The sequence below is a fragment of the Salvelinus namaycush genome, chromosome 14 (genome assembly GCF_016432855.1).
Source record: "Salvelinus namaycush isolate Seneca chromosome 14, SaNama_1.0, whole genome shotgun sequence".
In the NCBI taxonomy this organism is placed as follows: Eukaryota; Metazoa; Chordata; class Actinopteri; order Salmoniformes; family Salmonidae; genus Salvelinus; species Salvelinus namaycush.
Window position 1 is genome coordinate 33,934,608 of NC_052320.1, and position 58,444 is coordinate 33,993,051.

Genomic DNA, 58,444 nt, shown 5'->3' on the forward strand with positions numbered 1-58,444 from the left:
GCCGTGAATTGCAGGACAACAAAATGGGAGCGTCAGAATGGAATCATTCACATTTAAGAAAAAGTAGGCAGATTGAAAACCAACAAGCACCGGGACAGTTTGGGGGTAAACTAATTCATACCTTATTTTAAGACAAGAATATACAGCACTACTTGCAAGAAGTGTGGAAGAATTGCACTTACCGGTAATTGTAAGTGCAACTGAAAGCACATCAGTATGAACGTGTAAGTACACCTATTAATTACATTACTTTTGTGTCAAGTTTGCTGGATGTCCTTTGGGTGGTGGACCATTCTTGATATACAGAGGAAACTGTTGCGCATGAAACGCTGGCACCTACTACCATACCCCGTTCAAAGGCACTTACATCTTTTGTCCTGCCCATTCATCCTCTGAATGGCACAGAAACACATCTCAATTGCCTCAAGGCTTAAAAAAGTATTTCTTTAACCTGTCTCCTCCCCTTCATCTACACTGATTGAAGTGGATTTAACAATTGACATCAATAAGGTATCATAGCTTCACCAGGTCAGTCTGTCATGGAAAGAGCAGGTGTTGTTAATGTTTTGTACACGCAGTGTATAATCTCTGAAGAATTTTTTTTAAACGCAGATTTGTGGATGTAGATCATGTTCATTGTTTCACTAAAATTGTTTACCAACATACTAGATAGGTTTGGGGACATAAAAAAATAAAATCACCATATCAGTTTTGATATCACCCATGCGCCAATGTGGCTTAAAAGTCAAAGTAAAATAAAAGTAGACAAATAAAAATTCATGTAAACGCTGTACAACTTTCAGAATTCCCCAAAATATATGATGTGTCTGTTCTAGCTTTGACGTTCCGTTTCCAATCTATATCAGAAGAGATACTTTCGACATGTGTCAGATCCACACCTGCACTCCACCCGAATCCGCTTTTTGGGAGAGCTCGGGAGTCCCGCTAAACTGAAATTTGAGTCCATCCTTGTGCTCTCTGCATCAACTGGATCAACTGCAACGACAATGTCAAGAGCCAAATTCAGCCAAGATAGCCAACACAACTGAGAAACGTGTTATGGTTATCTCACCTGCACCACATAATTGTCAAACTGTTTAACAAGCCAAATATGAAAAGCAGTATTGCCCAAGCATCAAACACTAAAAAGCAAAACAAAGTTTAATGTTGGAATTTCCAGTGCTCACTGATTCCATTGCATTATACAATTTCAAGGTGTGTTACTACAAAGACAAGAGGGTTTACCCAATTGCACTTGCCTACCTAGCCCTGAAAGGACTGAGTAGGTAATTTGACACATTTGGTGTCCACTGCCCACACCCACCTATGTAGTTAGTCAATGTAGCTAGTAAGTTAACGGCAATGTCTGCTAGCAGCAATGGGTGATGCCAAAATGACGGAGCCCATTAATTTTCAATGGAAGGAAAATGACACGCCTAAATGAGCCAGGTGAAATGTGCAAAGCAAAGAAAGCGATGCACATTTTTTGAGGAAAGCTGGACTCCAGCGATATTGAGGCAAGATTGACAATTGAAGCTCACAATAGCTTCCTGCCGGTGCTGTATCGGAGGTTGATAAAGTCATTACCTATCACGCTGTGGGCCTGCTGCTCGAAAGAAACACCCACATGGTGATCAACTGTTGAAAATCAAGTGACTTTCAGCTGATATCAACTGTTAGTCACTATTAGTAACAGCAGCTGTATTATCTACCTTTAAAGGGATACTGCAGGATTCTGTTTTTTCCACTTACCCAGTCAAATGAACTCGTGGATACCATTTATACGTCTTTGAGTGTAGTATGAAGAAAGTTAGAGCTGGTTTCTTGAGCCAATGCAAACAAGCGTTAGCGCAATGACTTCAAAGTACACAGGTACGGTAGCATACGCTAGCAGAGACAAAAAATACGGTATCCAGGAGTTCATCCGACTCTGGGTAAGAAGAAAAACAGCTTAATTGCCAATATCTCTCAGTATCCCTTTAAAGTTTAAAATGTCACGTTGGGGTCATATTAGGCAGTGGAACATCACACTTACTTTGCATCTTGTAGTCAAAAGTGAGCTCTTCTCCTGCCCTGATGGAGCGTGTTGAAAATAATGCTATCCTCGGGAGCCTCTCATCCAGGTTGTCTATAAACACATTGTATACTTGCAGGTTGGGGTTGCACTGCAAAACAGAGACAAGACAACTTAAAAAGGTTTAAAAAAATTTAAAGGTCCAATGTAGCAGGGTTTTTTAAAATCTCAAAATCAAATATTTTCTGGGTAACAATTAAGTATCTCACTGTGATTGTTTTCAATAAAAAAAAGGTAAAAAATAAACCTAAATAGTTTCTTAACAAAGGGCAATTTCTCAAGCAATAATTTAGCTAAGAATGTCTGGGAGTGGTCTGAATTGGGAGGGGAAAACTGAAAATTTGCCGTTATTGGCAGAGGTTTAGAACGCTTTCTTATTGGTTTATTAATTAACCTTTTCTCAATAGGGGGCGCCATTTCGACTTTGTAAAAAAACGTTCCCAAATTAAACTGCCTCGTACTCAATTCTTGCTCGTACAATATGCATATTATTATTACTATTGGATAGAAAACACTCTCTAGTTTCTAAAACCGTTTGAATTATATCTGTGAGTAAAACAGAACTCATTCTGCAGCAAACTTCCTGTCAGGAACTGAGAAATCTGAAATCGGGCACTCTGTTCCAGGGTCAGTTTATTAATTTGCATGTAATCTATGGGTCGACATGCACTGCATACGCCTTCCCCTAGATGTCAGTAAGCAGTGAGAATTGGAATGGGGTGTCTAGGTAGATCTGAGGCCGTACAAAAGCTCTTGGAACCGGGTGTGCAGTCTTTTCAACGTTCGTCATGACGCAAGACAGACCTCAGGATTGCATTCTGAAAAGCTCTCGTTATAGGCGTTAGATATATCCGGCTCTGATTTTATTCGATATAGGTGTTAAAAACATCATAATGTAGTTATTTTAAACCGAGTTATATCAGTTTATATCAGTATATTGCGATTTTCGGTATTTTATTTGTGCTGCGTTATGGTGAGTTGGACACGTCTTCGCCACATGGCTAATGTTTGCTGCTAATTCCAAAGTTGAAGATGACAATCTACAACCGAGCAACGATTATTCTGGACAAAGGACAACTTGCACAAGATTCTGATGAAAGCTCATCAAATAGTAAGAACTATTTATGATGTTAATTCGTTGTTCTGTTGAAAAATGTTAAACTATTATTCCGCCATTAATTTCGGTGCGGTCTCGCTTTAACGCACGCTGTATGTCGTAGTAACGTTAATTTTAAAAATCTAACACAGCGGTTGCATTAAGAACTAATGTATCTTTCATTTGCTGTCCAACCTGTATTTTTTAGTCAAGTTTATGATTAGATTAGGTGCCTCTCCCAAGATTTCTCCTGACATTTTGTTTGCATTTTGGCTACTATTCATATTGTATAACCACGATTTGTGCCGCTAAATATGCACATTTTCGAACAAACCATATATGTATTGTGTAATTTGATGTTATAGGACTGTCATCTGAAGAAGTTTGAGAAGGTTAGTGAATAATTTTATATCTTTTGCTGGTTTATTCGTTATCGCTACTGTTGGCTTGAATCAATGCTGTTGTGTAGTTGGCTATTGTAGTAAGCTAATATAATGCTATATTGTGTTTTCGCTGTAAAACACTTAAAAAATCTGAAATATTGGCTGGATTCACAAGATCTTTGTCTTTCATTTGCTGTATACTGTGTATTTTTCATAAATGTTTTATGAAGAGTATTTAGGTAATTCACGTTGCTCTCTGTAGTTATTCTAGTTGCTTTGGTGAGAGTTGTGATGGTGGCTGCAATGTAAAACTATGATTTATACCTGAAATATGCACATTTTTCGAACAAAACATATGCTATACAATAAATATGTTATCAGACTGTCATCTGATGAAGTTGTTTCTTGGTTAGTGACTATTTATATCTTTATTTGGTCGAATTTGTGATAGCTACCTATGCAGTAAAAAAATGGTGGGGAAAAATCGTGGTTAGCTAATAGCTAATAGAAATACATATTGTGTCTTCCCTGTAAAACATTTTAAAAATCAGAAATGATGGCTGGATTCACAAGATGTGTATCTTTCATCTGGTGTCTTGGACTTGTGATTTCATGATATTTAGATGCTAGTATTTACTTGTGGCGCTATGCTAGGCTATGCTAGTCAGCTTTTTTACTGATGAGGGTGCTCCCGGATCCGGGATGAGTACCAAGTAAAAGTTAAACTAATTTACCACACGGTGTTGTCACCATGGAAGGCCAAAACTCTATCCCACCAACAAAGTCAGAAATGTCTGGTGTTTTTTTTCTTTTCCAAACAGCTTTTACACTAAAAGGGCATTAACCTCTCTTGGGTACGTGAGACGTTAGCGTCCCACCTCTTCAACAGCCATTGAAACTACTGGGCGCCAAATTCAAATACAGAAATACTCATAAAAATTCAGAAAACAAAACATATTTTACATAGGTTTAAAGATTAACTTCTTGTGAATCCAACCACGGTGTAAGATTTAAAAAATTCTTTACAACGAAAGCATACCATACGATTATTTGAGAACATAGCCCAGCAGACAAATCATTACAAACAGTAACCAGCCAAGTAGAAGAGTTACACAAGTCAGAAAGAGATAAAATAATCCCTTACCTTTGATGATCTTCATATGGTTGCACTCAGCAGACATTCATTTACTCAATAAATGTTCCTTTTGTTCGATAAAGTCTCTTTATATCCAAAAACCTCTGTTTTGTTCACACGTTTTCTTCAGTAATCCACAGGCTCAAAGTTTCCAAAACTGTTCAAATAATGTCTGTGAGTATAACATAACTGAATTGGCAGGCGAAAACCTGAGGAAAATCCATCCAGGAAGTGCTATTATTTTGAAATGGGTGTTTTTCCATTGAAAGCCTATCCACCATATAAATGGTTATGACCAAGATTGCGTTCCCTATGGCTTCCACTAGCTGTGAACAGTCTTTAGACATTGTTTCAGGTCTTTATTCTGAAAAATTAGGGAGAATGAGCAGTTTCAATGAGAGGCCAGTGGAAAGTCCCCAACCTGTTTGGTGCGCAATCCCGAGAGAGCGCCTTTCATTGTTTTTCTTTTATATTGACGACGCTATTGTCCAGTTGAAATATTATTGATTATTTAAGCTATAAACAACCTGAGGATTGATTATAAACATCATTTGACATGTTTCTACGAACTTCACGGATACTATTTGGAATTTGTCTGCCTCTTGTGACCGCATTTGAGCCATTGGATTACTGAACAAAACGCACCAACAAAAATTGAGGTTTTTGGATATAAAGAGGGACTTAATCGAACAAAACAAACATTTATTGTGTAACTGGGAGTCTTGTGAATGCAAACATACGAAGATCATCAAAGGTAAGTGATTAACTTTATTGCTATTTCTGACTTTCGTGACTAATCTACTTGGCTGCTAACTGTTTGTAATGTTTTGTGTGCTGAGCGCTGTCCTCAGATAATCGCATGGTTTGCTATCGCCGTAAAGCCTTTTTGAAATCTGACAAGGCGGCTGGATTAACAACAAGTTAAGCTTTATTTTGATGTATTGCACTTGTGATTTCATGAAGGTTAAATATTTATAGTAATTTAATTTTGGCGCTCTGCAATTTCACCGGAAGTTGTCGAGGTGATCCATAAGAAGTTGTTTAAGGTCAAAGCATATCTACAGCAATCAATGCTATATTTCAGAATAGTCAAACGCTTATAATACATTCCACAAAAACACAATTATATTATGATTTTCATTGAGAGAAAAAAAATGTTTGTTCACTATAAATCTTATTCAGTTGGAAAAATTTGGTGCACTTCTTGTTCCGTATGCGAAAGCATATTACAGTGCAATACTAGAACACGTCCATGGGAACTCAAGTGGCATTTTGAACGGCTTCTATTCTGATGTGTCTACGATACGTCTGCTTTCACTTGCGCATAGAATACCAAAATATACTACTACCGAAAGGTACGACATTGTGCTTTGGCTATTCGGCAGGTATGTTTTTTGAAAGGTTAACTCGTATGATAATGTGCCACTCACACTGTGGTTGACAAAGTGGGAGATGTTGCCATGGTTAGCAGCATCCACCGTATAAACGTCCTCCACGTAGTCCAGGTCAAACAGGTAGGTGGCGCCTTGCCGGTCGTACAGGTGTCCTCTCTTCTCCGCCTCATCCGATGTGATGATCTGACGGAGGCAGACGAACACACCACTTTAGCAACTGCTCACAAACACCCTGAATGGAAAGTTAAAGTAAGCTTCTGTTAAAAAAGCAGACTCAGACATTTGTCTAATGTCCTTTGTCAATTACTCTAATCCAGGCATCTGAGACTATGGGCCACCCTTCAGAGAACATCAAGACAACGCCCCCCCCATTGCAACTATTTATTTTTCAGTTGTAAATAGTTGTAATGAATCTGTTAGAGAACCACTATTTTTGGCCACTCCATCCAATCCAATATTTATAATAGCTAGCAATCTGATTTATTTTACAAGGCATGTCATTGCCCCTTTAAGACATCTGTTGCGCAGTTGCACCTAAAGCATGCTCCAAACTTATTTTTATGGCGCCACAAGTGTAATTTTAGAAGTTGAGAAATAAACATTGTAGCACTGGAAATCAATTATTATTTTTAAATGTAGCCATCAAAACTTATTTTAAATGACAAATGTAAAAAATAACCTTATAAACCCTTAAAAATATATGAAATGCTGGTGCTTCCCTAGGGAGGCACGCCTCACACTTTAATCCAATTTTAACATTCGCTTCGTGACAGAATAGCTAATTCCGGTAAATGCAGCGGACATGATCGGCCAATACTTTCCCCCCAAATATTGGCCAATACTTTATACTACTTACCTCTCCAACGTACTCCATGACAAAGGTGTTCTTTTTGATGTGCTGTAGTGCACGCACACCCCAGCCTCGGCCATTCCCAGTCTTGAAGATGCACAGGTCGAACTGAATGCCCTTCTGGACCAAGCGGTTGGAGCAGTCAGGCCCGCAGCTGCAGCGGGAGTTACACTCATAGATGGGCTCCCCGGCCCGCACTCGCACCTGGCCCTTGTCAGTGTAGGCCAGGCGGTGGAGGGAGGCCCCGGGGCAGCAGCCGCCGATCGGATCACTAAAGCAGTCCTTACACTCACAGCCCACAGCCATCTCGTTGAGCACGATGCCCTCGCCCACCTTATAGTTAGTGATGTAGGTGAAGTCCCTGGGCGGGCCGTCCAGGTCCACCTCGTTCAGGACAAAGATGCGGCCCGGGTGGTTACGAGTCTTGTTCAGGTCGGCTTCCCAGCACTGGAGCCTCTTGCGGAGCTTGGCTTTCTGCACCAGGGTCCAGGCCACGTCCTTGTCCAGCCGCTTGGGGCAGGTGGTCCGTCTCTTCTGCCGCCTCAGCTCATGCTCCATGTCCTCGTGGAACTGCGTCATTAGCTTCCTGCACTTGAGGTTTTTGCGGGGCTCCCAGGTGTTGCTCGACTCGGGGTAGCCCTTCCATTTAACCAGGTAGAACTCCTGCTCCTGATTCACAAAAGGAGACATGACTTGGGTTGCATATTATGGCACAAAATATTAAACATTTTATACATTATGCACGCATATAGTCCATTCGAAAAGTATTCAGACCCCTTGACTTCTTCCACATTGTTATGTTATAGCCTTATTATAAAATGGATGAAATTGGTATTTTTCCTCAATCTAAACACAAGATCTCATAATGACAACGCAAAACCAGATTTTTAGAATTGTTTGCAAATTCATAAAATAAAAAAACAGAAAGCACATTTACATAAGTATTCAGACCCTTTACTCAGTACTTTGTTGGAACACCTTTGGCAGCGATTACAGCCTCGAGTCTTCTTGGGTATGACGCTACAAGCCTGGCACACCTGTATTTGGGGAGTTTCTCCCATTCTTCTCTGCAGATCCTCTCAAGCTTTGTCAGGTTTGATGGGGAGTGCTGCTGCAGAGCTAAAAACTCAGCAAAAAAAGAAACGTCCTCTCACTGTCAACTGTGTTTATTGTGAGCAAACTTAACATGTGTAAAGTCAGCCCCCACCCTCCGATCCAACAGTTTCCAGACGTGCTCAATGGGATTGAAATCCGTGCACTTCGCTGGCCATGGCAGAACACTGACATTCCTGTCTTGCAGGAAATCACGCACAGAACGAGCAGTATGGCTGGTGGCATTGTCATGCTGGAGGGTCACGTCAGGATGAGCCTGCAGGAAGGGTACCACATGAGGGAGGATGTCTTCCCTGTAACGCACAGCGTTGAGATTGCCTGCAATGACAACAAGCTCAGTCCGATGATGCTGTGACACACCGCCCCAGACCATGACGGACCCTCCACCTCCAAATCGATCATGCTCCAGAGTACAGACCTTGGTGTAACGCTCAGTCCTTTGACAATAAACGCAAATCCGACCATCACCCCCCGGTGAAACAAAACCGCGACTCGTCAGTGAAGAGCACTTTTTGCCAGACCTGTCTGGTCCAGCGACGGTGGGTTTGTGCCCATAGGAGATGTTGTTGCCGGTGATGTCTGGTGAGGACCTGCCTTACAACAGGCATACAAGCCCTCAGTCCAGCCTCTCTCAGCCTATTGCGGACAGTCTGAGCACTGATGCAGGGATTGTGCATTCCTGGTGTAACTCGGGTAGTTGTTGCCATCCTGTACCTGTCCTGCAGGTGTGATGTTCCGATCCTGTGCAGGTGTCGTTACACGTGGTCTGCCACTGCGAGGACGATCAGCTGTCCGTTCCCGTCTCCCTGTAGCGCTGTCTTAGGCGTCTCACAGTACGGACATTGCAATTTATTGCCCTGGCCGCATCTGCAGTCCTAATGCATCCTTGCAGCATGTCTAAGGCACGTTCACACAGATGAGCAGGGACCCTGGGCATCTTTCTTTTGGTGTTTTTCAGTCAGTAGAAAGGCCTCTTTAGTGTCCTAAGTTTTCATAACTGTGACCTTAATTGCCTACCGTCTGTAAGCTGTTAGTGTCTTAACGACTATTCCACAGGTGCAAGTTCATTAATTGTTTATGGCTCATTGAACAAGCATGGCAAACAGTTTTTAAACCCTTTACAATGAAGATCTGTGAAGTTATTTGGATTTTTACGAATTATCTTTGAGACAGGGTCCTGAAAACGGGGCGTTTCTTTTTTTGCCGAGTTTATTTTCAGGGGTTTGATCAGGTTCAAGTCTGGGCACTGGGTACTTTGCTCCGTTCCTCTTTCCCTCGATCCTGATTAGTCTCCTAATCCCTGCTGCTGAAAAACATTCCCACGGGATGATGCTGCCACCAATATGCTTCACCGCAGGGATGGTGCCAGGTTTCCTCCAGACATGACGCTTGGCATTCTGGCCAAAGAGTTCAATCTTGGTTTCATCAGACCAGAAAATCTTATCCCTCGTGGTCAGAGTCCTTTAGGTGCCTTTTGGCAAACTCCAAGCAGGCTGTCATATGCCTTTTACTGATGAGTGGCTTCCGTCTGGCCACTCTACCATAAAGGCCTGATTGGTGGAGTGCTGCAGAGCTGGTTGTCCTTCTCGAAGGCTCTCCCATCTCAACAGATGAACTCTAGAGCTCTGTTAGAGTGACCATTTGGTTCTTGGTTACCTCCCTGACCAAGGTCACTTTCCCCCGATTTCCCTGAGCTGGCCGCCCAGCCAAAATGAGCAGAGTCTTCGTGGTTCCAAACTTCTTCCATTTAAGAATGATGAGGCCACTGTGTTCTTAGGGACCTTCAATGCTGCAGAAATGTTTTGGTACCCTTCCCCAGATCTGTGCTGCTCTACAGACAATTCCTTCAACCTCATGGCTTGGTTTTTGCTCTGACATGCACTGTCAACTGTGAGACCTTAAATAGAAAGTTGTGAGCCTTTCCAAACCATGTCCAATTAATTGAATTTACCACAGGTGGACTCCCAATCAAGTTGTAGAAACATCTCAAGGATGATCAATGGAAATAGAAAGCACCTGAGCTTACCCAATTTCGAGTCTCATAGCAAAGGGTCTGAATACTTACGTAAATAAAGTATTTTGTTTATAATACATTTGCAAAAAAATTATAGAAACGTGTTTTCTCTGTCATTATGGGGTATTGTGTGTAGATTGACTTAAAAAAAAAAAAATCCATTTTAGAATAAGGCTGTGACCTAATAAAAAAAGTAAAGGGCAGGGAGGCAAACTGGTGAGGGCCCAAAAAAGTGACACTTTTTTTGCACTGAAACATGCAAAACATGACAGCTTTGCACACTCTTGGCATTCTCTCAACCAGCTTCTTGAGGTAGTCACCTGAAATGCATTTAAATTAACAGGTGTTCCTTGTTAAAAGTTAATTTGTGGAATTTCTTTGCTTCTGAATGCGTTTCAGCCAATCAGTTGTGTTGTGACAAGGTAGGGGTGGTATACAGAAGATAGCCCTATTTGGTAAAAGATCAAGTCCATATTATAAAAAGAACAGCTCAAAAAAGCAATGAGAAATGACAGACCATTACTTGAAGACATGAAGGTCAAGTCAATCAGGAAAATTTCAAGAACTTTGAAAGTTTCGTCAAGTGCAGTCGCAAAAACCATCAAGTGCTGTGATGAAACTGGCTCTCATGAGGACCGCCACAGGAAAGGAAGACCCAGAGTTACCTCTGCTGCAGAGGATAAGTTCACTATACTTAACTGCACCTCGGATTGCAGCCCAAATAAATGCTTCAGAGTTCAAGAAACAGACACATCTCAACATCAAACTGTTCAGAGAAGACTGCATGAATCAGGCCTTAATGGTTGAATTGCTGCAAAGAAACCACTACTAAAGGACACCAATAAGAAGACTTGCTTGGGCCAAGAAATACGAGCAATGGATATTAGACCGGTGGAAATCTGTTTTTTGGTCTGATGAGTCCAAATGTTCGATTTTTGGTTCCAACCTCTGTCTTTGTGAGATGCAGAGTAGGTACACGGATGATCTCTGCATGTGTGGTTCCCACCGTGAAGCATAGAGGAGGTGTGATGGTGTGGGGGTGCTTGGCTGGTGACACGGTCAGTGATTTATTTAGAATTCAAGGCACCCTTAAACAGAATGATTCTGCAGCAATACGCCATCCCATCTGGTTTGCACTTAGTGGGACTATCATTTGTTTTTTAACAGGACAACGACCCAACACACCTCCAGGCTGTGTAAGGGCTATTTGACCAAGAAGAAGAGTGATGGAGTGCTGCATCAGAACACCCGACCTCAACCAATTGAGATGGTTTGGGATGAGTTGGACCGCAAAGTGAAGGAAAAGCAGCCAACAAGTGCTCAGCACATGTGGGAACTCCTTCAAGACTGTTGGAAAAGCATTCCATGTAAAGGTGGTTGAGAGAATGCCAAGAGTGTGCAAAGCGGTCATCAAGGCAAAGGGTGGCTACTTTGAAGAATATAAAATATATTTTGATTTGCGTAACACTTTTTGGTTACTACATGATTCCATATGTGTTACTTAATAGTTTTGATGTCCACTATTATTCTACAATGCAGAAAATAGTAAAAATAAAGAAAACCCTTTAATGACTATGTCTGTCCACATTTTTGACTGGTACTGTATATACGTTCATATTTTATAAAAGAGCAGACCCGAGCAGCAAATTGGAGATTCAAGTCGCTGTTCGCTAGAAGAGTCTGATGTTTCAGCGTATGTAAAAGATGCCTATTGTATTTCTTTACAGCGCACACATCATTTCAGATTTTCAAAATTGATAAAATCTTAAATCTAGTGCAAAGGCATTTTAGAAGCATTGCCTCTATAGCTAATACCAGACACTCACTCATTCTTTATCGCACAGTCTTCTAAACTCCCGACTCCATTTAATGCCAAGATGTTTATATTTATTTTTGATTATGCTTTTGTAATGCTTTTTGTGACGTGGATCATAATTACAGTTAGCCTATCAGGTCCTCATAACGTTACGTGGAAAATACAATTAACGGGACACAGAATTAAATGTAAATTACACTCGCACAAATGCGACCAGTTATTTTTCGTATTTACATATAATTTCTTTCACTAGCAAATGCGAGTGAACTGCTGGCACTTTAGAGCCCACTGAATGTCCATCTTATGTTCGCTAACGTTAGCTTTAAACAATCAGTGTTTACCTTTCCACAACACATGGTGTCGAAAAGGGATTTGGCCATGTGTTAACGTACAGCTGACAGTCGGCAAACTCAGCATCACAACAAACAGGAGGAGGGGCAGACACGGGGCAGCTACTTCGAATAATGATGTATTCATCTCCATGTCTGTTGACACAAACTCCGTATATGTCTGTGTGTCGCAGCTCGAGAATCGGGATGTTAGATTTACTCAGTGGATTTATTTTTTATGAAAATGTAAAGAAATAAAAATCAGGCCCTATTCATTTCTGCGCACTTTTAACTCAGATCTTGTTACCTGCATACATGGACTATTTTCATAGTTGGTACGCAAAATGTCTTGGCAGGTCTGAAAGTGCTTTTTGCATATACAGTTCCAAGTTTCTAACAGTTGGTTAGCCCAAGATGTACTGTTATGGAGTGTAGGCTAACCGACTCCTTTAATGCCCAAGGACCTTTATATGTTATGTTCAAAGGTAAACTGGGTCTGGCAGCCAAAACAGCTAAGTACTCCATCTAAATGTGAATCTATTCTCAATTGCGATACTGTTCTAGAACCATAAAGCCCTCTAATTTTATGACACATCAAAATAGTTTATAAAATATATACGTATTGTACACTGTTTTAACACAGTTGCAGCCAACAGGACATCACTTTTCTGGCATCCTTCTTCCATTACACCCAGGTGTTCAGAGACCCTAGATAGCTAATTAGAACAGGTGGACGCCTGTTGGAAATATCACCGTGTGGTGGACCATGTTAAAAGGTGAATAGTAATTAGCAGACAGAGCGTCGGGACAGCACGGGACAGCATCTGGGAATATCCCCCGGACTGCAGATATGTTAATAGACGGTATATGTTTAGTATTAGGCTACCGTCTATGAAAGGGCTAACAGTTGGACACAAACACAGATTAGGGCTGGAAATTGCCATGGAACTCTCAATACAATATTATCACGATACTTAGGTGCCGATACGATATGTATTGCAATTCGATATTGTTATTTTATTGCGATACAATGTTCCAAACATATTACTCACCATATGTCTGCTGCAGAAAGACAAGATAGAGACATGATAAAACGAGTTTGGATCAGTCATGGCAATAAGTGTTGAAAACAAACTGGCTCCCTATTTAAAAGATAGATTGAGAACAAGGAAAAATACTAGCGTTTTGGTGCAGGTACAGCCAACTAGCACAGAAATAATATTGCAATGTTGTCAAAATGATATATCATCAAAAATAATATCCTGATTTGTAACTATTGATTTCCCCCCCATCACTAATAGAGATCCTAATAAATTACATCATTATATGGTCACATGCCTGTAGCTGTAAATTCTGACTGATGATCTGTTTCCATGGACTGCTTTATGGACTGTGGCTTTAAGAAACCAAAAGTAAAAATTAATCACTAACTGAAGGTTGCAATTCTTGAGATAACTCCAGGACTTGCCTCAGCCTTCATAGTCCCTTAGAGAATGAATTCACTCACCTTAGACTTCTTGTAGTCACAGAGGTACTCAACCTCATAGTCGTCGATGTTATGCTTGTTCACCCGTAGCTGTTTACAATGGAGCCTTTCCTGGCGGCAGACAGCCTGCAGATCGTCCAAAGACAGCTTGCAGGATACGCTACAACCTGCAATTGTAGCCACCATGTTTAGCTAGCTAAGTTACAAATAAACGAGAAAAAAAGATATTCAGCTTGAGTATTCTTATTTGTAATTGCAGACACTGCCAGACAGTTCTACAAAAAAGACAGTTTGAAGACAGGTAGAAACTGCTCATCCAATAGAAATCCCTGATATCGCATGTAGGCGATGTCATGGCGAAGTTAGCTAGTTAAACTCATGCGCAGAAACACCTCACCGAGTCTAACGGTTGTTTCGTGCCGAACTGCGCACGCCGTCAAATCAAAGGCACGCCTTCGATGTAGTCGTATTTGACGAAAATGAAAGCGTGTCACGAGATTGGATTAATAAAATGTTCAACTACTTAAGACATTCATTCGAATCTAGGTTGTGTCTTTAGATTGAGACAATAAACTACTAAGGAAGAATTATTTACTTCTCAAACCCCAGCCTGGTCTACTTTGTCTGTTTAGCTAGCGTTCCTGGAAGTCTCGCGATGTTACGCCTCTGGTTTCAGAAACTGTGGTTCTACAGAGTAAGGTCTCTGTTTTGGCGCGCTAAATGCTGTTTTCAAGTAAGTAGGGCTGTCAGAAAAACACGCGAATTTTCATAAAATTTACGCGTCCTAATGACACGCAGCTTGCTAACTAGCTAGTTCTTGGGCTACTTTAGTTAGCTATTAGTTACTCCATATCCGCATGCATTCGTTTTAAAAGTTAACGGTATCAACTTCAAGCTGTTAGTATTAAAAAAAGACCACACAATCCACATGCGCAGATAAAATTGCCTACTCAACATCGTTCTTGCTTTAACCTGGCTAGGTATTCTACGACAAGCGTGTGATAAAGGTCGCGGAATTAAGTGTAAGATTTTAATTTCAAACAGCAACAACATGCAAGAAACACAACACATATATACGTATTAACTTCCCACTCTCCTTACCTTCCAACTCTTCCGCCATGTTTACTGCACCGCCAAAATGGAACAATCCTTCGATTGGGGGAAAAGACTTTCGAGGAAGCAGCTGTTCTATGCTGTTGATTGGATGCAGCATATTTTAGCGGTATTTCTATTGGAGCAGAAAAAGCTCTGTGACTCCTAAACTTTGCAAATATGTAATCATTTTGCAAGATCAGCAAGGTATGGAAAAATAATACTCATATTCTCACTAATGTTCAGCGAATATTGGTGTAAAAAATAAAACATATCCTTATTTATTAATTCAATCATTTGAAATGTGTAACACTAGAGGGTGCAGTAGACACACCATTTCAAAATTGGCTCTACTACATACATGGGAGTTAAAAATGAAATCAAATTTTATTGGTCATGTACACATGGTTAGCAGATGTAATTGCGAGTGTAGCGAAATGCTTGTGCTTCTAGTTCCGACAGTGCAGCAATATATAACAAGTAATCTAACAATTCCACAACAATTATCTAATATACACAAATCTAAGTAAAGGAATGGAATAGGAATATATAAATATGGATGAGCAATGACCGAGCGGCTTAGGCATGATGCAATAGAAGGAATAAAATATACATATGAGATGAGTAATGCAATATATGTAAACATTATTAAAGTGACTAGTGATCCATTTATTAAAGTGGCCAATGATTTCAAGTCTGTATGTAGGCAGCAGCCTCTCTGTTAATGATGGCTGTTTAACAGGCAGTGGCTCAGGTGGTTGTTGTCCTTGAAGATCTTTTTGGCCTTCCTGTGACATCGGGTGCTGTAGGTGTTCTGGAGGGCAGGTAGTTTTCCCCCGGTGATGCGTTGTGCAGACCGCACAACCCTTTGGAGAGCCCTGCGGTTGTGGGCAGTTCAGTTACCGTACCAGGCGGTGATACAGCCCGACAGGATGCTCTCAATTGTGCATCTGTAGAAGTCTGTGAGGGTTTTAGGTGACAAGCCAAATTTCTTCAGCCTCCTGAGGTTGAAGAGGCGCTGTTGTACCTTCTTCACCTCACTTTCTGTGTGGGTGGACCATTTCAGTTTGTAGCCAGAGCAGTGCTTGATTTAGGATGAAAGTAGTGCAGGAGCTGTCTTTTTCCAAGTCTGTCTGTCTAGACTATGTTCACCGAAATTCGCAAATTACATTATGCTATAGAGACCTCTGATTATTCAATGTTAAGGGTTCATACACATTTTATGACTTTTAACCAAATGTTCATGACTATTATAGCCTACATGAAAAAGTAAGCATCATTGAAGGCTACTGGGTCTGATCCCATGTAGGCCTACCATCTCCTGCTGTTGTGCCCTTGATCAAAGCAAGGCACTTAACCCCCCCCAAAGTAGAACTGCACTGTTAGTCACATGTTGTCAACCCTCCATCTGGATAGCTCCTGGGTGTGCAGGCTTGGCTTTTGATCCAGCCCTGAAACACCCAAGTTCGCTTATCAAGGTCCTGTTGAGCAGATTATGTTTAGGCTACAATGTCGTTAGAGCAGGGCTTGAACAAAAGCCTGCACACCCAGTAGCTATCCTGGAGGATGGTTGCCACCCTTGACATAAAATATTGCATTACAATAAAAAAATGTGGCTATCTTTATAAAATGATTCACACATTTATATATAAGGCAAAACATATGTTTCAGGGGAGATCTATGCACAGCACGTTATTTGTCAATTATGATATTTGTAGAATATTTTTAACGTTGTCGCAATTATGACTATTGTTTAGAGGGGAATCACAGCTTTCCAATGGTGCAGATTTATTTAGGTCAGTGGAAAGGCGAAAACTACTTTAATGATTAGTTAGCTATAGTTAACTGCTACAAGTTATGTTTTGAATTGGCTATCTAGATACTGTCATTATTTTATACCTGCAGCTGAAATGTTGAACTCTCCTCTCAGGCAACAGCCCACTTGCACTGGCACACACAGATACGCACTGAAGAGTCATTCCGATAATGGTTGATATGTAGATTTTTAAGTGATTGATAATATTTAAGTGTGTCTAAATGAATTAAATTAACAAAAGTATGACACTAATTTCCATTACTTTTTATAATCTTACAAGCCCTAATTTGAAAACCTGGAACAGCACATCATGCCCATTCAGGTTGGCGCCTTTTCAATCTGCACAATCTCGAACAGCCTACTGTCATGCACAGATTCACAGCCTAGCAGCAAACTTGAACAAAGCCGAATCAGAAAATGAATGCCCACTCTCCAAAGCGCCCCAGAGTGGAGGTGTCATAATACCCATAAAAAAATGTAATCCCTTATGGGAACAACAAATGGTGGAAAAATGATTGGAACCATTTCCCTGTTTGACCGCTAGGTTATCATAGCTGCGAGAACTAAACTCAGCAAAAAAAGAAACGTCCTCGCTGTCAACTGCGTTCATTTTCAGCAAACGTGTAAATATTTGTATGAACATAACAAGATTCAACAACTGAGACATAAACTGAACAAGTTCCACAGACGTGTGACTAACATAAATGGAATAATGTGTCCCTGAACAAAGGGGGGGTCAAAATCAAAAGTAACAGTAAGTATCTGGTGTGGCCACCAGCTGCATTAGGTACTGCAGTGTATCTCCTCATGGACTGCACCAGATTTGCCAGTTCTTGCTGTGAGATGTTACCCCACTTCCACCAAGGCACCTGCAAGTTCCCAGACATTTCTGGGGGGAATGGCCCTAGCCCTCACCCTCCGATCCAACAGGTCCCAGACGTGCTCAATGGGATTGAGATCCGGGCTCTTCGCTGGCCATGGCAGAACACTGACATTCCTGTCTTGCAGGAAATCACGCACAGAACGAGCAGTACGGCTGGTGGCATTGTCATGCTGGAGGGTCACATCAGGATGAGCCTGCATGAAGGGTACCACATGAGGGAGGAGGATGTCTTTCCTGTAACGCACAGCGTTGAGATTGCCTGCAATGACGACAAGCTCAGTCCGACGATGCTGTGACACACCACCCCAGACCATGACGGACCCTCCACCTCGATCCCGCTCCAGAGTACAGGCCTCGGTGTAACGCTCATTCCTTCGACGATAAACGCAAATCCGACTATCACCCCTGGTGAGACAAAACCGCGACTTGTCAGCGAAGAGCAATTTTTGCCAGTCCTGTCTGGTCCAGCGATGGTGGGTTTGTGCCCATAGGCGTTGTTGTTGCCGGGGATGTCTGGTGAGGACCTGCCTTACAACAGGCCTACAAGCCCTCAGTCCAGCTTTTCTCAGCCTATTGCGGACAGTCTGAGTACTGATGGAGGGATTGTGCGTTCCTGGTGTAACTCGGGCAGTTGTTGTTGCCATCCTGTACCTGTCCCACAGGTGTGATGTTCAGATGTACCGATCCTGTGCAGGTGTTGTTACATGTGGTCTGCCACTGCGAGGACGATCAGCTGTCCGTCCTGTCTCCCTGTAGCGCTGTCTTAGGCATCTCACAGTACGGACATTGCAATTTATTGCCCTGGCCACATCTGCAGTCCTCATTCCTCCTTGCAGAATGCCTAAGGCACATTCACGCAGATGAGCATGGACCCTGGGCATCTTTCTTTTGGTGTTTTCCAGAGTCAGTAGAAAGGCCTCTTTAGTGTCCTAAGTTTTCATAATTGTGACCTTAATTGCCTACTGTCTTGTAAACTGTTAGTGTCTTAACAACTGTTCCACAGATGCATGTTCATTAATTGTTTATGGTTCATTGAACAAGCATGGGAAACAGTGTTTAAACCCTTTAAAAATCAAGATCTGTGAAGTTATTTGTATTTTTACAAATTATCTTTGAAAGACAGGGTCCTGAAAAAGGGACGTTTCTTTTTTGCTGAGTTTAGTTTGGTGAATAGGGGTTCTGCAAATGTTATCATAGTGGGGGGGGGCACCCTCAGCACCCCTACTTCCCGTGGATATGGGTATTATGACTCATACTGTGGTACACTATTGCTATTCAATGCAGATCCGGTATGCAATTCCCAAAAATTTGAAGTGCCGGTACAAGTCAAGCACTGAGCCAGAGTTAACTACTTAAAATATTTTTTTGTTGTAGTTTACAATATGAGACCTATCTTTGGTATCAATGCACTTCAGAGGGAAGGCTAGGCCAGAGGCGTATTGTGTGTGTGGTTTGAGAAGCTCATGGAGCAAATACCATCTACTCCAAGGAACAGATTCTATTAGTGTTTACTTTGTATTCAATATTACATGAAATGTACCCATTAAGGTAATCAAATTCATTTCAAACTCCAAAGGTTTGTTGTAAGTTTTGAGAGAAGGCATGAGAGACTGATGAATACCTCTGAAAGTATTGTGCAATAGGCTTTAAAAAAAATGTATTGGCTTTTTGAGATAACATTGCAAAACAAAATGTACTGAGCATGCTCGATATAAAATGTAGGCAAGCATTATGGGTAGAAAAAAAATATCCTACCACACCATTAGCTACCATCTTCATTCAGCTGAGGAATGAATAAATGCATGATCTCAGTCAATATACATAAAAATAAAAACTGGGCAAGGTACTCAAGCAGTGTGGTGTCTCTCTTCCATTTCCTGGAGGGGACCCATGTTGCTCTCCCGTTAGGAGATTCCAGGACAGTCCATTCCATATTGTCATACAACAGTAACATTCCTAGACTCCGCAAAGTTGATGTCAGCAGTAACAGTCAGCTTGGACAGCTCCAAAGTGGCACTTTCATCAGTTACCTTCTCTAGCATCATCTTTTGACGTCTGAGTTGAAGAGGGAAAGGGAAGCGATCCAGGGAGGCGTGTTCGATCTTACAGAGGCTGTCCTCACTGCTGTCACTGTTATAGTCGGGATTGGAGACACCAGCGCCACACCAGCCAGGCCAGGGGTTCTCCCTGAGTGGCACCACGTCCTCAGTCTGAACTGCCTTCTCCAGTATGCCTCTGTGGGGCCTCTCCTCCAACCCAAAGGCCTCCTCCGGACTGGGCTCCACCTTACGGAACGTGTGGCGGGCAAAGAGGCATATGCAGAACATCTCCACAATCACAGAGTAGTGGTAAATTACTGAGAGAGGAAGAGAATAAAAAAGATGAGGTTACCACCAATACATGTCACATTGATAATTTCCTAATATGCATTTCTCTCCACTGTTACAATATTGACATGGAGATGATATTGGGAGGGAGATGTATGGGGGATAAATTCCATCATGGTGCACTTACACTGGGAACGCATGAGAACAGAGAAGGGAGGGGAGCAGGGCACCACCTCCAGGGCCCCCATGGTCTCCAGGATTCCATTCTGAAGGCCACACAGCACCAACACTACAATGATACAGACAAACTTGGCCCTCAGCCCATAGCCAGGCAGAGCCTTTTTGGTGGCCTTGTAAAACAGCAAGTGGCCATAGAAAGACAGGAAGGTAGACACGCTTATGATGGCATTCACGTACACATTGGGATTGACAGAATCCACCTGTGAAAAATGACAAGGGTATGGTTTAACAAATAGCAGCATCTACTTGTATAATTAACTCATTGACTTATTAACCACGGACTCACCTGGTTAAATTAAGGACGAACAGAGAATGGTTATAATGCAAATATGTCTTGCAGTATATGCTTGCCACTCACATGTCCATAGTCATACTGCTCATCTGTCCAGAGGACCAGAGTGACAAAGAACAGGATGGTTCTGACCACTGACAGTTGAAGCACAGCAGCCATCATCCATCCCAGGCTGGTCCTATGGAGGGGTAGTGGGGTGGGGCGATTACGGCGATATATTGTGTATTTATCATTAATACGATACAGCCGATAATGGCAACTATATTGTGCATTTACCAATATTGCGATATGGGGCAGCTACAGCAATATATTGTGTATATCATTATCACGGTACGGCAATATCTTATGAATCTAACATTATCGCGATATAGATGTGCACACTGGGGAGGAGGACATCCATTGGTAAAGTACCTGTTGATCGCTATCATAGGGAGGCAACAGCAGCAGCAACATGGGAATGGATCTGGAGACACCTGCTCTCCAGCTAAGATCTCCAGCATGCGGGCCTTTCCCCCAAAGAAGTCTGTGATGAGCCCCATAAACTTTAGCAGAGTGATTGAGTGGTACCTTGAGAGAGAGAAACAGACAGACGAAGAGCTAGTTTGTTTTACTGGAGGTTTTAGCACAGAATGACGTGAATAATGTTTCCGTCAACTTTAAGTTTGTACGCAAACATAGTGATGGTGAAAAATTGGTTGTACTCGATACTTACAGAGAAGCTATGAAATTACAAAGTGAGGAGGAGCGAGGAACATACAGCGCAATGATGGAGGTTAAGCCAAAGACCTGACCGAAAGAGAATGAGTGAAGTTGGACAAAATTTACAAATACTTATCCGATTTTAAAAAACATGTGTGGCAAAAAGGAGGTGTCCCTTTACCGGGTACATGCCCAGTATCCACAGGTAGAGGCACCGGCGTCTGGAGGAGGGCACATGACGCAGGAAGAAGCCCACCTCTTCTAGGAACAGGGCCAGAATGATCACAGCAAAACCGGCAGGAATGATAAACAACCAGAGCTCATCCTTAACCACTGAGGACAAACACACAATACATGGACTAGTGGTGGGACAGATCATATACAACACAGACTAGGAGGGCTGGTGTAGCAGAGGATGACTAAGTTATTACTCAGAATCTAAGACGGCAAACACTAATATTGCACATAGACAAAGCATTAAAAAAAGCATTGCGCAGTTTTGGGCATTTTTTCACTTTCTGGTGCCTTCAAGCACAGACCTATCACACTAAGGTGTCAGATCCAATGAACAAAAATAAATAAAGTAATCTCTTGCCAGTCAATAACATAACCCATATAGTTTTTGTGAATGCATAAATGCTGGTCTTACCACTGAACAACTCCCATGACAGTGGGATCTCTGCTCCTAACCAGCTGCAATTGTCTCCTCTCATCTTCTCAGGGAGTACAGTTCCTACTACCAACAAACATCACACACGCCAGACTTATGAATAGAACAGAATCCAGAGTAGGCTTTCTATAAAACCAGATATCCGTCACATTTTAGGAGGGACAATTAAATTTGAACAAACTGACCTCCTATAGAAAGACTGATTGTTTTTCTGTTCTCCGAAGACGGACACTTGGTGAGTGTCTTGTCAGTTCCGTGTTGAGGTGGCATCATTGTCTGAACGATTCCTTTCCGATAGCAGTGAGTAATGATTGGCTAAACACAGGAAACCGACAGGTAGGGAGCCAAGTCCACTCTGGAATGTGTCAACTTCTGTTGTTTCTGAACTGACCATGAGGGGGACCAAACAAGCTACGTGGTGAAAATATTGTCTGAGACAAGAAATTATAGTAAATAGTCTTTGTGCGTGACACTTAATTGTTATAAGCATAGTACTCTTTTAAATACTTAAGATTAAAGCTGCAATATGTAATATTTTGGGCAACCCGACCAAATTCACAGAAATGTGAGTTATAGATCTGTCCTTCTCATTGAAAGAAAGTCTAAGAAGCTGTAGAACTGTTTTATTTCTATGCTTCTGTCTTTCGTTTTTGCATCTTTTACTTTCAGTTTTGTACACAAGCATCAAACAGCTGAAAACTAAAAAAAATTGGTTATGGAAGATATTTCACAGCGGTTTAGATGGTACAATGATTATCTACGCTATATGTGCTTGTTTTGTCACAACCTGAAATTAGGTGAACTAATCAAATTTTGGCAGAGCCATTTCTGCAGTGCAGCTTCATCTTCTCGATATACTAACCATAATATTCATGTGGAGTTTTAAATTATTCAATTTGCAGCAAAAGACTGTCCAATACTATGCAATCTGCCTGAGCCTTGATGAATAAATGCTGCAACTAGGAGGTGTGTTTCACCACCCATCATCAAATAAATCCTTCATTTATTCAAAAAATTGCCTTTAGTAGAAAAACAGATACAGTAGAAAAAAGTACCTCCATTGAGAACATAATGTATTATATAAACATCACTGGCCAAATATACTGTATAATGAAAAAATATATATTTCATTGTGCTACTGATATACACAGACACATATATATTCCTATAACATTGTGTGTGATCAAACTACAAAGCCCTGAAAGAACAGTAGCCTTTACAGAAACCACTGATGAATCTTCAGCCTACCGCTGGTTCTCAATCTCAACAGTGTGATACATCATAACATTGAACTAGTGATTGACTGGTTCTTTAGTGTTTACCAAACAAACGAATACAGCAAGACCCCGGTAAACAAAGCAGCATTCTTCCAATCATGATGGAGTGGGACAATCATCCTGGCCCCACACTAAGCTACTCCGTGTCCATTAAGTCTTCACCCACACCAGCCCATACCAGGTAAGATGGCCCACCCGTGAGCTAAGGGTTCTTTTTGAACCAGTCTTCTGTACAGTCCAGGCCTTCTGTCAAATGAGATCACTGAATGAGGCGGTAGAATAACCAGCAGGCGAAGACCAGCCAGTGGCTGGCCCAGCTCAACTCTGACCACTTCTGAATGGTGTGGTTGGCCACATAACCCTGAGGAGGAAGAGGACGACAATGGTGAGTACATTTGTATGAGTAATACATTCATGCAGTTCACTGTTAATTATTATGTTCTCCGTTAACTTGGCCCCAGGCAGCAGTAGCAGTTCTTTGGTGTGTCTTACCTCCTCTGCAGCCAAGTTTTCTATGTCAGCGTCTAACAGGGAGCCAAGGTATGTCAGATGGAAGATGGCCATGGCACTGAAGGGCATGTTGATCCCATACACCCATAGCTCCTACAAGAGAAGCAGACCATTCACTACACCAGGGCAGTGTACTGAATCCCCAACTTTCTCCATGCTATGTGCACTAGCTAGCTCACTCCCCCCACTTGGACCAATTCAATATAAGTGATACGATGGTGCCGAAGAATACGGCTGACGTTTTACATTCTCCAAACCAATTGTGCAATTTGTTATTTTTTTGTGTTTTCTGTAACTTATTTTTTTAACTTGTGTACATAATTTTGTTGCTGCCGTCTCTTATGACCGAAAATAACTTCTGGACATCAGAAAAGCGATTACTCATCGCGGACTGGAAGAAACTTTTTTCTTTAACAAGTCCGACGAGAAGGATATCCTGCTTTCAATGGAACAGGCCCAGATCCACGCCTTTTGCGTGAAGAAAAGACGCCGGAAAAGGGGACGTAGATCGGGGATCCTTCTGAGAATCCGGAGGCAAGCGAATGCCTTCCATTCTCCTTGCTAACGTGCAATTGTTAGAAAATAAAATTGATGACCTACTATTAAGATTATCCTACCAACGGGACATTAAACTGTAACATCTTATGTTTCACCAAGACGTGGCTGAACAAATAAACTGACAATATAGAGCTGGCAGAATTTTCAATGCCCCGGCAGAACAGAGACGCTACCTCTGGTAAGACGAGGGGTAGGGGTGTGTGTCTTTTTGTCAATAAAAGCTGGTGCGCAATGTCTAATATTAAAGAAGTCAAGGTATTGCTCGCCTGAGGTAGAGTACCTTATGATAAGCTGTCGACCACACAATCTACCAAGAGAGTTCTCATCTGTATTACTCGTAGCCGTCTATTTACCACCATAAAGCGAAGCTGGCACTAAGACCGCTCTCAACCAACTCTATAAGGCCATAAGCAAAGAAGAAAATTCTTACCAGAAGCGGTGCTCCTAGTGGCCGGGGAGTTTAATGCAGGCAAACTTAAAATCAGTTTTACCAGCATGCCACGTGCAACCAGGGAACAAAAAAACTCCACACAGATGCATACAAAGCTGTCCCCCGCCCTCCATTTGGCAAATCTGACCACAATTCTATCCTCCTGAATCCTGCTTACAAGCAAAAACTAAAGCAGGAAGTACCAGTGACTCGCTCAATACGGAAGTGGTCAGATGACGCGGATGCTACACTACAGGACTGTTTTGCTAGCACAGACTGGAATATGTTCCAGGATTCATCCAATGGCATTGAGGAATACACCACCTCAGTTATCGGCTTCATCAATAAGTGCATCGATGACGTCGTCCCCACAGTGACTGTACGTACATATCCCAACCAGAAGCCATGGATTACAGGCAACATCCGCATCGAGCTAAAGGCTAGAGCTGCCGCTTTCAAGGAGCGGGAGACTAATCCCTCAGACGAACCATCAAACAAGCAAAGTGTCAATACAGAATTAAGATTGAATCCTACTACACCGGCTCTGACGCTCGTCGGACGTGGAAGGGCTTGAAAACTATTACGGACTACAACGGGAAACCCAGACGCGAGCTGCCCAGTGACGCAACCCTACCAGACGAGCTAAATGCCTTTTATGCTCGCTTCGAGGCAAGCAATATTGAAGCATGCACGAGAGCACCTGCTGTTCTGGATGACTGTATGGTCACGCTCTCAGTAGCCAATGTGAACAAAACCTTTAAACAGCTCAACATTCACAAAGCCGCTGGGCCAGAAGGATTACCAGGACGTGTACGCAAAGCATGCGCGGACCAACTGTCAAGTGTCTTCACTGACATTTTCAACCTCTCCCTGACCGAGTCTGTTATACCTACATGTTTCAAGCAGACCACCATAGTCCCTGTGCCCAAGGAAGCGAAGGTAACCGGCCTAAATGATTACCGCCCCGTGGCACTCACGTCGGTAGCCATGAAGTGCTTTGAAAGGATGGTCATGGCTCACAACAGCATCCTCCCGGGAAACCCTAGACCCACTCCAATTCGCATACCGCCCCAACAGATCCACAGATGACGCGATCTCAATCGCACTCCACACCGACCTTTCTCACCTGGACAAAAAAAACACCCATGTGAGAATGCTGTTCATCGACTACAGCTCAGCGTTCAACACCATAGTGCCCACAAAGCTCATCACTAAGCTAAGGACTCTGAGACTAAACACCTCCCTCTGCAACTGGATCCTGGAGTTCCTGACGGGCCGCCCCCAGGTGGTAAGAGTAGGCAACAACATGTCTGCTATGCTGATCCTTAACACTGGAGCCCCTCAGGGGTGTGTACTTAGTCCCCTCCTGTATTCCCTGTTCACCCACGACTGCGTGGCCAAACACGACTCCAAAGTCCTGGATGTGACAAACACAACTTCGTTGGGTGTCCACATCACCAACAAACTATCATGGTCCAAACATACCAAGACAGTCGTGAAGAGGGCCCGACAAAACCTTTTCCCCCTCATGAGACTGAAAAGATTTGGCATGGGCCCCCAGATCCTCAAAAGGTTCTACAGCTGCACCATCGAGAGCATCCTGACCGGTTGCATCACCGCCTGGTATGGCAACTGCTCGGCATCTGACCGTAAGGCGCTACAGAGGGTAGTGCGAACGGCCCAGTACACCACTGGGGCCAAGCTTCCTGCCATCCAGGACCTATATAATAGGCAGTGTCAAAGGAAAGCCCATAAATTTGTCAGAGACTCCAGTCACCCAAGTTATAGACCGTTTTCTCTGCTACCACACGGCAACAGAGCAGCAAGTCTAGGATCAAAAGGATCCTCAACAGCTTCTACCCCCAAGCCATTAGACTGTTGAACAATTTATAAAAATTGCCACCGGAAAATTTACATTGACACCCCCCGCCCACTGCTGCTACTCGCTGTTTGTTACCTATGCATAGTCACTTTGCCCCCACCTACATGTACAGATTACCTCAACTAGCCTGTACCCCTGCACACTGACTCGGTACCGGTGCCCCCTTATTATAGCCTCGTTATTGTTATTCTTATTGTATTACTTTTTATTATAGCCTACTTTGTAAATCTTTTTTCTTCTTGAACTGCACTGTTGGTTAAGGGCTTGTAAGTAAGCATGTCACGGTCAAGTCTACACTTGTTGTATTTAGCACATGTTGCAAATAAATTTTGATTTGAATATGCAATTAACAATAGGGTCTCTTATGGAATGCAGTCAAAATATGAAATACAAACATGGGTGTTAAACAGTCCTGGATGTGACAAGCATGTACCTTCTGGTACTGATGGCGACAATCGGTGGGACACTGTTTGGACAGGATACAGGCACTAAAAATGGCTGCCAGCCTCTCCCTCAGAACTGACAGAAGATGGCAAGACAACTAAGGTGATGCCAATGCAAAACCAGTGAGCAGGTGAATGTGAAAAGCAGATATGTGGAACAGGAGAAGTAACTTTACCATAAGTGATGAAGCCCAGAGACAGCAGCACGGCCCCAAGATGGAAACTCAGGCCCTAGAAGAAACAAAATGTCAGATTGGCTTCACAACAGAGGAAGCAGCTCAACCAACACTTCACTTTGGCTTCAGCCAGAGGGATCAGGCAGGGACATTTTCAAAATCGGATAAAATCTTACTAAAAACACAGAGCAGTATTCAAGTGCGATGGTGACCTTTGAGTCATCACGTAAGATGAATTCACTGAGTTGGTTGACTCATACTCACATGTAGCAAGGCACTGGCTGTGTAAGTCACAATGATGGAAGGAAATGTGCCAAGTTTCAACGCATTTTGAAAACATCTGTATAACAAAATGGGGGAAAGACACAGTAAACAGTTGACATTTTAATATCGCAAAAACATTCTAACCTGGTTTGGTTAAACAGGGCCTATAGTTTTAACATTTCTATCTAATCTAGAGGCCGACCAATTAAATCGGCATGGCCGATTAATTCGGGCCGATTTCCAGTTTTCATAACAATAGGTAATGGGCATTTTTGGACGCCGATTATGGCCAATTACATTGCACTCTGTGGCGGATGAATCAGAATTAGTTGGGTAACATAGATAAATAAGATGTTTTATCTGCATAATATGCTTATGCGAGATACTTGTCATTAGAATGTATCCTTTTGGACTATAGGTGTTTGCAGTTGCACTTTTTTCTTAGCTGGGGCTCAGTCATTTGGGGCCCAGAGAGGGGAGAGGTCAGGCTTGTCTTTTACATGTCTCTGGTGCTATGCAGAATATCAGAAAGGGAAGAGGACAGGATGGAACATTGTCTTCATTGGTGAATGTATCTGTTAAACCATGTGAAGAGATGGCGTGATTAAGGGGGAACCAATTACTTGTCTCCTCTATGTCTGTGCGCAAGTCACTCCCCTCAGTGAGCTTGTCCAGGAGTGGAGTCAAGATGGGGTTTACTTGAGATGGGAGTATCTAGAGTTGACAATTGAGTTATGCCTTGGATGAGGTAATGTTTTTGTACTATGAAGTACCAGGAACGAGATTAGAACCTCGTCTTAGAGACCAAAGTGAACGATAATTTATAGCGAACGCTATCTGGCTATGAGATACTCCTCTCTCAAGTAAAAGTCTTTCTTTGTGAACTGTTCCTAAGATCTGTGGTTCGTCATGTAAGTTGAGAGGGGTGTATCTTGGCTATAAAAAAAATCTTTGTATTCTTCTGTAGGGAAGGGCTATTGTAAGGGCTATTCAAAGGGCTATTGTAAAGCTCATATTATTAAAGATGAAGTTTAAGTATAACTCTGACTGGTGTGTGGTTTGTAACTCTCCTCATTTGGTAATACAGGAAATTGCCACGACAACTCCACGAGGAGATTGCGTGGCAGGCTGACCACCTGTTACGTGAGTGCAGCAAGGAGCCAAGGTAAGTTGCTAGCTAGCATTAAACTTATCTTAACATAATCACTAGTTAACTACATATGGTTGATGATATTACTAGTTTAACTAGCTTGTCCTGCGTTGCAAATACTCAATGCGGTGCCTGTTAATTTATCATCGAATCACAGCCTACTTCGCCAAACGGGTGACGATTTACCAAGCGCATTCACGAAAAAAACACTGTCGTTGCACCAATGTACCTAACCATAAACATCAATGCCTTTCTTAAAATCAATACACAAGAGTATATTTTTAAACCTGCATATTTAGTTAAAAGAAATTCATGTTAGCAGGCAATATTAACTAGGGAAATTGTGTTACCTTTCATGCGTTCTGCGAAAGCATAGTCAGGGTATATGCCGCCTGGCTCGTTGAGGTCTGTGTGAATACCATTTCTTCCTAACAAAGACCGTAATTAATTTGCCAGAATTTTACATAATTATTACATAACATTGAAGGTTGTGCAATGTAACAGCAATATTTAGACTTATGGATGCCACCCATTCGATAAAATACGTAACGGTTCCGTATTTCACTGAAAGAATAAACATTTTGTTTTTGAAATGATAGTTTCCGGATTTTACCATATTAATGACCTAAGTCTCGTATTTCTGTGTGTTTATTATATTATAACTAAGTCTATGATTTGATATTTGATAGAGCAGTCTGACTGAGCAGTGGTAGGCAGCAGCAGGCTCGTAAGCATTCATTCAAACAGCACTTTCCTGCGTTTGCCAGCAGCTCTTCGCAATGCTTGAAGCACAGTGCTGTTTATGATTTCAAGCCTATCAACTCCCGAGATTAGGCTGGAAATACTATAGTGCCTATAAGAACATCCAATAGTCAAAGGTATATGAAATACAAATGGTATAGAGAGAAATAGTTATTATAGGACTACAACCTAAAACTTCTTAACTGGGAATATTGAAGACTCATGTTAAAAGGAACCACCAGCTTTCATATGTTCTCATGTTCTGAGCAAGGAGCTTAAGCGTTAGCTTTTTTACATGGCACATATTGCATTTTTACTTTCTTCTCCAACACTGTTCTTGCATTATTTAAACCAAACATTCATTATTTATTTGAGGCTAAATTGATCTTTATTGATGTATTATATTAAGTTAATACTGAATGAACACTTTTAATTTGTTGTAATTGTCATTATTACACACACACATATAAATAAATAAAAATCATCCGATGAATCTTTTTTTGGTCCTCCAATAATCTGTATCGGCGTTGAAAAATAAATTGGTCGACCTCTAGTCTGTTTATAATAAATTGAGTTGTAATAATGCTTACATATGTTGAGCCAGCGAGACATGGGGATGTTCCAGGAGGTCACCACTAGCACCATGGACCTGGACAACTCCACATTGAGAGGCTTAACCACTTTCAGATCCCTAAAAACACATTTTGTACATGCATGGATATGCACATGCAAGCACACACATTATTTTCACATTACTGCCCTAAACTAATATTACAATAGGCACATACACATTGCGTTACTATCCAATCACAATATTGCAATTATAAACATACCCTTAGTTAAAAGGGCAAATTGATAATATACTGACTGAACCATAGATTTTATGTATTGAACTCACCATTTAACATTGTCATTGTCTTCAGTAAAACCTACTCCTGCTAGCACAGTTGTACTTTCGCTAAGGTGGCCAACAAAGTAGTTACTGAAGTGGAAGGATACAGCATTCTCATAGGCGTGGAGCCACCTGCACACAGGGGAAAAACAGACAAGATAGCTCTAAGATACTGTTTTTAGCCTTTTCTCATTTCAGCATTATGCACTGACGCCATCTTGAAGTGCGATCTACTAGGCTAGGACTTAACTACGCCCAGTGTTTGTCTAAAGAACTTTCTTTGTCACGATAACCCTTACCTTACTTTTGTGCCTCTTGGAAGCAGAGAAAGTAAAATAAAATGGAAATCACTAACAAAGTTGTTCTACATTCTCATGTCGAAACAGCCCTGACAGAGATGGCATGACCAAGGAATTGCTCAGAGAAATGTGCACTCACGTGCGCAGTCCTCCGCCCCCGTGGATTGGAATGAAGTAGGGGAAGAGGTATGGGGCGATGCAGTTGGATATCACCAAGCACACCTGGCATTTGACCCAGCTCACTGAAAACTTCTGGAGCCAGGTCAAACTCTAGGGGACAGAAAGACCATGTAAAAAATGACAGATTTTAGCAGCCATTTTGACTTAAGCAGCTATATTGATCTAAATATAGTGAAAAGTGGTGTCATCTTTTTGCACAATCACAAACAATTAGTAAATATGGACCAATATGTTATAAGCCTATATGCGAAACGTAAACTCAGGTACTATCCAGGCATCTAGTTAGCTTTCTTTCAACAAGTTCACTGAGAACACATTTTTTCACCTCTTCAGCTATGGCTTACCAGCTTGTGGCTCTCAATGGCCTCTTCGTAGCTTGAGTAGCTGACCCAGGGCCCAAAGATGACAGTGCCCACAAAGAGAATGTAGCCTGTGAACTCCAGAGGATTGGGAACAGCAGGCATGGTGCCTCTGTCCAGGTCAAAAGCCAGAGAAATGCCCTTCATGGCCACCACCATCTGAGAACCTGGGGAATTGCAGATGACAGGCAAAGCATGCACAGTGGTTCCATCAGTAAGGTCTCAAATTCAATGCTACAGGAGGATGCCTGTGGCTGAAACTATAAAATCATACTTGTCTCACACTGCCTTGCCATCCAATCATTCAATATATTAAAGTGTGTTGTCAAATGTAATGCTTTATAGAAATTCGGGAAAATAAGTTCCGATTTTGTGACAAATATGGTCTTTGCAGGACATTTACCTCTAATTTATGCCAGGTCACTGTGTCAATCATATGTAGCTCTCTGTAAGAAAACAATATGAGAAAACAGTTAAGTGGAGGATGGTGCCAGCACCAATGCCTATCATACAGCATTAACTATAGATGGAGTTAATTATTCATTACCCCATGAGTAGATAGATGAGGATGGTGGCGGAGAGGAAGATTCCTCGGCTGCTGAAGTAGCGGTTGAGGAACAAGGCAGAGTAGCAGAGCAGACGGAGCAGTAACACCCACACCATGGACTGCTCAAAGAACAGGTAGAGAGCATATCGACCTGCTGCCACTGAGCCCAGGTGTTTCACAGAGGACGAGAGACCTACTGGAGGACAGGCAATACTAAATACACCTATACCAGGCCGGCACCAAAGGTTTTTGTAGAAATTGGGCTGCTTATAGGTCTCGGTATGGGACTTCTTTATCTGTCATCATTACATGTGTCCCATACACAGAAGATGGCTTCATGGCAAAGTATAAATTAGATGACTCAGTCTTTGGTCGTGTTCCCCCTGCTCAGATGTTGCATGCGTCAACCAATGGTCACGTGCCACTTCATTTACTGAGCCGTTGGGCACCATACTGCTACAACATAGGTATTTTATTTATCAGCTAAACACATCCTATCCAGGCGTTGTAAAATCTGGCATGCGTTAGCAATGCCTGGGCTTGAACTGTATTCCCAAAGTTGGGCATAATCATCTGTGTTATCCCCCTATTTCAGTCACACCCGTTGCTGATGGGTGTATAAAATCGAGCACAATCTCCATAGACATTGTCAGTAGAATGGCCTTACTGAAGAGCTCAGTGACTTTCAACGTGGCACCGTCATAGGATGCCACTTTTCCAACAAGTCAGCTCATCAAATTTCTGCCATGCTAGAGCTGCCCTAATCAACTGTAAGTGCGGTTATTGACAAGTGGAAACGTCTAGGAGCAACAACGGCTCAGCCGCGAAGTGGTAGGCCACAGCTCACAGAACAGGACTGCCAAATGCTGAAGTGCGTAAAAAGCCTCTGTCCTTGGTTGCAGAGCTTACTACCGAGTTCCGAACTGCCTCTGGAAGAAAATGTTCCAACATATAGTGGAAAGCCTTCCCAGAAGAGTAGAGGCTGTTATAGCAGCAAGGGGGGGACCAACTCTATATTAATGCCCATAATTTTAGAATGAGATGTTCGACGTGCAGCTGTCCACATACTTTTGGTCATGTTGTGTATCATGTTATTGGTCAAGTGAACTCACCCAGCCTACAGAGAAGTCGACAGAGCAGGTGTAACGGATGTGAAATGGCTAGCTAGTTAGCGGGTACACGCTAATAGCGTTTCAATCAGTTACGTCACTTGCTCTGAAACCTAGAAGCAGTGGTTCCCCTTGCTCTGCAAGGGCCGCGGCCTTTGTGGAGCGATGGGTAACGATGCTTCGTGGGCGACCGTGGTTGATGTGTGCAGAGGGTCCCTGGTTCGCGGCGAGGGGACGGTCTAAAGTTATACTGTGACATTGATGCTGTTGACCCGGATCACTGGTTGCTGCGGAAAAGGAGGAGGTTGAAAGGGGGTGAGTGTAACGGATGTGAAATGGCTAGCTAGTTAGCGGGTACGCGCTAATAGCGTTTCAATCAGTTACGTCACTTGCTCTGAAACCTAGAAGCAGTGGTTCCCCTTGCTCTGCAAGGGCCGCGGCCTTTGTGGAGCGATGGGTAACGATGCTTCGTGGGCGACCGTGGTTGATGTGTGCAGAGGGTCCCTGGTTCGCGGCGAGGGGACGGTCTAAAGTTATACTGTGACATTGATGCTGTTGACCCGGATCACTGGTTGCTGCGGAAAAGGAGGAGGTTGAAAGGGGGGTGAGTGTAACGGATGTGAAATGGCTAGCTAGTTAGCGGGTACGCGCTAATAGCGTTTCAATCAGTTACGTCACTTGCTCTGAAACCTAGAAGTAGTGGTTCCCCTTGCTCTGCAAGGGCCGCGGCTTCGACGCTTCGTGGGTGACTGTTGTTGATGTGTGCAGAGGGTCCCTGGTTCGCGCCCGAGTCGGGGCGAGGGGACGCCATAAAGTTATACTGTTACACAGGCAGAGGAGCAGAAGCTGCCAGACCTGTTCCACTCCCTGCTGGGACGTAGGCAGAACACAGCTCTCCCCTAGCTCTTGGAAGAACTCTATCCTGCTGAACTCCATGGTGTAGCCTCAACTATGCCTGGCTCTCACTGGAGAAACATGAAAACAATGTAGCTGTAAGTGAGTGACCAATGTTAAAGTCACAATATGGCACAGCGGTTTAAGGCCCTGCATCTCAGTGCTAGAGGCGTCACTACAGACACTCTGGTTCAAATCCAGACTGTATCACAACTGGCCGTGATCGGAGTCCCATAGGGCGGCGCACAATTGTTCCAGCGTCATCCGGGTTTGGCCGGTGTGGGTCGTCATTGTAAATAAGAATTTGTTCTTAACTGACTTATCTAGTTAAATAAAAGGTTAAATAAAAAATAAAGGTTAAATAAAAAATAAAGTGTAAGATTTCCTAATGTTCAATTGTCAATGTAATTTCAATTAATGCCCTGGCTTTCTTGTGTATAACTTATTATGCATTATAAGTTGGTATAGTCCCAAAATGTGGCAATTCTTTCCATTGTATACAGCATATCCATGCATTTACATATCCATGCATTTACAAAAACAAAAGGTCCCTTGTCTGTCACGAATGCTGAATAAAGTTATATTTGAACTTACTCTGCCGATTGTCCGTGGGGTGGGTCCTTCAGCTGGTTGAAATTTTAAACAAAATATACACAGGAAAGTATTATTAAACCGAATTCAAAACATGGGTCTCTGTGTGTGGCAATCACGATGTGTTTGCCCATAACCTAAGTAATTTTTATTTTATTTATTTATTTAACCTTTATTTAACCAGGTAGGCAAATTGAGAACACGTTCTCATTTACAATTGCGACCTGGCCAAGATAAAGCAAAGCAGTTCGACACATACAACAACACATAGTTACACATGGAGTAAAAACAAACATATAGTCAATAATACAGTGAAAAAAAATAAGTCTATATACAATGTGAGCAAGTGAGGTGAGATAAGGGAGGTGAAGGCAAACAGATATATGTATAAATAAATAAAAATATAAAAAGGCCATGGAGGCGAAGTGAGTACAACACAGCAAGTAAAATAAAAACTAAAAAAACACTGGAATGGTTGGTTTGCATTGGAAGAAAGTGCAAAGTAGAGACAGAAATAATGGGGTGCAAAGGAGCAAAATAAATTAATAAATAAATACAGTAGGTAAAGAGGTAGTTGTTTGGGCTAAATTGTAGATGGGTTATGTACAGGTGCAGTAATCTATGAGCTGCTCTGACAGCTGGTGCTTAAAGCTAGTGAGGGAGATAGGTGTTTCCAGTTTCAGAGATTTTTGTAGTTCGTTCCAGTCATTGGCAGCAGAGAACTGGAAGGAGAGGCGTCCAAAGGAAGAATTGGTTTTGGGGGTGACTAGAGAGATATACCTGCTGGAGCGCGTGCTACAGGTAGGTGCTGCTATGGTGACCAGCGAGCTGAGATAAGGGGGGACTTTACCTAGCAGGGTCTTGTAGATGACCTGGAACCAGTGGGTTTGGCGACGAGTATGAAGCGAGGGCCAGCCAACGAGAGTGTACAGGTCGCAGTGGTGGGTAGTATATGGGGCTTTGGTGACAAAACGGATGGCACTGTGATAGACTGCATCCAATTTATTGAGTAGGGTTTTGGAGGCTATTTTGTAAATGACATCACCGAAGTCGAGGATTGGTAGGATGGTCAGTTTTACAAGGGTATGTTTGGCAGCATGAGTGAAGGATGCTTTGTTGCGGAATAGGAAGCCAATTCTAGATTTCATTTTTGATTGGAGATGTTTGATGTGAGTCTGGAAGGAGAGTTTACAGTCTAACCAGACACCTAGGTATTTGTAGTTGTCCACATATTCTAAGTCAGAGCCGTCCAAAGTAGTGATGTTGGACAGGCGGGCAGGAGCAGGCAGCGATCGGTTGAAGAGCATGCATTTGGTTTTACTTGTATTTAAGAGCAGTTGGAGGCCACGGAAGGAGAGTTGTATGGCATTGAAGCTCGCCTGGAGGGTTGTTAACACAGTGTCAAAAGAAGGGCCAGAAGTATACAGAATAGTGTCGTCTGCGTAGAGGTGGATCAGAGAATCACCAGCAGCAAGAGCGACATCATTGATGTAAACAGAGAACAGAGTCGGTCCAAGAATTGAACCCTGTGGCACCCCCATAGAGACTGCCAGAGGCCCGGACAACAGACCCTCCGATTTGACACACTGAACTCTATCAGAGAAGTAGTTGGTGAACCAGGCGAGGCAATCATTAGAGAAACCAAGGCTGTCGAGTCTGCCAATGAGGATGTGGTGATTGACAGAGTCAAAAGCCTTGGCCAGGTCAATGAATACGGCTGCACAGTATTGTTTCCTATCGATGGCGGTTACGATATCGTTTATGACCTTGAGCGTGGCTGAGGTGCACCCATGACCAGCTCTGAAACCAGATTGCATAGCGGAGAAGGTGTGGTGTGATTCGAAATGGTCGGTAATCTGTTTGTTGACTTGGCTTTCGAAGACCTTAGAAAGGCAGGGTAGGATAGATATAGGTCTGTAGCAGTTAGGGTCAAGGGTGTCCCCCCCTTTGAAGAGGGGGATAACCGCAGCTGCTTTCCAATCTTTGGGGATCTCAGACGACACGAAAGAGAGGTTGAAGAGGCTAGTAATAGGGGTGGCAACAATTTCAGCAGATAGTTTTAGAAAGAAAGGGTCCAGATTATCTAGCCCGGCTGATTTGTAAGGGTCCAGATTTTGCAGCTCATTAAGAACATCAGCTGACTGTATTTGGGAGAAAGAGAAATGGGGAAGGCTTGGGCGAGTAGCAGAGGGGAGGGCAGTGCTGTTGTCCGGGGTAGGGGTAGCCAGGTGGAAAGCATGGCCAGCCGTAGAAAAATGCTTATTGAAATTCTCAATTATAGTGGATTTGTCGGTGGTGACAGTGTTTCCTATCTTCAGAGCGGTTGGAAGCTGGGAGGAGGTGTTCTTATTCTCCATGGACTTTACGGTGTCCCAGAACTTTTTTGAATTTGTGTTGCAGGAAGCAAATTTCTGCTTGAAAAAGCTAGCCTTGGCTGTTCTAACTGCCTGTGTATATTGGTTTCTGGCTTCCCTGAAAAGTTGCATATCACGGGGGCTGTTCGATGCTAATGCAGAACGCCATAGGATGTTTTTCTGTTGGTTAAGGGCAGTCAGGTCAGGAGAGAACCAAGGGCTATATCTGTTCCTGGTTCTAAATTTCTTGAATGGGGCATGCTTATTCAAGATGGTGAGGAAGGCATTTTTAAAAAATGACCAGGCATCCTCTACTGACGGGATGAGATCAATATCCTTCCAGGATACCCCGGCCAGGTCGATTAGGAAGGCCTGCTCGCTGAAGTGTTTCAGGGAGCGTTTGACAGTGATGAGTGGAGGTCGTTTGACCGCTGACCCATTACGGATGCAGGCAATGAGGCAGTGATCGCTGAGATCTTGGTTGAAAACAGCAGAGGTGTATTTGGAGGGCAAGTTTGTTAGGATGATATCTATGAGGGTACCCGTGTTTACGGAATTGGGGTGGTACCTGGTAGGTTCATTGATAATTTGTGTGAGATTGAGGGCATCAAGCTTAGATTGTAGGGTGGCTGGGGTGTTGAGCATGTTCAAATTTAGGTCGCCTAGCAGCACGAGCTCTGAAGATAGATGGGGGGCAATCAGTTCACATATAGTGTCCAGAGCACAGCTGGGGGCAGAGGGTGGTCTATAGCAGGCGGCAACGGTGAGAGACTTGTTTTTAGAGAGGTGGATTTTTAAAAGTAGAAGTTCAAATTGTTTGGGAACAGACCTGGATAGTATAACAGAACTCTGCAGGCAGTCTTTGCAGTAGATTGCAACACCGCCCCCTTTGGCCGTTCTATCTTGTCTGAAAATATTGTAATTGGGGATAAAAATGTCTGAATTTTTGGTGGTCTTTCTAAGCCAGGATTCAGACACGGCTAAAACATCCGGGTTGGTAGAGTGTGCTAAAGCAGTGAACAAAACAAACTTAGGGAGGAGGCTTCTAATGTTAACATGCATGAAGCCAAGGCTATTACGGTTACAGAAGTCATCAAAAGAGAGCGCCTGGGGAATAGGAGTGGAGCCAGGTACTGCAGGGCCTGGATTCACCTCTACATCACCAGAGGAACAGAGGAGAAGTAGGATAAGGGTACGGCTAAAAGCTATGAGAATTGGTCGCCTAGAGCTATTAGAGCAGAGAGTAAAAGGAAGTTTCTGGGGGCGATAAAATAGTTTAAAGGAATAATGTACAGACAAAGGTATGGTAGGATGTGAATACAGTGGAGGTAAACCTAGGTATTGAGTGATGATGAGAGAGATCTTGTCTCTAGAAACATCATTGAAACCAGGTGATGTCATCGCATATGTGGGTGGTGGAACTGAGAGGTTGGATATGGTATAGAGAGCAGGGCTAGAATCTCTACAGTGAAATAAGCCAATAAACGCTAACCAGAACAGCAATGGACAAGGCATATTTACATTAAGGAGAGGCATGCTTAATCGAGTGATCAATAAGGGTCCAGTGAGTAGAGGTTGGTTGGGGTCGTGGCGATCCAGACAGCTGGCCGGGTATATGGCTATCGGTAGCAGCATAGGATGGAGGTCTGTTTGTAGATACCTCGTGCGTTTCCGTCGGTAGGTTCCGTGTAGTGGGGTTTTGTTCAGATAGCAGCCGATAAGACAGCTAACGATTAGCGGGCCTCAGATGAGCGTTCAGGTAACGTCGGGACGGAGGTGCCGGTTGGATAAATCCCTCGGGCAGATAACGTCGGCAGTCAGTCGTGAAGGCCCGGTGGGGTTCCGTATCTGCAGCAGCAACAAAAGAAACGGGTCCGGATGGTGATGGAACTCCTCAGCTGGCTAGCTCCAGCATGATTTGAGTTTGCTCCGGGGTCGACGTAAGCCAATAGTCACACGGTATGCAGCTAGCTAGCTGCGAAATCAAGGTGCAAGTGAGAAAGAGAAGTACAATGTGCAATGTGCAAAAGAGAAGTACATGTACGCGACGCATGCATACAAACCGAAGTCTTTACATGGTTTTGCACATGTGCCAGGTGATAGACATTTTAACCGCAGTACCGGCACTCTGAAAAATTGGTTAAATTATAATTTCCTGTGGATATTTTGTCTAACATTTCAAACAGCTGAAGGACCAACCGCACAGACAAGCGGTAGATAATTGGTAGCACAGTCTGATCTATTAGGCAAGATACCTCATCCCCATATTATTACCTACCCTCTTGCACCCCAGTATCTCTACTTGCACATCTATCACTCCAGTATTAATGTTAAATTGTAATTATTTTCGCCTCTAGGGCCTATTTATTGCCTACCTCCCTACTCTTCTACATTTGCACACACTGTACATACATTTTTCTATTTTAATTTTATGTTATTGACTGTACGTTTGTTTATGTGTAACTCTGTGTTGTTTTTGTCGCACTGCTTTGCTTTATCTTGGCCAGGTCGCAGTTGTAAATGAGAACTTGTTCTCAACTGGCCTACCTGGTTAAATAAAGGTGAAATAAAAATTTAATTAAAAAATACAACTGCCCCTAGGTTGTATAATCATGTTTTTGTGTTGTCAATAATGTACAATGCGAGTCAATTTTCCCAGCCACATTCCTGTTACAAAAGTGTCAGGGTCAAACTGTTGAAATGAAAAGATTGTTCCTCTAAAAACGTGGTCATTTTTAACTAGGTTCTTTTCCTGTTATGTCAGTGGTTGCGGGGTTGGCAAAAATAGCAAACTTTCTCTGACTTGGAGCATATTTCTCGAGATAATGGTGCAAGGCAGAGGCAGCAACCCATTGAAAAGTAACGTAACCTAGCTAGTAGAGATTTACTCGTGCCAACACTCGATATCTGAACACGTGTTAAAAAAAAACACGCCAACATTAACTTAACTTTAAAGAATGAGTTGTCTAACGTGGCTAGCGATTGACTATAAAACATGCAGACGCAGTGGAATGCTAGGTTAGTTAGCCAGCCAGAGCTCACCTGAAATGTTTTCACTTGTCTGATTCGCGTCGTACTCGCCCTGTAGCCTATATAAATTACTACGACAACAATGTCCGCGCTCACTCGTCTACTGAACACGAAGCAATTTTATAATAAATATCTTCAAAAACATGTTTTGAAATTATGCAAAGCATCACCTTGAAAAACATGTGTTTACCGTACACTGCCTACACTGTCCAACATGGGACAGTACGTCACAAATTATAGAACAGCAAAACGTTTTTTAAATCCCAAACCGCCCCTACCAACTCGCTCCGAGGGCCCTCTGTTGTCACGTGTTGCCAACGAAACTGAGGGTGACTTCAAGAGAGTGGCGAGGGCATCAATAAACTCAAACTTCAGTCGTGACTTGATGATACAATTCATGTTCCAATTTTAAAGAATAAAACGAGCATGCATTTAAATGAACAAGTCCCCCTTTCGTTGTACAATATATAATCCTCAGTAACAGTGAAACATTTAATTTGGGAGGTATTTCATCTGTTACATGTGTCTCAAAATCAGACAAACAAATGCACGTGGTATATAATAATGCACACCTCCATTTTTGTAGGCACTAACTCCTCCATGGTTAGTTGGACAAAGCCTATGGGAAAATGAATAGAGTTTTGTAGGGTTTAATTTAGGGATGCATGATATATCAGTGAACATATCGGAATCTGACTATTTTAGCTAAAAATGCCAACATCGGCTAAAAATGCCAACATTGATATCAGCCCGATGTCTAGTTTAACAGCGATGTGCAAAGCCGATGTCAAAGCTGACGTGCATACCTATATAACGTAGGTACATGAGTAGGTACATGACGTAATGACGCCATGTAAAATTTTGCGCTACACGTGCAACACAGCATTCCTAACCTAGCCCACAATGTCTGCTGTGTGGATAGAGCAGTCAACAAGTTGAGCAGTCATTTGAAAGAGTAAGAACATTTCAGCGAGACAACTCATTTGAAAGAGTAAGAATATTTCAGCGAGACAACTCATTTGAAAGAGTAAGAACATTTCAGCGAGACAACTCAAAGACAAAATCCATTAATGGCAAGATAATGGAATTCATTGCCCTTGACAATCAACCGTTCTCTGTCGTGGGTGAGGTTGGCTTTCGCTGACTGGTCGAGCACCGGTATACACTACCAAGTGCGCTATTTTTCAGATGTTGCCCTACCGGAGTTGCGCAGTACTAGCGTCGCTGCGATTAGCTTCACGACTGACATTTGGACCAGCGATATCAGCCCCATGAGCATGCTGAGTCTGACAGCACAGTGGGTCGTCAAGGATTTTGTACTGAGGAAAGTCGTATTGCATGCTCATGAATGTGCTGGTTGTCATACCGCTGCTGCCATTTCAATGGCATTTGAGAACATGTTTGAAACTTGGAAACATGAACACACTAGCTAGCTCCATTCAAACAACTGACTCAAGAAATAAGCTCATAAACTGCGCCTGCAGCAGACATGATACCCCCTGTCATGGCATTGAAACACCTGCTCAACAAAACTGCCGACACAGGTTATGAACAAGCAATTCGGTGGCATTCTCTCTTTACTATGTTGCCACCATGTTCGATGCTATGTACAAGGAACGCTACTTCGATGCAGACAAGAAACAGGGTATACGTGAAATGTTACATACATAGCTGGACAAGATGGAAACGGACACAGTTACAGTGCGCACCGAGGAAGAGAGGCCATGGACAGACCGAGCTGAAACTTCACTGCTTGACATGTATGATGAAATCCTAGTTGAGAAGGAAACGACTGAACAAATGAACAACGAAACAACACAGCAAGTAAGTGAAAGAAATAGGTTTTGATTATGTTTTACTGGTAATGGGGACACACGTAAATGCCAGCAAAATACATTTTGGGTCGGTGTGCTGTGTGTGTGTGTGTGTGTGTGTGTGTGTGTGTGTGTGTGTGTGTGTGTGTGTGTGTGTGTGTGTGTGTGTGTGTGTGTGTGTGTGTGTGTGTGTGTGTGTGTGTGTGTGTGTGTGTGTGTGTGTGTTTGTAACATTTATTTAACTAGGTAAGTCAGTTAAGAATAAATTCTTACTTACAATGACAGCCTACCTCGGCCAAACCCGGACGACGCTGGGCCAATTGTGCGCCACCCTATGGGACTCCCAATCACGGCCGGATGTGATACAGCCTGGATTCGAACCAGGGACTGTAGTGATGCCTCCTGCACTGAGATGCAGTGCTTTAGGCCGCTATATCCATGTGTGTGTGTTAACTATTTAACTGTACTAGAATGCTTAAAAGGCTGCTAAAATGTTCAATATCGGTTATCGGTATCGTTTCTTTTGGCAAGGAAAATAACGGATATCGGTATCGGCCAAAAATGTCATATCAGTGCATCACTAGTTTTATTAAACTCTGAAAATAAGATATTTGGTAAACACAGGCTTAGGAGATCGTATATGTTTTGTTCTATGAGAATCTTCATCAGCTAACTTCACTTTTTGTGAATTTTGAAGCATTTATGTACAGTCGTGGCCAAAAGTTTTGAGAATGACACAAATATTAATTTTCACAAAGTCTGCTGCCTCAGTTTGTATGATGGCAATTTGCATATACTCCAGAATGTTATGACGAGTGATCAGATGAATTGCAATTAATTGCAAAGTCCCTCTTTGCCATGCAAATGAACTGAATCCCTGTTTACTGTTTTTGCAGTCTGCACAGGCTCAGTTTTGCATATATGGATCTTGTGTGATGATGTTTTCATCTGATTATCAAACAAATCACTTCAAAAAGTAGTTACCTGTGCAGTTCGATCCACCATAATAATTTAGCCTACTATAATTAATTTACTATCATTTAAATTAAGTTTCTGCTTGTAATTTCCGACATTTGGTAGGCCATTTGCTTGTCAACTATAGTTTAATACATGCAGCTTCTATTCTGTCATAACTTGTTGCCCCAGAAGACTAAATAAAGTAGTGATCAACAGAATAATGTCTTAAATCGATAGTACGAATGCATTAGTAATCTAGTTAACACTGGTAAAGTTGTCTGTTTTGTTTAGGGACCGGGGATAAAACGCAGAGAGATTGGTCCGATGCAAATGTCCAAATGTCATCAGTTTGACCATTTTAAGGAAATGAAAAGCTGAGAAAACCATGAAACACATTTCTGATAAGACTTTAGTTCATCTTCGGTGCACATGTTGTGTGGTTGAAGTACTATCTGCTTGCATAACAGTGTCAAAGATAACACATTACACGCTTATACCCATTTTCTCAGGAGATGCTGAAAGAAAAAATACGAGCTACTATTCGGAATACGTAGTCATTGATTGTCATCATAGAAATGGCTGAACGAATCAGAGGTAACTAATTTCCGGGTTTTAGGACTACAAATTGGCGAGACAGCAATAGTATTGGCATCCTTTTTCCACTGAAAGATTAGTGGAATCTGTGTGGGTAGCTGGACAGGTAGGATGACTGACAGTGAAGGTGAACAGGTGGTCACGGGTCAGGTGACAGAGGAATGGATGAGACTGAGGCAGGAATTCCTTTAACCATAAAGTGGTATATTTACTGGGTAGTCTGTGCTACATAAAAGGAAACCGAATAACATATATCCAATCAAATTCATAATCACCAAGATCAAATCATAACAATCATTCTGTCACGCCCTGACCTTAGTTCCTTTTTTATGTCTCTATTTTGGTTTGGTCAGGGCGTGAGTTGGGGTGGGCATTCTATGTTTTTTTTCTATTTTTTATTTTCTATGTGTTTGGCCTGGTATGGTTCCCAATCAGAGGCAGCTGTCTATCGTTGGCTCTGATTGAGAACCATACTTAGGTAGCCTTTTCCCACCTGGTGTTTGTGGGTAGTTGTTTCCTGTTTTGTGTTGTTTCACCTTTCAGGACTGTTTCGATTTTCGTTGTTTTCACTTTGTTATTTTGTATTTCGTGTTCAGTTATAATAAATTAACATGGACACTTTCCACACTGCGTTTAGGTCCGATCTATCCTGTTCATCAGATGAAGAAGATCGTTACACATTCATTATTAACGTAATTAGGTAATTCAGAAATTCAGTTCAATAAGAAGTCAATAGGAATCATCCTTGAGTCATTTAGGCTCGTAACTATTCATCATAATCATGAGAAGAATAATACAAATAATTCAATTAGTGATCGGTTATTCAATCTATAATCCCCATCAGTTCGATATCAGAATTGATCAGTTCAGCAAACAATTACGTTTCATATTTCACCCTTTCAAGTTTGTCTTCATATATACAGTTGTAGTCGGAAGTGTACGTACACTTAGGTTGGAGTCATTAAAACTTGTTTTTCAACCACTCCACAATTTATTGTTGACAAACTATAGTTAAGGCAAGTCGGTTAGGACATCTACTTTGCACATGACACAAGTAATTTTTCCAACAATTGTTTACAGACAGATTATTTCACTTATAATTCACCGTATCACAATTCCAGTGGGTCAGAAGGTTACATACACTAAGTTGACTGTGCCTTTAAACAGCTTGGTAAATTCCAGAAAATGATGTCATGGCTTTAGAAGCTTCTGATAGGCTAATTGACATAATTTGAGTCAATTGGAGGTGTACCTGTGGATGTATTCCAAGGACTACCTTCAAACACAGTGCCTCTTTGCGTGACATCATGGGAAAATCAAAAGAAATCAGCCAAGACCTCAGAAAAAAAATTGTAGACCACAAGTCTGGTTCATCCTTGGGAGCAATTTCCAAACGCCTGAAGGTACCACGTTCATCTGTACAAACAATAGTACGGTATAATTTCCCCCCCAAAAAAGGTTTTCTAAACATTTTTTGTTATTGTTGTTCGGAACCCATTGCCGCAAGTCGTCAAGTTCGCCACCCTCACCTGTCCATTGGCTGCACCTGTTGATCTTCCCATCCCAGTCGGTATTAGAGATCTGCCCATCCCAGTCGGTATTAAATTGAACAAAAATATAAACACAACATGCAACAATTTTGTTTATTTTACTGTTACAGTTCATATGAGGAAATCAGTACATTTAAATAAATTCATTATGCCCTAATGTATGGATTTCACATGACAGGAATACAGATATGCATCTGTTGGTCACAGATACCTTTAAAAAAAAAAATGGGCCTCAGGATCTCGTCATGATATTTTTGTGCATTCAAATTGCCATTGATAAAATGCAATTGTGTTCGTTGTCCGTAGCTTATGCCTTCCCATACCATAACCCCCTCGCCACCACGGGGCACTCTGTTCACAACGTTGACATCAGCAAACCGCTCGCTCACACGACGCCATACACATGGTCTGCGGTTGTGAGGCTGGTTGGATGTACTGCCAAAATCTCTAAAACGACATAGGAGGCGGTTTATGGTAGAGAAATAAACATGGCATTCTCTGGCAACAGCTCTGGTGGACATTCCTGCAGTCAGCATGCCAATTGCACGCTCCCTCAACTTGAGACATCTGTGCTGTGGCATTGTATTGTGTGACAAAACTGCACATTTTAGAGTGGCCCTTTATTATCCCAGCACAAGATGCACCTGTGTAATGATCATGCTGTTTAATCAGCTTCTTGGTATGCCACACCTGTCAGGTAGAGGGATTATCTTGGCAAAGGAGAAATGCTCACTAACAGGGATGTAAACAAATTTGTGCACAACATTTGAGAGAAATAAGCTTTTTGTGTGTATGGAACATTTCTGGGATCTTTTATTTCAGCTGACTTTACATGTTGCATTTATATTTTTGATCAGTGTAGATAGAACGTGGCGGCCCTGCATGCCTATGGAGAAAACAAACTGTGGTTACCTAGATAGGTTACCCCATTGGCTCACAGCATAAACTTTACCTTTTTCAAGTGCAATTTTCTTGTCATCTGCTTGTTTTAGTCAATTACAAAACAACATTTTACTACAACAGTACAACAAAAGTTAACTTTTCAACACTGCAGGCTTTCCTCATGCCCCTTTTCGTGATGGTGCTAGCAGCCACGTGAGTGAGTGAGTGCTACCAACTGGCTACTGACCTGAACATTAAGTTAGCCAAGACCAACAACACAAACAGATTCTACAGCTACAAGTAGTGAGTGGAGTTACAAACAGACTATACTAAACAAGTTAAATGTCCTACCTGTGATTAAATGTTTTTCACACACATAGCTACTTGTAACCTACTTGGACACCAGGTCCCCACTCTCCCATGCCAAATAGCCTGAAGCCACAGGGCTCTTCTCTCAGGCTCTATTTCCCTATGTGGGAGCATTGCGAACCATAGGTCAGGATTTTTCACATTGAGCAACACAGCAGCTTTTTGGCATCTTTTGTTATTTCTGTTTTTCCACCATTCATTTTTCCATTGGGGATTGTAGAAACACTTAAAATAAAGGCTGTTTCATGTAGGCTTACCCTGGCATGAAGTTTTGATAACCGTGTAAATCTCTCTAGGACAAGGTGACTTTACATTGTCCTGTTGAAAAACAAATGATAGTCCCACTAAGTGCAAACCAGATGGGAAGGCGTATCGCTGCAGAATGCTGTGGTAGCCATGCTGGTAAAGTGTGCCTTGAATTCTAAATAAATCACTGACAGTGTGACCAGCAAAGCACCGCCACACCTCCTCCTCCATGCCTCACGGTGGGAACCACACATGCGGAGATAATCTGTTCACCTACTCTGCGTCTCACGAAGACACGGCGGTTGGAACCAAAAATCTCAAAGGACAGATTACCACCGTCCTAATGTCCATTGCTCGTGTTTCTTGTCCCAAGCAAGTCTCTGCTTCTCATTGGTGTCCTTTAGTAGTGGTTTCTTTGCAGAAATTCGATCATGAAGGCCTGATTCACGCAGTCTCCTCTGAACAGTTGATGTTGAGATGTGTCTGTTACTTGAGTGATGGTGTGCTGCATCAGATGACCTGGCCTCTACAATCACTCGACCTCAACCTAATTGAGATGGTTTGGGATGAGTTGGACCGCAGAGTGAAGGAAAAGCAGCCAACAAGTGCTCAGCATATGTGGGAACTCCTTCAAGACTGTTGGAAAAGTATTCCTCATGAAGCTGGTTGAGAGAATGCCAAGAGTGTGCAAAGCTTTCATCAAGGCAAAGGGTGGCTACTTTGAGGAATCTCAAATATTTTGCTCAACACTTTTTGGGGTTACTACATGATTTCATATGTGTTATTTCCTAGTTTTGATATATTCACTATTATTCTACAAAATAGTACAAATAAAGAAAAACCATTGTGTCCAAACTTTTGACTGGTACTGTGCATTGATACCCACACATGCAATCAGAGCCAGCCCTAGCCTTTTGGGAGCTCTAAATAAAAATGGAAGTTAAAGAGTTCATTTCCTGCAATTCTAACACATTTTGCCATGGGGCGCAGAGAAAAATTATCTGTTTTACAGCTGATTTCCTGCAATTCTACACATTTTTCCATAGGGTGGAGAGAAATGTTTGCAGTTTTTAATATGATATCTAAGTAAGAGTGACTAACATAATCAATGTGGGGCCCCCAGTCGGTAATTCGACCATGATTACTACAAGTTTAGATAGCTGACTAGGCTAATTTACAAATCACTTTTTTTTTTGCTGACATGTGTGAGTGACTGTCAGTGACTGACATAACAAAATAAAAACTGCTGATGCACAACCAAATTTCCAAATTGCCCCTTGTGTATTCTATTTCTTTAACTCCCAACAGTAAGTTGAGACCCAGACTGAGTCTGGGGGAATTGGTCCACGGGCCTACAAAAGTTGGGCCGTGCCGCCAGTTCCCCATCCCTGCCCTACATGACAAGGCTGTTCAACCTGTGAGCTATGGACTGCCACTTTTTTTTAACTAATGTTAACGTTACCTGTATGTACCATTTTACCTGTGTGTACCATACCGACAGCACTGGCGGTCTTACCAGAAAATAATTATTTTAAATGTGTAGATATCATTTTGTTGATGGATAATTCTTGTGTGTTGTGTTTTAGTGAACATTTTTAATTTGTTTCAAATAATTCAGTCTTAGATGCTATTGATACTATGTAATGTCCCCTTATTGAAATAAAACAGAATTTTTCCCTTCATGACAGATTATGAAATGTCTTTGCATTAAATGTTCTACTCAGTAGTGCACTGCACTACCAACCTAAGAAACAATGAAAAACAATATTGTTAGTATGTTAACAAAATTTACTGGAAATGCATCATTTCTATACCAGTGTTCACCACTGTAAGCTTCAGACTTTCATTTTTTTTAGATTAGATTGAAACTGATACAGAAGTGGAGGGAATATAATTTCCCCCTTCATCTCCTCTTTCCTTCTTTGAGCCCTGGGCAGTATTGGTTTGTTTTCCCCTTCTTTGTTTTGTCGTTTTTCTGTCTCAGGAGTAATTCACCAGGCCTTCTGTCTTAATGCCCAGGGCCGATCCTCTTCTTCCATCTCTTCTTATTCTAGGAGCATATGTCACTGAGATTAGGCAGCGCTCTACTAATTAGAGGCTCCTATTGTGGCAGGTTTCTCTTTTCACTGCAGTAGTAGTGTTTGTTATAATTGTGTTGGTGGGGGAACAGTGCAAGGCTTGCTGTGCTGGCAGAAGGTTTTTATAGGACTCTTAGTGAGTTTACCTCCAGGTGTTCAGCCCTGTAGACCCACTCCTTTGCACATGTTTGTTTGTTCTGTGTTTAGTCCACGTTTCACCTTTTACCTCCTCTTTCCTGGTGAGAGAAGTTTGTCAGTGAGTGGTAAGAGGGAACATGGCCATGTAACCCTGTCAAGAATACTTCAAATTCACACAGATGCACATATATACATTCAATATATACTGAGATAATATATGTTTAAGCCTGTTGCTCATGCAATATGTAATAAATTATAAGCAGGCGATGTGTGATTATTAGGGTTGTTTAATTGAGTTGTTCTATGTTGGCAGTGTCTCCCCTCACCCCTTGGGAGAGAGGCACAAGTGCCACATTCAACTCCAGTAAATAATAAAGCAGCCCTTTCATTCTCTTCAAGAGGTCAGCCCTGTTCCAACACCTGAGCTCCCACTGGATGAGAAAGAGAAGCCCCCCGGGGTGGCGACCTCTGTTATCATGCACCTCTGTGTGGACAAGCAAGGGTCAAAGAAATACAAGTGCGAATGCCCATCGTGACACTGCTTCTCTCTACTCGACCAGAGCATGACCTGGAAGTGCTGCCCAGTGCCCCCAGCACTCTGGTAGAGGTGTACTGTTTCCCTGTGATCTCAAGGGGTGAAACCAGAGGAAAATCTGTATCAGGAAATGGTGGAAAGTGAGTTATGATCAGAAGACAGGCTACGGTGTTTCAAATCTTACATTATTGTATAACGTTAAACATTTTTGAAAGCATTAATACATTTTCTCAATCTCTGCGATCTAGACATAAACATTTATCCACCCATTGTAATACTGTATATTAAAACATTGTATGCAATATTTTTTATTGCGTTTATTGTGTTATTTGAGGGGTTAGATTTGTGTGTAAAAAAAAAATGTTGGAACATGCATGGGGAAACATTTATATTTTAGTCATTCAGCAGACGTTCTTATCCAAAGCGACATACAGGAACAATTAGGATTAAGTGCCTTGCTCAAGGGCACATCGTCAGATTTTTCACTTAGTCGACTTGGGGATTTAAACCAGCAACCTTTCGGTTACTGGCCCGACGCTCTTAACCGCTAGGCTACCTTCTGCCGAAACATTAATAACAAACACACAGAAATGCCTATTTTGGGCCTCACGAGTGGTGCAGCAGTCTAAGGCAGTGCTAGCTGTGCTACTAGAGATCCTGGTTTAGGTTCAAGCAGGGATGTTCTTTTCCCATCGCGCACTAGTGACTCCTGTGGCAGGCCATGCGCAATGCATGCTGACACGGTCGCCAGGTGTACAGTGTTTCCTCCGACACATTGGTGCGGCTGGCTTCCGGGTTAAGCGGCCATTGTGTCAAGAAACAGTGCGGCTTGGCTGGGTTGTGTTTCGAAGGACGCACGGCTCTCGACCTTCGCCTCTCCCGAGTCCATATGGGAGTTGCAGCGATGGGACAAGATACCGTGAAATTGGGGAGAAAAAGGAGTACAAAATAAATGTATAAATAGAAATGCCAGTTTTGAACTACTGTTCAAAATATGTACACAGATTTACTCATTTTAAGTATTTTTTTCATTTGTAACAATTTCATAATCGATATCTTAAAAATGTCAATTGCAAGGGCTTTGCGTCTCTGGATGACAGCCATAGAAAGCTGGTTATAATCTCACACAATTGACCTCTTAGTGCATAAGTATGGGGGAGTCCGTACATCCCCTCACCCTCCATACATGATCTATATACCATTAAAGTCATTTGGATACAGATGCCAACTCAGCCCAGCTAGTTGGATGAGAAGGGGGGATCAGCACCCCTGGTTACCGATCTACAGGTGCCTGATAGCCTATACACCCAGTCCTTTGGCCCTGTGGCATGGCGACAGGAATGTATTATTCAAATTACCATGGATTCTTCGGAGGGTGGGCCGGTGTCACTCAATCTTTGAGGATGTCAGGTCCAACAGTGATAATGTCTGGGCTTGAGCAGTCTGCAAGTAGATTTGATATTTTTCCAGAGGCTTTATTTTTTAAGGAGGGGGAATGGGGGCAGCTGTATTGCCGGGGGAAAGAAACAAAAATGATCAGAACAGGAAGTGAGTGTGCTTAAATAGGGAGGTGTGAATAGGGGTGCAAAGTGGGGTCGGGGAAGTGTGTATGAGGGCAGGTGGCATGAACATCTAGACTAGAGAAGAAGGCAAATTGTCTCATTGGGAAGCTGAGGGATGAATAAAAAAAGAGGACTGTTGGCACATTGTCATATTCACGCCTAGGGTTGCACATTTTGGGGAATATTCAGAGGTGAAAACTTTACGTTGGAATTAACGGGAATATATGGGAATTAACAGAAATATATGCAAATTAATATTAATACCATTTAAATGTAGATTCTTTTGCATTGGATATGTTTACTATATCATATGGAGACAGAAACATAAACCTTTTACCTTATCATAAGTAGACATAATTGCCAATTATGAAATCCTTCCAATAGAACTAAAAAAACAATTTAGTTACGAATTGAACTTTAATTAAATGAGTTGACTCTTCACATGGGATGATTTCACTGAACAACAAAAGAAAGAGAATATTGAATGATCCCCAATGATCCATCGCATCTCCCAAAAACGTTTTCCACATACATCTGTAAAATGATAGTCTAGAAACTAAAGCTTTGGTTGTCTTCCCCTCAGGCTTCCATGTCTTCTCCCTGGACCTCCTCAATGTCCACCTCTTGAACATCAGACTCCGAGGCCTCATCTTCACTGTCACTTTCCAACCTTGTTGATGGATGGCTCGCTGTCAGGCTCAGAAATCCTCAAATTTTCCCGGATGGCCAACCATTTTTCAACCCTTATATTGGTCAGCCTGTTGCGTGCTTTGGTGCGTGTGTTCCCAAACAAGGACCAGTTGCGCTCTGAGGGGGCTGATGTTGGTGGGATTTGGAGGATGGTGGAGGCAACAGGGGATAGAGCCTCAGATCACAAGCCCCTTCCACCAGGTGGCTGATGAGATATGTTGGCACGGCTGACATATTGCATTTCCATCCCAAAGTCCTTGCTTGGAAGTGTACTTCGCCAGACTGTCAAGAACCTTGCCCTCATCCAGGCCAAGGTGGCGAGACACGGTAGTGATGACACCATAGGCCTTGTTGATCTCTGCACCAGACAGGATGCTCTTGCCAGCATACTTGGTGTCCGACATGTATGCTGCAGCGCGTATGGGCTTCAGGCAGAAGTCTTCACGCTTGTTGATGTATTTCAGAACTGCAGTTTTCTCTGCTTGGAGCAACAGTGAAGTGGGCAGGACAGTATGGATTTCTTATCTTACATCTGCAAGCAGAGTCTGAACATCAGACAGGATGGCACTATCTCCCTCAAGCCTTGCAATGGCTACTGCTATAGGTTTCAGGAGTTTCAGGCTGCTTACCACTCTCTCCCAAAATACATCATCCAGGAGGATCCTCTTGATGGGTCTGTCCATATAAGCAGACTGTGATATGACCATTTCTTGGAGAGACTCCTTCCCCTCCAGGAGACTGTCAAACATGATGACAACACCACCCCAATGGGTGTTGCTGGGCAGCTTCAATGTGGTGCTCGTATTCTTCTCACTTTGCTTGGTGAGGTAGATTGCTGCTATAACTTGATGACCCTTCACATACTTAACCATTTCCTTGGCTCTCTTATAGAGTGTATCCATTGCTTTCAGTGCCATGATGTCCTTGAGGAGCAGATTCAATTAATGAGCCGCACAGCCAATGGGTGTGATGTGAGGGTAGGACTCCTCCACTTTAGACCAAGCAGCCTTCATGTTTGCAGCATTGTCTATCACCAGTGCAAATACCTTCTGTGGTCCAAGGTCATTGATGACTGCCTTCAGCTCATCTGTAACGTAGAGACCGGTGTGTCTGTTGTCCCTTGTGTCTGTGCTCTTGTAGAATACTGGTTGAGGGTTGGAGATGATGCAGTTAATTATTCCTTGCCCACGAACATTCGACAACTCATCAGAGATGATTGCAATACAGTCTGCTTTCTCTATGATTTTCTTGACCTTCACTTGATTTCTGTTGAACTGCATCCAGCAAATGAGTAGATAAAGCATGTCTGGTTGGAGGGGTGTATGCTGTGCGAAGAACATTCAGAAATCTCTTCCAATACGCATTGCCTGTGAGCATCAGAGGTGAACCAGTTGCATACACAGCTCAAGCAAGACATTCATCAGCATTTCCCTGACTACGTTCCTCCATTGAATCAAAAAAACTTCTGGTTCCAGGAGGACCATGAGCTGTTGCTATCGATAAGGTGTCTGATTCATCATTTTCACCTCAAATAGAAGTAGAGGGACTTTTGTCAGAGGTTGCTTGTTGTGAGCGCTGAGGGAACTTTATGCACTTGGCCAGATTATTCTGCATCTTTGTTGCATTCTTCACATATGATTTGGCACAGTATTTGCAAATGTACACAGCTTTTCCTTCTACATTAGCTGCAGTGAAATGTATTCACACATCAGATAGTGCCCGTGGCATTTTCCTGTAAAGATTAGAAAAAAATGAGTTAAAAAACCCCAAATACAATTCCATGTACAGATAAATAGTTAAGCAGTTAGATTAAACAACTCCTTTGTAAGATAAATGTTTTAAAATGAAACATGCATTGAAACAGGTGAATTAACACTCCTCAGTTAGCAGGCTCAAGCAAGCTAAAACCCACATGGTAGCAAAAACTAACTAGCAGAAATTGTTAAGTTAAAAATGATTAAACACACTTTTCTGTAGACTACTATTTACTAGTTAACAAAAATCATGTATGTCATGTAAAATATATTCACCCCACCCAGTATTGTAATCAAAACTTACCAGAAAGCATGTAGTCCTTGGCTCAGACAGTGTAGTAGTGTGGGCTCAATAGCATCTCATTAGTGTGCAAGATCTTGAGAATCAGCTGTACATGTGAAGAGTGCACTGCACATGTGATGGAAGAATGCACTGTGCATGCAGAGGGTTGCAATTCCATTGAATTGGGGGATAGTTTCACCAAAATATGCCACAAGACCTAGAATTGCCTTATGTGTATCCCACACAAAAAGGTTCACTGTTATAAGCTAACTTTGTTGATGAATTTAAGCAAAAGTCCTAAAATTCCCAGGCTTAACTTCCCATGGAAAATTTAAAAAAAAAATCTGGAAATTTACCAAAAAGTTTCAGACCCTTTGCAACCGTATTCACGCCCCCCCCCCCCCCAAAAAAAAGTATACTTTGGGACATCTGCTAAGCTTATTTGGCAGGGCTTGGCAGAATACTATCCCCCCACTACTAAAGCTTTGAGAGCAAAACCAAATATGTCATCAATATTTTGTCATTTTAAGTGTGATTCATTTTTTACCAACAGAACATTTGTCATTCTTGTTATATTCTTATCCGAATGCAGGTTTCTGTTTACCACATGGTACCTTTTTAACCTATAGCTGATAGAACAGTCTTCCGACTTTGAGTCACTTCATAGATTCATACGCACAAAATCCAAAAACAGACATTTTTAAAATACTCAAAGTTTTATTTTTGGGTATGTGATCTTCAAATAATAATTGAATTGTTGCAGGGATATTGATGCAGTCCTTATTTGTACATTACATTTAGATAGACTAGACTGATATTACACTGGAGTGACAGCTGTGGCAAAGGGCCTTTTTAGCACTATTCACATACACATGCGCGGCACACACACGCTCATTAAGCAGCCTCATGCTCAATGGCCTGGAAATCATCCTGCTGGCTCCACCCCAAAGTGTGAGCAACCTTTGTTATGGTAATCAGACTCTTACTTGAGTGTGTGTGCAGGGGGCAGAGGGTGCATGTGCGTGCAGTATAACAGGACTTGGCCATCAGTCATCAAGCCTCCTCACAGCTCCCATCCATAGGCCCATACAACATCAGATAAAAAAAAGTATATTGATGAAAAACATAAATACAGTTTATTTACTACAAAATAAAAACAAGTTAATTTCAAGGTAATCATAATCAGGTCTCAGCAATACATGTCTCAACTCTCAAAAGTTTGAGCTTGCAGAATGCCTTGAGGACAACCAGAAGCCCTGTCAGAAAGGAGGTGGGGGAAGGGGGGCTGCAGCCTGCAGTCATCAATATCTGCAGGCCATCTGTCATAGGGGTCTATGGGGGGAGGGGGGGCACTCAGTCTCAACTCACAGAAGAAGGACATATTCATCCCTATTTGAGTGAATTTCAACACCTTTCTGTAGCATGTTGCAGTGCTATAGTACAACATTATGTGGTGTATTACCTTGAAAGAAGAACATAACTACACTGAATGTAAGGGTATAGGGCCTATGAGTAGGCCTACTAGACCTATAACTTCCACACTATTGCCATGTTATAACCACAAGTGTTACCAACATTATTTTATTGACTAAATTAATCTGATTGTGCATTTTTGCACACTACTTGAGTATTATAATCAGTTTCATTACATACTGCAGCAAAAGGGTGCCTAGCTTTCACCTGCTGATACAATTCTGAGGGAGTCATTCTGAGAAATGAAAGCTTACTTTCAGTCAGTGGTGGAAAAAGTACCCAATTGTCAAACTTGAGTAAAAGTAAAGACACCTTAATAGAAAATGACTCAAGTAAAAGTGAAAGTCACCCAGTAAAATAATACTTGAGTAAAAGTCTAAAAGTATTTAGCTTTAAATATACTTATGCATCAAAAGTAAATGTAATTGCTAAAATATACTTAAGTATCATAAGTAAATGTATAAATAATTTCAAATTCCTTATATTAGTTTTTTAATTTACTTACGGGTAGCCAGGGGCTACACTCCAACACTCAGACATAATTTACAAACGAAGCATGTGTGTTTAGTAACTCCGCCAGATCAGAGGCAGTAGGGATGACCAGGGAGGGATGTTCTCTTGATAAGTGTGTGAATTGGACCATTTTCCTGTCCTGCTAAGCATTCAAATAGTAACAAGTACTTTTGGGTGTCAGGTAAAATGTATGTCATTTTCTTTTGGTATGTAGTGAAGTAAAAGTAAAAGTTGCCAAAAGTATAAGTAGAAAAGTACAAATACCCCCAAAAACGACTTAAGTAGTACTTTAAAGTATTTTCACTTCAGTACTTTACACCACTGTTTTCAGTAACACTTTGAAAGCTAAAGCATATTTAAGGAGTTGCAATGAGAGAAAGGGAAGAAGTCGGATTAGACTTGTGACTTGCTGGGGTCCGCGACCCCTTTGTGTTCCTTTTCAATGAGCATTGTTTTGGAACGCTGACAGTGTGCGCCGCTCTCATTGGCTGTTTTAGGAAACAATAACAGGACCGGTGGCCTCTGATTGGTTCAACCCGACAGCTGCCCAATACACCCTCTCTGACTGATAAGTTTCTCTAACCAACTTTATTTAGTATGAAGTCAAGTTGCTTGTGTTTTGAAGCAGTGTGCAGAGGGAAATTTCACCGCAAAGATGAAGCTGTGTAAAACGTTTTTACGTGAGTAGCCTATGTATTATCTGTTTTTCTCTCTCTCTACAGTAAGATATGTGTTGATGGCTAACTGAACTCAGGTTAGGAGCAGAAGTGACGGTCTAAGCATCGTTCACTAATTTATCTGTTAGAATAGGACTTGCTCTTTTGTTGTTGCATAAACTTGCATGTTTTTTATTCAATAATTTGAATTATGTTATAGTCTGTTTATGCTGCAATATTTGATATAGGCTATAGATGTTTAATCCAATACTTACTTGTTAATTTCGTAGGCTGTATAGCCAAGTGACTAATTTAAAGACACAGTAGCCTATTGGTTGTAAGGAAAGTGTCAGTATTTGCATTGGTTTATCACTAGGATAGATAAACGGGTTGGTTGTTTAGCAACAAAACCGACGCGTGCGGAACAATGGGGAGAAAACAGACAGGGTTGGCTTAGATTGTTGCCAACATGTAAACTAGTGAATATTTAGTCTCCACTGTTTATTGAAAACATAAATGCATTTGCACAATGGGCACTTGTAGTCTCTCGAATACACCTTTACAGCTGTTGTTTAGCTAGCTAGCGAATTTCATTCAAAACACCTCAAAACAAGACATGATGGTATCAAGAACAAGATTAAACGATCCAATTCCTCACATGGCAGTTTGTAATTCCTGCTAGCAAACTGGCCATCCAAGAATCACAACAAGCTGACTTCTGCCCCATGGATGCGCGCACATCAATTTCGTGAAGTTGTCAGCTAACCCATCTATTGGCGAGCATCTTCCAGCCACTAGGCCTACTAGACACAAACAGGTGGCGTCCACTTTATTTAAACAGTCTAATTATGTCAAGGTGACTGCTTTGTATTTCATTTACAATAACTCATGAACTCTACTTACACAATGTAATTTTAACCCAAAATGTATGGCAGCTATAGAGTAGTGAGGAGGAGTCTACCATGTCAGAAAGGGACTTCACCATTAATTTTCTCTATTCAGGGTTCACGCAAACATGTTTTAAGCTTTGTTGTAATATTGACAGTTACAGCTGATTTCAGTAGTGTATATTGATTCCCTGTCCTTAAATATAGGTCATCTGATTTAATTCAGTCTCTGAATCATTTAATCAAAGTTTTCGCCTCCAGTTCCAGATATCAGGGCATGACAACCACAATCTGTCTCCTGAATTGTGCATTAAATCCGAACTATTTTTCTCTGCTTTTCCCTCGTTTACAATATTTACCACATCTACAAAATCAAAATTGTCTCTATCGTAAACATTCAGGGAAACAAAACATTTGCTTTTTGGTCTTAATTTAAGGTTAGGGTTAGGTATAAGGTTAACACGCAGTGAGGTTAGCGTTAAAGTTAGGGTTAGGTTTGAAATCATATTTTAAGAAGATACATTGTAAATGGGGTTTATGGCTGTGGTAACTAGTGACGACCGTTTTCCCTGGCTAAACTAGCTGGCTAGCTGAACTGTGCTAGTTTTCGTTCTAATTTCCAAACGTCATAAACTTATACAATCATGCAACAAAAAAAATCGCTGGGAATAAACTTAAATTATTTATTGTTGTATTGTTTTGATGAAGCGTCATGATTGGTTGGAGATATCTGTCGTAAAACGACAGTGGCGAAGGTAGCCTAGTGGTTAGGCCAGTAACCGAAAGGTTGCTAGCTCGAATCCTCGAGCTGACAATGTAAAAAGCTGTCGTTCTGCCCATGAACAAGGCAGTTAACCCACTGTTCCTAGGCCGTCATTGTAAATAAGAATTTGTTCTTAACTGACTTGACTAGTTAAATAAAGATGAAATAAAACGAATAAATATCACTGGTACTTAAATCGGAACCAAGTTCAGATTTTAGATCCACCGGCGTTATTGGCTTAGCCGGTTAGCTGGACGTTTCTGACTGTTCTTGGAACTGTGGCAACGGGCAGCCTCTCCCCGCTTGGCTCGACGGGATATGTAGTGATTTTGCCAACACAGCTTGAAATGTAGGCCTACGCAGTCTTGTACTGAGGAATGAAGTGCTGCCAGAGCGCGAACCTCACCTTTTTCAATTTGAGAATACACGGAGCTGGTAAAAAAATATTTCTGAAGCTGAATCAATGTCCCGCAAGATCACATAGGTTAATGATGAATGAGTATTTTACATAACAGAACCGAATATAATAACATAGCATAACACCTCCTCGTTTCTAGTGAGATTTTAGGATAGTTAACTGAAGCTGAATAGTCGCATTTATTTTCTCATGCGGCTCAAAGCTCAACAGCGCGCGCCAATAGACAATATACATGCTTCGATTTGTTTGTTAACACCATCTGCTCTAACTTGCTCACGAAACAGTAATCTAAATGCATATTCCCATGAAACTGATTGAGATCAAATGATTGGCATGCAGACGCAGTTTGGGCATTCACTGGTAAAATGTGAAGAATTGTCATTGACAGTGATGATGGCCTATTTTGAAATTAAGTAGACCTATGTCGAACTTGCTGTTTAAGGGTTTTAAACATATAACATTTCTTGAGACAATATATGTGGGTATAGGCAGACATTGCAATTGGAGGATGCATTTTATGCATATTCTATAGGCTAATAATATTCAATGCTACATCTGTCAGTACAAACTTTGATTGAGAAATTATGATGTAATAAATAAATAAAAATCGCACTACACCACTGCTTGTAACCTTAACCTTTTTTAAACTGGCTATCGCATTTGTTGATTAAATCGGACTGTATTAATATCACGAGTAATCCAGGAATTTCACGAGTTAATCGACATGAGAAAATAGCAACTCGACAGAGTGCATTGACTACAATGAATGGCTAAATTACTTCCGGACACGAGGGGTCAGCGGAGCTCCTCCGTCTCCTCACCACTCTATAAAACTAGTCGACAAGGTCAATTAAAAGTTTTTTTTTAATTGCAAGGTTGCTGAATTT

General features: G+C 42.0%; 2 protein-coding genes across 3 annotated transcripts; both read right to left on the reverse strand.

Moving 5' to 3' along the window:
• Nucleotides 1-489: 489 nt before the first annotated feature.
• Nucleotides 490-14,843, reverse strand: LOC120058957 (histone-lysine N-methyltransferase SUV39H1-like). Of its 2 annotated transcripts, none has more exons than XM_039007714.1 (6): nucleotides 14,792-14,843; nucleotides 13,712-13,857; nucleotides 6,939-7,601; nucleotides 6,119-6,265; nucleotides 2,036-2,165; nucleotides 490-996 (listed from the first exon to the last, which is right to left on the reverse strand). In XM_039007714.1, the coding sequence occupies exons 1-6, from the start codon at nucleotides 14,808-14,810 to the stop codon at nucleotides 863-865; spliced, it is 1,239 nt and encodes a 412-aa protein (XP_038863642.1). In that variant the 5' UTR covers nucleotides 14,811-14,843; the 3' UTR covers nucleotides 490-862. The 2 variants fall into 2 exon arrangements, with proteins under 2 accessions (XP_038863642.1, XP_038863641.1); XM_039007713.1 differs by having other exon boundaries at nucleotides 13,712-13,886; nucleotides 14,792-14,823.
• Nucleotides 14,844-23,213: 8,370 nt separating this feature from the next.
• LOC120058959 (protein-serine O-palmitoleoyltransferase porcupine-like) lies at nucleotides 23,214-31,610 on the reverse strand. Its single transcript, XM_039007715.1, has 11 exons — nucleotides 31,418-31,610; nucleotides 31,275-31,316; nucleotides 30,856-31,039; nucleotides 30,471-30,601; nucleotides 30,039-30,164; nucleotides 29,734-29,831; nucleotides 27,250-27,329; nucleotides 26,986-27,040; nucleotides 26,800-26,885; nucleotides 23,479-23,589; nucleotides 23,214-23,347 (listed from the first exon to the last, which is right to left on the reverse strand). Exons 1-11 carry the CDS (start codon nucleotides 31,531-31,533, stop codon nucleotides 23,246-23,248), a joined length of 1,131 nt encoding a protein of 376 aa, XP_038863643.1. The 5' UTR covers nucleotides 31,534-31,610; the 3' UTR covers nucleotides 23,214-23,245.
• Between the last annotated feature and the right edge of the window lie 26,834 nt (nucleotides 31,611-58,444).

What these genes read in the sequence shown, in the direction of transcription:
- LOC120058957 (XM_039007714.1), bottom strand. An exon ending in GTGACTACAAGAAGTCTAAG is followed by an intron (nt 7,602 to 13,711) that starts GTGAGTGAATTC and finishes TTTGTGAATCAG; the next exon opens with GAGCAGGAGTTCTACCTGGT. An exon ending in TTTTGACTACAAGATGCAAA is followed by an intron (nt 997 to 2,035) that starts GTAAGTGTGATG and finishes TTGTCGTTGCAG; the next exon opens with TTGATCCAGTTGATGCAGAG.
- LOC120058959 (XM_039007715.1), bottom strand. Translation starts at nt 31,533, where the DNA reads ATGGTGTGGGTGTTACTGCTCCGTCTGCTCTGCTACTCTGCCTTGTTC. An exon ending in GACAATGACAATGTTAAATG is followed by an intron (nt 29,832 to 30,038) that starts GTGAGTTCAATA and finishes ATGTGTTTTTAG; the next exon opens with GGATCTGAAAGTGGTTAAGC. An exon ending in CATGTCTCGCTGGCTCAACA is followed by an intron (nt 27,330 to 29,733) that starts TATGTAAGCATT and finishes CCATTTTGTTAT; the next exon opens with ACAGATGTTTTCAAAATGCG.